The 64,505-nt window shown below is 43.7% G+C and overlaps 3 protein-coding genes across 9 annotated transcripts; all 3 read left to right on the forward strand.

The window, feature by feature from the left end:
• Positions 1–3,867: 3,867 nt before the first annotated feature.
• LOC308391755 (zinc finger protein 277-like) lies at positions 3,868–6,568 on the forward strand. 3 transcript variants are annotated; one of them, XM_080874486.1, is made up of 7 exons: positions 3,868–3,935; positions 4,456–4,651; positions 4,926–5,014; positions 5,128–5,210; positions 5,446–5,537; positions 5,762–5,858; positions 6,193–6,568. In XM_080874486.1, the coding sequence occupies exons 1-7, from the start codon at positions 3,908–3,910 to the stop codon at positions 6,205–6,207; spliced, it is 600 nt and encodes a 199-aa protein (XP_080730612.1). In that variant the 5' UTR covers positions 3,868–3,907; the 3' UTR covers positions 6,208–6,568. The 3 variants fall into 3 exon arrangements, 2 of the variants coding, with proteins under 2 accessions (XP_080730612.1, XP_080730611.1); XR_013970691.1 differs by lacking the exon at positions 6,193–6,568 and having other exon boundaries at positions 5,446–5,604; positions 5,762–5,842; XM_080874485.1 differs by having other exon boundaries at positions 5,762–6,568.
• A 15,371-nt stretch (positions 6,569–21,939) lies between these two features.
• On the forward strand, positions 21,940–28,922 carry LOC308391754 (mixed lineage kinase domain-like protein). Of its 4 annotated transcripts, XM_080874483.1 has the most exons (3): positions 21,940–21,961; positions 22,175–22,424; positions 26,591–28,922. In XM_080874483.1, exon 3 carries the CDS (start codon positions 26,597–26,599, stop codon positions 27,254–27,256), a length of 660 nt encoding a protein of 219 aa, XP_080730609.1. In that variant the 5' UTR covers positions 21,940–21,961; positions 22,175–22,424; positions 26,591–26,596; the 3' UTR covers positions 27,257–28,922. The 4 variants fall into 4 exon arrangements, with proteins under 4 accessions (XP_080730609.1, XP_080730610.1, XP_080730608.1 ...); XM_080874484.1 differs by lacking the exons at positions 21,940–21,961; positions 22,175–22,424 and adding an exon at positions 24,178–24,286; XM_080874482.1 differs by lacking the exons at positions 21,940–21,961; positions 22,175–22,424 and adding an exon at positions 25,875–26,014.
• A 3,296-nt stretch (positions 28,923–32,218) lies between these two features.
• Positions 32,219–48,313, forward strand: chka (choline kinase alpha). 2 transcript variants are annotated; one of them, XM_080875387.1, is made up of 12 exons: positions 32,220–32,709; positions 33,896–34,004; positions 35,448–35,501; positions 42,274–42,387; positions 43,590–43,723; positions 44,483–44,587; positions 44,795–44,853; positions 44,947–45,034; positions 46,728–46,836; positions 46,912–47,018; positions 47,126–47,207; positions 47,934–48,313. In XM_080875387.1, the coding sequence occupies exons 1-12, from the start codon at positions 32,474–32,476 to the stop codon at positions 47,991–47,993; spliced, it is 1,257 nt and encodes a 418-aa protein (XP_080731513.1). In that variant the 5' UTR covers positions 32,220–32,473; the 3' UTR covers positions 47,994–48,313. The 2 variants fall into 2 exon arrangements, with proteins under 2 accessions (XP_080731514.1, XP_080731513.1); XM_080875388.1 differs by lacking the exon at positions 35,448–35,501 and having other exon boundaries at positions 32,219–32,709.
• Positions 48,314–64,505: the final 16,192 nt, after the last annotated feature.

Genomic DNA, 64,505 nt, shown 5'->3' on the forward strand with positions numbered 1-64,505 from the left:
GACACCAGTGGGTCAGGGCGCTGACCTCCTCCCTGTAAGCTGTCTCATCACCGTTGGTGATAAGACCCACCACTGTAGTGTCGTCCGCAAACTTCACAATGATGTTGGAGTTGTTAGTGGCTGTGCAGTCGTAGGTGTAGAGTGAGTACAGGAGAGGGCTCAGTACACACCCCTGTGGAGCACCAGTGTTCAGTGTGATGGGGGATGAGGTGATGCTGCCCAGTCTGACCACTTGGCGTCTGTCAGACAGGAAGCTAAGGATCCAGCTGCAGAGGGAGCTGCTCAGTCCTAGATCCTGCAGTTTCCTGTCCAGCTTCGAGGGAACGATGGTATTGAATGCTGAGCTGTAATCTACAAACAGCATCCTCACATACGTGTCTCTCTTCTCCAGGTGTGACAGGGCAGTGTGTAGTGTCAGGGCTATGGCATCATCAGTGGACCTGTTGTGGCGGTATGCAAACTGTAGAGGGTCCAGTGAGTCGGGTAGTGCAGAGCAGATGAAGTCCCTGACCAGCTTCTCGAAGCATTTGCTTACGATGGGGGTCAGGGCTACAGGTCGCCAGTCGTTCAATGAGGAGATGGTGGAGGATTTGGGTACAGGGACGATGGTGGCCATTTTGAAGCAGGCTGGGACTACAGACAGAGAGAGGGAAAGGTTGAAGATGTGCGTGAACACTCCAGCCAGCTGAGCCGCGCATGACTTGAGGACGCGGCCGGGAATCCCGTCCGGACCAGTAGCTTTGCGTGCGTTCACCTTCCTGAAGCACTTCCGCACATCCTCCTCAGACACAGTGTGCGCACTGACGTCATCCGCGGTGCGCACACTGTCCGGTCTCATGGTGTTCGCTGTGTCGAATCTAGCGTAGAATACGTTTAGATCCTCACACAGAGAGGCCGTGGTCTGCGGTGTGCTGGTTTTCCCTCTAAAGTCTGTGATCGTGTTTAGTCCCTGCCACATACTCCGAGGGTTGTCAAACTGTTGCTCCACCCTGTCCCTGTACTCACGTTTGGCTGCTTTGATCGTCTTCCGGAGTTGGTAATGTGCGTGTTTGTAGTCCGATGTGTTCGCGGAGGCAAAGGCGGTGCTCCGTGCCGCGCGAACATCTCCGTTAATCCAGGGTTTTTGATTTGGGAAGGATTTAACTGTTCTGGATGGGACGACATCTTCCACGCATTTCCTGATAAATCCACAGACTGAGTCTGTGTATTCATCAATGTCTCTGGCGGCCACGTGAAACATTTCCCAGTCCGCGTGATCAAAACAGTCCCGCAGCGCAGACTCCGATTGGTCCGTCCAACAGTGCACCGCCCTCCGGGTTGGAGCTTCCTGTTTCAGCTTCTGCCTGTAGGCGGGCAGGAGCAGGATGGAGCAGTGATCTGATTGGCCGAATGGGGCGCGGGGGAGGGCTTTGTACGCATCCCGGAAAGAGGTGTAACAGTGGTCGAGTTGCCGGTTTCCACGTGTGTTGAAAAGGATGTGTTGATGGAGTTTTGGTGAGACTTTCTTCAGGTTTCCCTTATTAAAGTCTCCGGCTGTGATAAACGCTGCCTCTGGGTGTGCAGTTTCCTCGCTGCTGATCGCGCTGTACAGTTCCCTGAGTGCACGGTCAGTGTCGGCTTGTGGGGGAATGTAAACAGCCGTAATAATCACTGCTGTAAATTCCCTCGGTAGCCAGAATGGCCGGCACTTAATCATCAGGTACTCCAGGTCCGGTGAGCAGAAGGATTTGACCGGGTGCACGTTCGCATAATCACACCAGCTGTTGTTGATCATGAAACACACAGTAAGATCCTGTGACCTGTCCGCGCGGTGCACGGAGAACCCCGGTAGTTGTATTGCGGAGTCCGGTACTTTGTCCGATAGCCAGGTTTCTGTGAGGCAGATCACGCAGCAGTCCCGCATCTCTCGCTGGAATGAGATCCGTGCCCGAAGCTCGCACAGCTTGTTCTCCAGAGACTGCATATTAGCCAGTAATAAACTGGGTAACGGTGGTCTGTAAGTGCGCCGTCTCAGTCGAACCAGAACGCCAGATCTTCTCCCTCTGCGTCGGCGTTTGCGGCCTCCAGGGCCAGAGAACAAAGGCGTCTCAGGTGAGATGAATGGGGGGTCTGCAAACGGAGCGTCCGTGTTGCAAAACTTGAACTCCGGAAAGTTATAAGAAAGACCGTCTTTTATGTCCAGTAAGGTTTGTCGGTCGTACACAAGGAGACATGTGCTACTCGCGAAAAAATGAAGGAAAAGTAAAATTAAACACAGAAAAAAGCTGTTGCTTGGGGGAGCTCGCGACGAGGCTGCCATACTCGGCGCCATCTTGATCACATCTTGATATTGCGATGACAATAAATTTTTTATTTATTGTGCAGGCCTAGTACACAGCTGACAGCTCTATTTGACAACTGTTAGAATTCATATTATGGCAAGAACCAATCAGCGAAGGAAACAACAGTCTGTCATTTCTTTAAGAACTGAAGGTCAGTCAATCCAGGAAATTGCAAAAACTTCACAAAAACCATAAAGCGCTACAAAGAAACTGGCTCACACGAGGACCGTCCCAGGAAAGCAAGAGCCAGAGTCCCCTCTGCTGCTGAGGATACATTCATCCACCAGCCTCAGAAATCACAAGTTAACAGCTACTCAGATCAGAGCGCAGATAAATGCCACATAGAGCTCCAGTAACAGACACACTCTACATCAGCTGTTCAGAGGAGACTGTGTGAATCAGGCCTTTATGGTCAAATAGCAAGCAGAGGAGATTAGTTTGGGCCAAGAAACACAGGGAATGGACATTAGACCATCTGTGCTTTGGTGTGATGAGTCCAAATCTGAGATCTTTGGTTCCACAAAGGTGAACGATGGTCTCTACATGCATGGTTCCCACCATGAAGCATGGAGAAGGAGTGTCTGGTAGTGTGTGCGCCAGTGAACATGAACTTTTAAAACTCAAAATATTTTTTTATATACTGGTTCAAAGTATTTGTGAAATACTTTGTTCTTTATGCTGGACTAACAAACTGCAGTCACAAAGACTGACTGTGAGCACTTTTCGGTGATTACAGAGTCATAATAACGTGTCATATATGAGATTATCACCATGGCATGACATCACATCATGTATGTATTTGCAATATTTTAAAAAAAACAGCTGACAGTGTGTTTTCATATTTTCATTCTGTGCTTAAAGGGAGAAAGGTTTATTATTTCTGCAGTATTGCTGTCATTGCTTTTATCTATAGTTTTTTGTTGTTGTTGAGAATAACAGAGTGAGTCAGACTGCAGGATGAACACTGAGCTGTTTGTGCCCCCCAGTGGTCTTTGACCACAACGTGCTTCCAGTGAATTCCCGAATCCAAGCTGTGTGTCATCAGCAGCCACTCCACCTTAAAACTGACTTCACGTATAAAACTTGGGTCATTTATTTAAGAATTTGCACCATATCCAGCCTTCTTGTGCCCCCCTGTACAGAAACTCAAATGTTATTTTCAGACTTTTATTTTAGGGAGCCTTACACCTGTACACATGGTACACATTCACAAATAACGTTTCATTTAAAAATTTGTAATAGAGGGGAGGACACATATGCTAATGTAATGTTAATAAATGGGGATTTATGAACACTAAACTTTCATGTTCAGAGAACACTCAGGTATATCTTGAGGATCTGAGTGTTCATGTGATTTATATGCTTTGCTATATATATGCAACAACGTCCAACGTTACATGTTAGTCAACTTCATTCACATTAATTAACCTTCAGCTATCGAAACTTGAATTTTTATATTTCCTTGAACCACTTGAATGCACCTTTTCTAATTCGTGTTTTACCGGGGGTCCGCGAAGGCGCTTCGTTGGCATTTTACGGCCTCCGATTGGTTTGGTTTGTGTTATTTGCACCACGTGACACCAGACATGGCCGCCAGCGAGCCGAGTAAAGACGGTAAGTGTGACTTTTTAAACGTGTCCGCGGCTTTAATGCTGATATCTGGTGGTCTGCGTGCAAAGGTTTGGGTGTCGGTGACTCTCCGAGTCTGTGGGAATCCACAATCAGCAGAAAAAAGGCTAAAAAAAATCAGAAAAGCAGGCGGGAACCCGCCCGGCTAAGCTAGCAGGCTAGGAAATAGCTGGGCTGCTAACTGTGATTATACAGCAATCTCTATATTCAGTCAGTACTCAGTCTGACAGCTGTGAAGTTTATTCAGGATTTAACAGCGTGTAAAGTCTGAGTTCGATTAATGAGTTATTTAATTCATTAATTAATTTATTTTTTTACTTTTAGATCATAGTTTTGTCTCCACGGGTGATGAAAATAATTGTATACAGACAGATTTTTGTAGATCAGAGGGAAATGCTTCTTCATGCCAGGCTGTACATTCTCGCTTCCGCTTGGTTTTGACTCACCTGGTCTGGAGTAGAGTGTGTGTGGTATATAAGGTGTAGTCTCTCTTCTGCTTTCTCAGGTAAGGACAGCATTCTGGAGCCGCTGTGTTTCCCCGATCAGCCGGCTGACATCTCCAGCCCTCCCGGTGTTCAATGTCCCGGCTCCGAGCCGCTGGTCTGCCTGTTCTGCTCTGAGTCCGTCCCACCGCCGCGGAAAGACGTCCTCCTCAGACACCTGCTGATGGAGCACAAGCTTGTCATCGCCGACGTCCCAAAGTACGAGCCACACATGCTCCGGCTCACTCGTTTAACTCTCGGGAACACGTTTGGATGTTTTTAGCATTTGGAACTCGATCATTTCACCAAAGACTTCCTGTAATTATTTGGGGTGATGGGGGGAAACCCTTACCTTACAAGTATAAATATATACAACAAGTCCAGCATGTCCACGCCTGTTAGTGTGCTGCTTTTATGAACCGTGACGAAGTGTTTCTGTGCGCCGGTAAACCTGGCTGTGAGTCGGTTTTTACTGACGAGTTTCCTCCATCAGGTACTTGCTGTACTGGAAGGGCAGATTCCTCGAGCAGCCGCTCACAGATTTCTGCAGCGTCATCAAAACCAACTCCACGGGCCCAGTCGGTGAGTTCACTCAAACCCACAGAGGACCTGACCTTTCAAAGTGAACCACGTACACTTCCTCCAGCTCTGATTAATGACTCATTAAAAACTCTTCTTCCTCGCTGACCTGACAGAGAAGCAGGAGGACTACTTCCTGCTGTGTGACGTCCTTCCAGAAGACAGAGTCCTCCGAGAGAAGCTGCAGCAGAAACGACTGGTGAGGAGACGTGACACTCGGAGCATCCTGAGTGAATCTTGTGCTGCTGGAAGTTTCGTTTCTTTTAAACTTTATTTTGAGGCAAAGTCTGAAAATCAGGAAAAATCAGAAAAATTGCAGATTTGAGTGATTTGACACGCTTTGTGTCGTTGTAACCTCTGCACTTTAAATATCTGAGCACTCTGAGGTAGTTTTCTGAAGAATTCCTCTGAGCTCTTCTTCTGTGCTCCCACAGGAGGAGGTCCTGGAGCAGCAGCAGAAGGAGCGAGACGACAGCAGCTTCCATCGTCTCTGCATGTTCTGCAGCGAAGAGTTCACGGGAAACAGGTAACGCGCCGCGGGATTCCCATCAGTCCTGGAAACCTCACGTGTGTTAGATGAAAGCAGACAGAAGGTAGAGCTTCCTGAAATCATGTGACTAAAAGCTTCTTTGCTTCCTGTAGTCATCTCTTATGTCAGCCTGGATGCAAAAGTTTCAATCAAGTCCACTTCCTAGTCCTCCTCTGATCCTGTGTAAATGTCTGCTCGTGTCATCTCTGTATCGTCCGCAGTGATTGGTCGGACTGGCAGGCTCATCCGGTCTCTGCAGTGTGTCTGTTCTGTGATCACCAATCGGAGACGTTGGAGCAGATCTACGCGCATATGAAGGTACGGGAACGTAGAAGTTTCAGAGAAGGAAAATATCGTTTTCTGCTTTTCATCCCTGAAACGATTCTGCAAAGGCTTCTGGGAGAACGGAGACAGTGCACACTAACAGGAAACGATCTGCTTCCTGAGGTCTCTGCAAACATATGAATCCATCGTTCGCACAAAACATGGATTTTACTCAGAAAGTGCCCTCACACACAGACGGACCGAAGCTGAAGAGCTTTTAAAATGAAGCGCCTTTTATTTTGAAAAGTTTCCAAATAAATACATGATTGTCAAACCTTTAACGAGCAAATAAAAATGTTTCCTCGTTGTTGGGTCTGTGTTTCCACAGGCCCCGCTAGTTTAGAGACTTATTCATCATGAAGGAAACAAGACATAACAGAACATCTTCAACCGGTTTTTCACTCGCTAACGAGGGAAGTCTTTGGTCAAGAACCAGCTCTTGGAGCCCACGCCCCTGTCCTGTCTCAGGCCCGAAGTCCTTCAAAGAGCAGCTTCCCCCGTAGCTATTTATTGACATGGCAGTTACAATACACAATACAACACAAGCACCTCCCACTGTAAAACCCCCCAATGGTTCTAAGACGTGTGTGTGTGTGTGTGTGTGTGTGTGTGTGTGTGTGTGTGTGTGTGTGTGTGTGTGTGTGTGTGTGTGTGTGTGTGTGTGTGTGTGTGTGTGTGTGTGTGTGTGTGTGTGTGTCATAAAAGCAGGAAGCTCACAACAGATCTGTCAGGATGCATCTGCAATAAAAGCTCCCCCAGCACAGAGTGGCTGGAGAGGTCAGAGACAAAGGAACGTCTTGATCCTATAGGTTGAACTCAGACCGTACAAATTTAAGAAACACGATGACAACATTCAACAATTAGACTTAACACTCGTGAACAATAAATAAATCTAGGATTGGACGTCGACTGCAGTCCGATTTTGTCGTTGATTAAACGTTCTGGTTTAAAGTCAGAACCAGTTTCCCAAACGTGACTCTAAGTTTGTGCTCACGAGTGACGAGTTTACCTGGCGTCCTTTTTGGGACTAATTTGAGCCTGAGCACTAAACGTCGTCTCGCTCCGCAGGTATTACTTCCCCACGTACGAGAACGACGCTCTCCTGTGCACGCTCTCTGACAGCGAGGAAGGCGACGGTGACGAGGAGCATCGCGGCGAGGAGATCCCGGTCATCGCGGAGGACATCTCTAACCTGAGAGCGCTGAAACAGTCCAGTGTCCTCAAGCAGCTGCTGAAGGAGCGAGGAGGCAGCAGCTAGGACCACAGACGGACACGTGTCATACGTTTGACTCAAAGGCGTCTCTGACGTCGGCTGAGCTCAGCTCATGGTGACCACATGCCACATGGCTGGAACGCAGCGGCACGGGTTTGAGTCCGGCCCTTTCCCTCTCAACTATTTCCTGTACGTCTCTACTTAGTAAAGATAAGAAAGGCAAAAGAAGAGTCCTCTCCACAGCTGGACACGCGGACGCCATGATGTCCGCTGAAACGTAATTGCTCTGCCTCGTGCAATGAAGCTGAAACATGCGTTTTCTTGAATATGAATTTTAGTACTCGAGTAAAAATGATTTTCTTTTGTAACTTGTAACTGAGCTGGATTCAGTGGTGTGGTGGACGAGCTCATCGTCAAGATGAGACAAGAGACTCTTTATTGTCATTGCACAGTCACACTTAGAACAACAGCACTACACAATTGCAAACTGTCCCGCGTCGGCACTACGCACAACACAAACAACACAACACAGGAACTTAATAAATGAAAAGAATGAGTGTATGTTTTACTGCACATTGTTATTATTATTGTTGTTGTTGTCCCCTCAGAAAGCCCAGGGACGTCTCGTGCCTGAAACATCTGTCCTATTTGGTGTTTCTGTTGTTTTTCTGCATCGCTTTGCTGAGCGACACCTGCCGTATGGTGGAGCCGAACTGCAGCGCTCAGAGTTTTCACCGCGTCCTTCGCGTCCAGGCTCACGTTCACGAACATGCAGCACTGAGGAGAGAAACGAGAGGTCGCTGCAGGAACTCACTGCTGTCAAACTTCCTGTTTTATCCTCATTTCGTACTCTGGCAGGCTGTAGGACATTTTGGACAATCTATAATCTTCTAACACAAAAACATACAAGTGTTCACTGAAGTAAACACACAGAGCAGTAGCAGATTTTTTTAAGTGTTTTATTTATTTTCATTTGCTGCCAACTGCCTTGTTTTCATTTGTAGTTTTTGTAGTAGGAAGAACTACAAAATCTACAAATAAACAAAGAGCAGTTAGCAAATGTAGTGCTCTCCACTATGTGAAGCCCTCACATGAATTTTTAGATTTTTCAGTTTAAGCCAATTAAATGAAATCCAAAAATTCAGCCCCAACAATCAAATGATCCCCTATGAGCAAGCACTCTGGCAACGGTGGAGAGGAAAAACTCCCTTTTAACAGGAAGAAACCTCTGGCAGAACCAGGCTCAGGGAGGGGCGGTCTTCTGCCATGACTGGTTGGGGGGTGAGGGGCAAAATTAAATCAAACATAAAGGAGAGCACAGCATATTTATGACAGGTCGGTGGACTGTGGCTCGAGTTCAAAAGATGCTCGAATCCCGCCTGAGGTGGTATGGACACGTGATTCGAAGCAATGAGAACTCAGCAAAAACGACTATTAAGGATCGACCCAGATGGACGCCGGCCTCGAGGCAGACCGAAAAAACGGTGGATGGACAAAATCAGGGAAGACATTAAGACCATCAACGCGTCACCCGAGGACGCCTTGGACAGAACCAAACGGAGAAACCTTTGCTGAGGAGCGGACCCTGCACCAGCGGGAACAACGCCAGGATGAAGGTGGACTGTGGCTGGAAAAGATCATTACTGTTTTTAAAGGGTAACTGGTCCACATCCACAATGACAGCTCTACTGTCATTGTGGATGCGGACCACAATCCACAGTTGTCGATGGGACGTGTGCATGCAAGCATACGCAAGCGATCCACAGAGCGGGACATTCGCTTCAGCTGAAAATCTTAGAGGCGACCCAGAAAGCTGCAGGAAGCGCAATGACACATCCGGCAACAGTTAAACCTACTTTAAGTAGGTTTACACCCCACGAACCAGGCGATTCTCTTTCTGTTGTCTGTTGTTCATGTACCGCTGGGCGCTGAAGATTTTCCACAGTTTGTCTGACTTCTGCCATCTCTTGCCTCAATTGTGCGTATGCTTGCCCGAATTGTTCGTATGCTTGCCCGAATTGTGCGTTTGCTTGCCCGAGTTGGGCATTTTCTTCCCTGAGTTGTGCGTTTTCTTCCCTGAGTCGTGTATTTTCTCCACTGAGTCGTGCGTTTCTTTGACTGACTAGTGTGATATGTTGACTGAATTCTATGCACGTTTCAGTGAGTTGTTCGTTTTCTTCCATGAGCTGTGCATTTTCATGCTCGAGTTCCTCTCTCGTACGCTGCAGTGGGTCTAACGGATCTCCCTGTGACATTTTTGTAAAGGGTTAAAGCTCAAAAGTGTCCAAAAGTTAAATCTCTGAATGATTTAAATGCAAAGGGTAGCTGTGTCTCAAACAACTGGCTCTTTCTGCTGTAAACTGTTGAACGAGCTCCTATTTATAGACTCGGTGGGCGTGGCAGAGAATGTGACGTCGCTGTGACATAACAATGATCCTTTGATCTTCTCAAAGGATCATTGTGATGTCGCCGTGACGTCACGATGATCGTTCGAGAAGATCAAAGGAGCGCTGTGGATCATTCTGCGCATGCTCAGATCAATGAACGGGAGAACTATTTGTAAATACTTTGCTAGCTAACAAAGGTGCTTTTAGCAACAGCTGGTGGTGGTTCGTCGCTATCAACCCTTAAACTCGTGAACTGGCTCTCTAGCTTTTCGATTGCTACTGTTGTCTATCACATATGTATTATTTGGAACCCAGCTTACCTGTAAAAACAGACACACAGCAGGTAACAGGAACTACTCGGTGCGCCAGCTCGGCACCACTAGGCTGTGTCCCAATTCAGGGTCTGCACGCTTGAAGTACGCGCACTACGCACGGTGCGTACTATAAGTATGAGAAGTGCGGAAGTGAGAGGCTTGTGAAATAGGACGGTCTTGCCTTCGTCGCGCTGCTCAGGTTGCCTAGCAACCATGATACTAACCGCGAGAAACGTGTCATACAGCTTTGTGTGACAGAAACGAAGGAGAACATGTTTTGTTCATTTGAGACCAAAGGACCGTAAAACATGATTGTTGGGCTTCATTCCTGTGCTGAACAGTCATTTAAGATTAGCTAGTAAATAACAATTAGCTGATGTTGGTCATGAGACTAAAGTCATCTCACTGTGGTAATGTAAATATAATATGGCCAATATTAAAGTTATAGTCAGATTATTATGATATATTACAGCAGTGAGCTTGAACAGTTGTTTATATGTCCTATCACCTTAAATCTTCACTCAAAGACGAGTATCTGTGACAGTGTGTATACAGATGTGTTATATATAAGAGACAAATATTGTTCGTTTAATACGTTGGCATTATTACATTTGGCTCAATGCTTACATATGTGTATAAAGCAAATGTACGAGCTGTGATAACTGTGTCTGATAGAATGAAGAGTAGACTGATATATGAAATATTCCTTTATTGGGTGAGAAAATCAGACCATGTCATAACTGCTGTAAGTCACACAGAATAGACATCAGAGCCTTAAACAGGCTGACGTCTGCTAAATGGGTCAAACTGGGCAGAAAGTCTACAAACACATAACATCCTTATAGAATATGATGTAACACTATAGATCAACTTAGCTCAGAATATATAAAGCATATAAACAGTTACAGCAATATGATGCAACAAACACAGCAGCTACTGATCCAAAATCCTCAAAGCTTCATAGAACTGAAACCAACATTTATTTTAGCTCCATTCTGCTGCTGATACAGACTTTAGGTTTCTGAACATTAAACTTGTTGCTGCCTTTCATGGTGTGTAACTTGAAGGCCCTGAGTACTCTGAGTACTTTCTCCCACACTGGAAACACTGGGATGATCACATTATGTGAACATTACCTAATAAGACTGATTCAGCACAGACAGTTCTGTTAAACTTTCCTAGCAGTCCTTCACAAACAGGGAACAGTCTGTCTATTCTCTCCATCTGTCAGCTGCTGCTGGCTCTTCCTCCTCCTCTTCCTCACACACTGCCGAGTTTGTCCTGGTGGATCATCAGGGCTGCAAAGCCTCACAGATGATGTGCAGCAGTGGGTCCCTCAGTCTGTCCTCACTCTGGACACTTGCAGTCGTCACACATGGAAATCAAATGTGTGATAAGCTGCAGGATTCAAACACAAGTGTAACTTATAAACACACGTTCATACTTTTATTCCACAATCAGAGAGAAAGAAACAGAGAGAGAGTGCAGGACAGACAGACAGGTGACAGTCTCAGGTGTACACACTGCTACACAACAGCACAGAGAAGCAGGATTTAGTGTTTGTGTCATTACGAGTGTAAACAAGAAGAGTTCCAGATGGTGCAGTGGACACATGTGTGACTGCTGTGATTAAAGCATCTTTCTTTCAGCTTAACGAGTGAACCGTCAGCTCGTTCAAACACACGTTAAAGTCCGTTTGGCTCGACACCACCGAACAGAGGCAGCAATATAACACAGCTCACATTAACAGTGCAGTGGATCCTGCTTGTGCCGTGATATTCAGGACTGCAAACCGAGCAGCATCACTGACTTTCAGCTTGTTGTGTTTGTGGATATATGACTGACTTTAATTATCCACAAAATCATCACATTCTCTGCAAGATTAAGGTCGACTATATATATATTTATATATGGGGCGATCGTGGCTCGACCCTATATTATCACGCCCAAACCTCGCAATAATAGCGGTGTAACAACTTGTTCTTTGTGACAAGATAAACATGTCTCCTATACAAGATAAACACACCTTTACAATATTGACCACAGAAATGTACAATCAAGAACATTTTAACTGCTGGAACCATCTATTAAACTTCTTTATACACAAGCCATTTCTGTGACACTTACAGTATGTCTCTACCAGCTTTGCACATCTACAGACTGAAATCCTTGCGCATTCTTCTTTGCAAAACAGCTCCACAACTGCTCTGTGATGGCCTCAGAGGAGAATATTGGGAGCAACAACACCATGAAGTCCAAAGAACACCCCAGACAGGTCAAGGATAAAATTATTGAGAAATTTAAAGCAGGCTTAGGCTACAAAAAGATTTCCCAAGCCTTGAACATCCCACGGAGCACTGTTCAAGCCATCATTCAGAAATGGAAGGAGTATGGCACAACTGTAAACCTACCAAGACAAGGCCGTCCACCTAAACTCACAGGCCGAACAAGCAGAGCGCTGATCAGAAATGCAGCCAAGAGGCCCATGGTGACTCTGGACGAGCTGCAGAGATCTACAGCTCAGGTGGGGGAATCTGTCCATAGGACAACTATTAGTCGTGCACTGCACAAAGTTGGCCTTTATGGAAGAGTGGCAAGAAGAAAGCCATTGTTAACAGAAAACCATAAGAAGTCCCGTTTGCAGTTTGCCCCAAGCCATGTGGGGACACAGCAAACATGTGGAAGAAGCTGCTCTGGTCAGATGAGACCAAAATGCAAAACGCTGTGTGTGGAAAACTAACACTGCACATCACTCTGAACACACCATCCCCACTGTCAGATATGGTGGTGGCAGCATCATGCTCTGGGGGGGCTTCTCTTCAGCAGGGACAGGGAAGCTGGTCAGAGTTGATGGGAAGATGGATGGAGCCAAATACAGGGCAGTCTTGGAAGAAAACTTCTTGGAGTCTGCAAAAGACTTGAGACTGGGGCGGAGGTTCAGCTTCCAGCAGGACAACGACCCTGAACATAAAGCCAGGAAACAATGGGATGGTTTAAAACAAAACACATCCATGTGTTAGACTGGCCCAGTCAAAGTCCAGATCTAAATCCAATCCAGAATCTGTGGCAAGATCTGAAAACTGCTGTTCACAAACGCTGTCCATCTAATCTGACTGAGCTGGAGCTGTTTTACAAAGAAGAATGGGCAAAGATTTCAGTCTGTAGATGTGCAAAGCTGGTAGAGACAGACCCTAAAAGACTGGCAGCTGTAACTGCAGCAAAAGCTGGTTCTACAAAGTATCGACTCAGGGGCTGAATAATTACGCACACCCCACTTTGCAGTTATTTATTTGTAAAAAATGTTTGGAATCATGTATGATTTTCGTTCCACTTCTCACGTGTGCACCACTTTGTGTTGGTCTTTCACCTGGAATTCCAATAACATTGATTCATGTTTGTGGCTGTAATGTGACAAAATGTGGGAAAGTTCAAGGGGGCCAAATACTTTTGCAAGCCACTGTACATGCCAGCCGAGCAGCCTCAGGTAGTTCTCTAAAACATTTTAAATTATAAAGCTGGGTTTCACTACACCCTGAGAGGTCAGTGAAGGCATCAGCGAGCTCATTTACCATCTTACAGTCTTCCAGTTTGATCTTCAGACACTCTGTCACCTGTCCCGACTGCTCCTGAGCTGCTGCCTCTTCTGGACAGAGCCCACTGATCTACACACACACACACACACACACACACACACACACACACACACACACACACACACACACACACACACACACACACACACACACACAGGTGAAATCTCTGGTATCTGAGGCACACAGTTGATGTAAAGGTAGGTTGGCTGTAAAAGGGGAGGAGCTAAAACATATATTTGAACTGTGATTCATGCAAAGCTACTCTAGTGGAGCAGAAGTAGAAACCCTTGATGTAATTCCTGTCTTCATGCGAACGTGCTATAATTCAGTCCGCACACAAATGTCCCCATGTCTGCTGACCTTGCAGACTTTTGTAAAAACTTGTGCTGTCAGCGTTAATCTCGTTAAAATGATGCTAACGCCATAACCGCATTAACACGGCAAATCTGCCTTAGCGAGTTATCGCGGATCGCCCCGTGCGTGGGGCTACATGGCACTAACGCGTTAATGAGCTAACCGTGCTAACGCATTGCAGCCCACGCTAACATACATATATACATATATACACGTGTATGTATATATATATACAAGGAGTGCAGAATTATTAGGCAAATGAGTATTTTGTCCACATCATCCTCTTCATGCATGTTGTCTTACTCCAAGCTGTATAGGCTCGAAAGCCTACTACCAATTAAGCATATTAGGTGATGTGCATCTCTGTAATGAGAAGGGGTGTGGTCTAATGACATCAACACCCTATATCAGGTGTGCATAATTATTAGGCAACGTCCTTTCCTTTGGCAAAATGGGTCGAAAGAAGGACTTGACAGGCTCAGAAAAGTCAAAAATAGTGAGATATCTTGCAGAGGGATGCAGCAGTCTCAAAATTGCAAAGCTTCTGAAGCGTGATCATCGAACAATCAAGCGTTTCATTCAAAATAGTCAACAGGGTCGCAAGAAGCGTGTGGAAAAACCAAGGCACAAAATAACTGCCCATGAACTGAGAAAAGTCAAGCGTGCAGCTGCCAAGATGCCACTTGCCACCAGTTTGGCCATATTTCAGAGCTGCAACATCACTGGAGTGCCCAAAAGCACAAGGTGTGCAATACTCAGAGACATGGCCAAGGTAAGAAAGGCTGAAAGACGACCACCACTGAACAAGACACACAAGCTGAAACGTCAAGACTGGGCCAAGAAATATCTCAAGACTGGTTTTTCTAAGGTTTTATGGACTGATGAAATGAGAGTGAGTCTTGATGGGCCAGATGGATGGGCCCGTGGCTGGATTGGTAAAGGGCAGAGAGCTCCAGTCCGACTCAGACGCCAGCAAGGTGGAGGTGGAGTACTGGTTTGGGCTGGTATTCAATTCAATTCAATTCAATTCAATTCAATTTTATTTATATAGCGCCAAATCACAACAAAAGTCGCCTCAAGGCGCTTCATAGATACAGAGAAAAACCCAACAATCATATGACCCCCTATGAGCAGCACTTTGGCGACAGTGGGAAGGAAAAACTCCCTTTTAACAGGAAGAAACCTCCTGCAGAACCAGGCTCAGGGAGGGGCGGAGCCATCTGCTGCGACCGGTTGGGGTGAGAGAAAGAAGACAGGATAAAGACATGCTGTGGAAGAGAGACAGAGATTAATAACAGATATGATTCAATGCAGAGAGGTCTGTTAATACATAGTGAGTGAGAAAGGTGACTGGAAAGGAAAAACTCAATGCATCATGGGAATCCCCCGGCAGCCTACGTCTATTGCAGCATAACTAAGGGAGGATTCAGGGTCACCTGGTCCAGCCCTAACTATATGCTTTAGCAAAAAGGAAAGTTTGAAGCCTAATCTTGAAAGTAGAGATAGTGTCTGTCTCCTGAATCCAAACTGGAAGCTGGTTCCACAGAAGAGGGGCCTGAAAACTGAAGGCTCTGCCTCCCATTCTACTTTTAAATACTCTAGGAACAACAAGTAGGCCTGCAGAGCGAGAGCGGAGCGCTCTAATAGGGTGATATGGTACTACAAGGTCATTAAGATAAGATGGGGCCTGATTATTTAAGACCTTGTATGTGAGGAGCAGGATTTTGAATTCAATTCTGGATTTAACAGGAAGCCAATGAAGGGAAGCCAAAACAGGAGAAATATGCTCTCTCTTTCTAGTCCCTGTCAGGACTCTTGCTGCAGCATTTTGGATTAGTTGAAGGCTTTTCAGCGAGTTTTTTGGACTTCCTGATAATAATGAATTACAGTCGTCCAGCCTGGAAGTAATAAATGCATGAACTAGTTTTTCAGCGTCACTCTGAGACAGGATATTTCTAATTTTAGAGATGTTGCACAAATGGAAGAAAGCAGTCTTACATATTTGTTTAATATGTGCGTTGAAGGACATGTCCTGGTCAAAAATAATGGATTGGATTTATATAGCGCTTTTCAAGGCACCCAAAGCGCTTTACAATACCACTATTCATTCACTCTCACATTCATACACTGGTGGAAGCAAGCTACAGTTGTAGCCACAGCTGCCCTGGGGCAGACTGACAGAAGCAAGGCTGCCATATCGCGCCATCGGCCCCTCTGGCCAACACCAGTAGGTAAGTAGGGTAAAGTGTCTTGCCCAGGGACACAACGACCAGGACAGAGAGCCCAGGGATCGAACCGGCGACCTTCCGGTTACAGATGCGATTCCCAACCCCCTGAGCCACGGTCGCCCAATAAAAAAATGACTCCAAGGTTCCTCACAGTGTTACTGGAGGCCAAGGTAATGCCATCCAGGGTAAGAATCTGGTTAGATACCATATTTCTAAGATTTTCAGGGCCGAGTATCAGCAAAGATGAGCTTGTGGGGCCTTTTCGGGTTGAGGATGGAGTCAAGCTCAACTCCCAGTCCTACTGCCAGTTTCTGGAAGACACCTTCTTCAAGCAGTGGTACAGGAAGAAGTCTGCATCCTTCAAGAAAAACATGATTGTCATGCAGGACAATGCTCCATCACACGCGTCCAAGTACTCCACAGCGTGGCTGCAAGAAAGGGTATAAAAGAAGAAAAACTAATGACATGGCCTCCTTGTTCACCTGATCTGAACCCCATTGAGAACCTGTGGTCCATCATCAAATGTGAGATTTAAAGGAGGGAAAACAGTACACCTCTCTGAACAGTGTCTGGGAGGCTGTGGTTGCTGCTGCACGCAATGTTGATGGTGAACAGATCAAAACACTGACAGAATCCATGGATGGCAGGCTTTTGAGTGTCCTTGCAAAGAAAGGTGGCTATATTGGTCGCTGATTTGTTTTGTTTTTGAATGTCAGAAATGTTTATTTGTGAATGTGGAGATGTTATATTGGTTTCACTGGTAAAAAGAAATCATTGAAATGGGTATATATTTGTTTTATATATATATATATATATATATATATATATATATATATATATATATATATATATATATATATATATATATATATATACATATATATATTTGTTTTTGATAAGTTGCCTAATAATTATGCACAGTAATAGTCACCTGCACACACAGATATCCCCCTAAGATAGCTAAAACTAAAAACAAACTAAAAACTACTTCCAAAAACATTCAGCTTTGATATTAATGAGTTTTTTGGGTTCATTGAGAACATGGTTGTTGTTCAATAATAAAATTATTCCTCAAAAATACAACTTGCCTAATAATTCTGCACTCCCTGTATATACACACACACACACACACACACACACACACACATATATATATATATATATATATATATATATATATGCCCGTGATCAGGTACCCTGCTGGGGTAATAGGCTGGCCAAAGGAGGAGATAGAAGCCACTGACATAAAGACAAGAAAGCTCCTTACCATGCATGGAGGGTTTCACCCCAAGTCCAGCACCCTGAGGCTGTACGCTAAGCGGAAGGAAGGGGGCCGGGGACTGGTGAGTGTCAGCACCACAGTCCAGGATGAGACAACGAACATCCAAGAATACATTGGGAAGATGGCCCCAACTGACCGAGTGCTCAGTGAATACCTCAGGCAGCAGAAACCCAAGAAAGAGGAGGGAGACGAGGAACCATCATGGAAGGACAGGCCCCTGCACGGTATGTACCACCGGCAGATAGAGGAGGTGGCTGATATCCAGAAATCCTACCAGTGGCTGGACAAAGCTGGACTGAAAGACAGCACAGAGGCACTAATCATGGCAGCACAAGAACAAGCTCTGAGCACAAGATCCATAGAGGCTGGGGTCTATCACACCAGGCAAGACCCCAGGTGCAGGCTGTGTAAAGATGCCCCAGAGACAATCCAGCACATAACAGCAGGGTGCAAGATGCTAGCAGGCAAGGCATACATGGAACGCCATAACCAAGTGGCCGGCATAGTGTACAGGAACATCTGTGCTGAGTATAACCTGGAAGTCCCGAGGTCAAAATGGGAGATGCCCCCAAGGGTGGTGGAGAATGACCGAGCTAAGATCCTGTGGGACTTCCAGATACAGACGGACAAAATGGTGGTGGCTAACCAACCGGACATAGTGGTGGTAGACAAACAGAAGCAGACGGCCGTAGTGATCCATGTAGCGGTTCCGAATGACAGCAATATCAGGAAGAAGGAACACGAGAAGCTGGAGAAATACCAAGGGCTCAGAGAAGAGCTCGAGAGGATGTGGAGGGTGAAGGTAACGGTGGTCCCCGTGGTAATCGGAGCACTAGGTGCGGTGACTCCCAAGCTAGGCGAGTGGCTCCAGCAGATCCCGGGAACAACATCGGAGATCTCTGTCCAGAAGAGCGCAGTCCTGGGAACAGCTAAGATACTGCGCAGGACCCTCAAGCTCCCAGGCCTCTGGTAGAGGACCCGAGCTTGAAGGATAAACCGCCCGCAGGGGCGTGCTGGGTGTTTTATATATATATATATATATATATATATATATATATATATATATATATATATATATAAATAAAAGAATTGGGAGAATTGAACAATACATACATACATGCACACACAGACATACATATATATATATGTATGTCTGTGTGTGCATGTATGTATGTATTGTTCAATTCTCCCAATTCTTTTGATCTTTGGGCTGAAGGAAGGACAATACTCGGTGTATAAATGCTCAATCAACAATCCTTTATTCCATACAATTCAACACTTTAAGAGCACAAACCCTCCGGATGGGGAGACATGCATGCAGAGTGACACAGCAAATCTCAAACTGGTGGAGGGTTACTCAAGCTCTTATAGCCTCTAATGGGCAACACCTAGTCGTAAAGGCCTAAACATTCACATTCTTTCTCTCACACGGCACCCAAGTTATGACCTCGGCTCATTGTTTTTCCTGCTCCCAACAAGGTGGTGGGGTGAACCTCCTGTGGAATGTGCTCTGTCTCCTCTGCTATCAGAACAGCAAGGCCCTGACTCTCTGCACACAATATTCTCTTCTTAACTCAGCAGTATAGTGCATCATAAAACAATATCATCCATTCACAATAAATCAGCAGTCTAATGTTCTAATATATGGTATACATATACATATGTGTATGTATGTGTATATATATGTATGTTTGTCATTGTTAACGTCACACCTAAAAACATAGCTTTTACTTTACGGTACAACAGGTATCATTTACCGTAATACCTGTTATATGCACGCGTGATACACAATAATAACACATAATAACCAATCAGACAGATTCATCAGGTAACATGAGAACATTCACTGCCTGGAACAGCGTATGGATGCTAGGGCTCCGGTGCACCGTCAGCCTCAGAATCTCCAGCTACTGGCTGCTGTGCTGCTGTAGATGGAGGGCAACCAGCTATGTGATGGTGATTAACTTATTCACCACAAGGTGTCACTGCTGTGCTTCCCAACAACACTCACGCTACAAGGTAAGAGTCCCCTTTGTTGTGTCAGTTAGTGATGGAGACATATACAGGTATTTGCAGCAAACTATAATTGATTGTTCTTCTCTCCTAACTTCAGTGCAGCTTGTAGAATAAAAATATAAATGAAACTGTTAACATTAAAGCTAACAGCTGGCTGCTTTCACCTTTACTTTGTGCTACATTCCTGTTCATCAAAACATCATTGCAGACAAATAAGGTCTCCATGTACCTGACCTGAGTGCATCTCTTAGAAACAAAATATCACCTCTCATTCTATTGGCTGTACCTTCCAGTGTTGGGTAAGTTACTTTAAATTAGTAACTTAGTTACATTACTAGTTACTTCTATCAAAAGTAACTCAGTTACTTCAAGTTACTCGTTACTTTCAGAGTAACTAGTTACTAGGGAAAGTAACTTTGGTTTTACTCAGAATTCTCTTGTTAATGTGTTGCTTCCGTAACTGGATACCCAGCCAGACTGTCAGTCTTCTAGCTTGCTTACTTGCCACAGTGCACTGTGCCACCTACCAATAGAAAGGAAAAAAATAATGTGCACATTTCCACGAGAGAAATCCCACGCCTGATTCTATCCTATCCTGCTTTTTACATCCAACACAAAAACTGCAGTCGTGGTGCTTTCGATTGTACTCAGAACTCGGAAATTCTGCCTTCTGAATAGGAAGATGTAGGTAACACCAGACTGCAGATGAGCTGCTTACAGGGCTGGACTGGGACAAAAAATCGGCCCGGGCATTTTGACTAGAGACCGGCCGCCATTATAGGAAAAATCATAAAGCCTTTGAATGAAAATAAACCCTGTTGTGACAGTGATGTGCACTGTTCTGATGGTATATATGCATCAATCTATCAATCGTTTGTTGTAAGACTCAGATAATTATTTTTTTAAAAGCGAGACATTTTAAATGAGAATAAGAAAGAAAAGTATTTCTTTGTGCCCCCCCTCTCCCTGTTAATGCCCTACATGGCCCCCTGGCAGCACTTTGCTAGACCCGCCCCTGCACAGTTACCAGCTGTCAGCTACTTAGAAAAGGATCCTGGTGTTATTTGTCTCTCAGAAACAGTTCATAACTTCAACTCATTCATGTCACCTAAAAGGTAAACCTGTTTCTCCATCACCTGTTCAGCTCTGATGGTTCAGTAAGGACATCTCCTGGTTTCATCTTCATGTTTCCCTCTCACCACATATCCAAACCCACATCATGACCAGCAGCTTTACAGCTGTGGCTCCAGCAAACATCAGCTGATACTAGAAAGTAATATTAAATAAATTCTAACAACAGCTGATCAAGCTTGAACGTGCTGCTGTTGTTTATCCGCTGGTTTCCTCTTTCTGGCACAAAGTGGGCGATAAACAAACAACAGAGAAAAGCCGATCAGCTGATCATTGATCAGTTTCATGATTGAAGTAGAAACAGGAGAGGGAGGAGGGAGAATGAAAGAAGAAGAGGCAGCTGTGCAGCAAAGACACAGAATAACTGCAGCTTTGTCTTTTTCATTGTAGCTGAATTACGGGACAAACTGTTCCTTTTCACCTCAATAAGAAACGCGTAATATTTTCTCTGAATACCAGACGGGACGGTTGGCAACTCTAATAACTTATGAACAAAATAAAGTTCAACATCAGTAACATAGCACCACCCAGCTGTATAGAAACCCTGTCATGCTAGCTAGCACGCAGTACGAAAAAGTCAGCACAGCTAAAATAAACTCCACCTAAACTTGGTTCATATCTGACCCAGAGAGACTGCAGGTCATAACTTCTTACCTGAAGTTCAGGTCACACTCGGACCGGCGGCCGCCTCGGGTCTCTCCTCCTGTCTCCCCTTTCCCTCCTCCACCTGCTGGCCTCCACCACTTGCTAATGTTATTGAATCTGTGGAAGCTCCGCGATGCCTCCACACGAAGTAACGAATAACCAGCATATTTAAATCCCAGTAACGAGTAACGCGTCCCTGGTTTTGGCATAATAACTAGTTACCGTGCTACTTACCACAATAATAACGTAGTTACTGTAACGCGTTACTTAATAACGCGTTAGTCCCAACACTGGTACCTTCATGATGTAAACAATGACGTGCATGCAGCGCAGGTATCGCCTCCAACTGTGCAGCCTTACTGGGTTTGCTGTGAAATATTTAAAGAGATCAAATATTTGCCGCTCACATCAAACTGGACTCTATGAACTAGAATTAGTTCAAAAACAATTGGTTAACATTTCTGTTTTTACATTTACGATTACCAACACACACCACAGAAACGTCTTTTCACAGAGGGCCACTTCCTGTGTGGATGAAGCAAACCGACAGCAGGCAGTTGTGATTCGCTGGCTGTGACTCACCTGAAGCGTTACAGGCCTCTCTGCTTGGACTGTTGGGCTGAGGCTCACCTGGGTCAGGATTGGACCGTCTGTGCTCAGAACATCGGCTCACTCTGATTCAATTCATGTCAGAACAAAACCAAGAACAGCTGGGTGGTAACTAAGTACAAAATACTTAAGCATTCCAGGTATCCGTGCTTTACTTTGAAGTATTCTGCTGATAATAAACGGGGCTAACGCAGATCGTTGTGTCTGTTGCTGTACGTCAGCACAGAGATGTTTCAGATAAATCACCTAAAAAACTCACAAGAATGAAATTGACATTCATTTTCCTCAACACCTGAGCAGCAACACTTGTGACCTCCACTGACTGGTAAATACCCAAACTCTTTACTCCTCTGCTCCTGTACGATGGGAGATTTTACCCTGGAGTCATCTTTGTTAAAACCAGCAGCAGTTTAATATTTTTAACTATGCTTTGAAAGTGTTTTCTTCAAATGGGAATTTAGAGTTGAAACGTGTTGTATTCAGCAGCCAGAGGCTAAATCCTGCCCTTCACTAACTTTAATACATTTTGACCTGCCAGGTTGTAGCTGTGGTCCGGTGCACAGAAGAGTGCACCTCTGCTGCATTTGCAATAAAAAGCTGACCAACGCAGAATGAAACTTAAAGGGAAGTTGGTGCCGGAGACAAAGAGAAACCTGTGCATGGATCTTCTCTCTTGATTTGTTGCAGGGAGGCTGCAGGGAGTCACTGAGCTCAAAGGAGTGTGTAGCTACGGCACAACAAGCAGTTTCTTTGAGCCGAATATAAAAGTGACGGAGCTTTATGTGCAGGTAAGTTGTAAGACTACGCCCGTTGTCCAGCGTGCTGTTGCCTAAATAACAAAGAAAACAATGACCCTGTCATGTCTGCGTCAGTCTTGAAAGGACAAACAGCATAATTATGCAGTTGCCACTTTAAAATAATCCTTCTTGTCAGTGGAAATTCTTTGTCATTTCCCAACGCGGACACTTGCAGCATGCTCTCATTTATGAGAAACTGGTGGAGTTTCTACACCCAAAGATAACGATCTTTCCTCAAATGCATTCTTTTGTAAAAACAAACTCACAGTGAAGAATGTGAAGGTGGACACGTATCAGTGCCACTCTGTTAACCTGCTTAACCTGCAGTAACCGAACATTCAAGAGATTCCCCACCCCACCCCCGAATGCACAGACCGAGTGGATAGCTCACAAAATGTGTCTTTTTTCACAACAAATTCTCTCTTAATGTCCATGAAAGAACTAGAAAAGCTGATCGCGTCCTTGATTGTTAACGTGAGCTTGTCCATTGCTCAAATGAGCTGAGCTTTAAATCAGCAGAAATAAAAAGCTAAGTGTTTCTTTAATACAGCAGTTAAATGTGGAATCAGCTGCTGCCACTGGGTCCAGTTTTACACGTTTGTATGAAAGTATATTTAAAGCTCCAGAAAAGTTTCATTTACCCCTAAAGATGCAAAATGCTCTTCATGCTTCGTTAGAAACTGCATTACTTATAAATGTGGAAATTATATATTTATTATTATTTATTTTTAAAAAAGGAGAACACTGAGGTCGATTAGCTCAGAACTTTGTTTTATATCTTCTCTTTGAACAAGATAGAAATTTAGGGGTAACATGGCCTTACAAACCTATTACACACAGCCTATTCAGTTCATAGGCTGTGTCTATGAACTAAAATTAGTTGAAACAATTGGTTAACATTTCTGTTTTTACGTTTGACTACGCACGTTTAGCTTCATTTCTGCAGTTCCACAATAGTATGTGTGTTTTATCCCTGGTATGAAAAATGTTCAGCTGCTGACGGGACAGAGTTCTTTGGAGTCGTGATGCAAAAACAACCTTTATCTTCACGGCGATGTCACACAGACACACTGAACACTGATTCTGAGGAATGCTTGACTTAACAAACACTGGTTGTTGCACAATCACAAAGCAGAACATGAACATATTTCAGTCTTCTTCTTCCTCCTGCTCCCTTCAGGGGGCGCCACAGCAGATCATCAGCCGCCATCTCCTCCTATCCCAGCATCCTCCTCTGTCACACCAACCCTCTGCATGTCCTCCGTCACTGCGTCCTTTGAGGTCTTCCTCTTTTCCTCCTGCCTGGCAGCTCCATCTTCATCACTCTGTCCAGTATATCCACTGTCCTTCATTCCCTGCTTGGTCATCTCTTTTCACTTCCTGTGTCATTGTCTTTTATTTTCTTATCTCTAGTCTATGTCAGAGCGCCTGTTTCCAGGCCCCGTCTGCGGTCTCCAGTTCCTTGTGCCTTTGGATTTTCTCCCTTTTGGACTTTTCACTTTTGCCCATTGGGACTTTGTTTTGTTTTCTCATTGTTTGTTAAATCTCACCTGTTTTCCATGTCTGCATTTTCACATCTCAAAGTGATATTTGAGTCAATTTCAGGGCCTGTAAAGAAGTTTAATCAGTAATTCAGCTTCTACCAGGTTCTGACTGTGAGCCTCAATTACACATACAGTCGGGGAAGATGGCCCCGCCCCTCCCTGAGCCTGGTTCTGCTGGAGGTTTCTTCCTGTTAAAAGGGAGTTTTTCCTTCCCACTGTCGCCAAAGTGCTGCTCATAGGGGGTCACATGATTGTTGGATTTTTCTCTGTATGTAGTATTGGATTGTCTACCTTAGAAGAGGAAAGCAGGTATTTGTTAGACCTTTCTCAACTTCAACACATTCTGTATACATGTTCTTCTACATGAGGTGTATATGTACAGTGGCAAGTGTTCATATTTTCTGCTTGTGAAGTTGTGTCTCATTGTTGTTTTTTAAATTCTTCAAATGCAGTCATCACTTCAAACTATTCACAGTAAATGATTTTTTGTTTCTATGGGCGGAGTCTCCAACTTTGTGATTGCAGCCTTTTCTTAGAACATAAATCTGTGTGTAATCCACCAGTTTAACGTATCCTTCCAGTTACTTTGGAAGCTCTCACACTCAGACCTCTGAGCCGAATCTGAAACTTCCTTTTTGAGAGATTTCAGGTTCAGCTCATCAGAGCTTCCAGATGAAGTTCATCCCAGTTTAATTCTGATACCACTTACAGGGACGCTTCCCCTGCTCTTTGTGATAAATCCTTAAAGTATTTTTCTGGAAAGATCTCAGCTTTAAGGGCTTCTCATCCATCTCATTCATCATCAGTTTTAGACCCAGTTCCAGCCTCTGAATGCTTGACTGTCTTTCAACAGTTTGAGCCAGTGTCTTATTCTGCTTTAAAAGATATAATTGATCATCTCAAAATCTCTGGTTCCCCGCATGATATTCTTCCTTCTCGTTTCTTTAAGGAAGCTTTACATGTTATTGGTCCTTGTATCTTATCTCTGCTGAATGCATCATTGTCATCAGGTTGTGTACCGTCTGTCTTTAAGCATGCTGTTGTGCAACCTATTATGAAAAAGAAAAATCTTGACCCTAATGCTCTCACTAACTACAGGCCGATCTCCAAACTCCCTTTTATTTCCAAAATATTGGAAAAGGTAGTTCTAAAACAACTTCAGGCCTTTTTAGATGTAAATGGTATTAATGAAAAGTTTCAGTCTGGTTTTAAACCTCGCCACAGCACAGAGACAGCCTTACTTAGAGTTTTTAATGATCTTCTTTTAACTGCTGACTCTGGATATTCTGTGGTCTTAGTTTTACTTGACTTGACTGCTGCTTTGGTTAACCACAACATTCTTCTATCAAGATTGGAACATGTTGTTGGTCTCAAAGGTTTTATCTTGGTTTAAATCTTATCTCTCAGAGAGGTCGTTCTCTGTTGCTATGGGGCAACACTCCTCGGCTTCTGCCCCTATTTATTGTGGTGTGCCTCAAGGGTCCGTGCTCGGTCCTGCTCTCTTCTCTTTGTACATGTTGCCCTTGGGATTAATTTTTAGTAAATACAACATCTCCTTTCACTGTTATGCTGATGATATCCAGATTTATTCACCTTTGAAATCTGATGTGACTGCTTCTTTGCAACCTCTGTTCAACTGCTTGCATGAAGTTAAAATTTGGTTATCACATAATTTTCTTACATTGAACGAGACCGAAATCATAGTCTTTGGTAGTCACACTCCGCTAAACCAGTTAGCTGATGCCCTAGGCCCTCTCGCTAGCCATCTCTCGCCCACTGTAAGAAACCTGTGAGTGTTCCTGGAGGGCTCTTTTAAACTCGAGAAACAGGTCTCCACTGTGGTAAAAAACAGCTTTTACCAGTTGCGTCAGATATCCAAAGCAAAGCCGTTCCTTCCTTTAAAGGACCTTGAAAAGCTTGTCCACGCATTTATTACATCCAGATCGGACTACTGTAACTCCCTCTACTCGGGCCTCCAACACTCCTCTCTTTGCCGGCTTCAGTTAATTCAAAATGCAGCTGCGCGTCTTTTAACAGGTACGAGAATTCATGAACACATAACTCCAATGTTAGCCAAATTACATTGGCTCCCTGTTAAATATCGCAAAGATTTTAAAATTCTTTTGTTCACTTTTAATATTCTGAATAATTTAGCGCCCAGCTATCTGAACTACTCCACTCATACAATCCCAACAGAGCAGATCGTCCAATCACAGGCTCCTAGCACAACCTAGGTCTCGAATGAAGTCGAGAGGTGACCGGGCCTTTGCATCCGTGGCACCCAGACTCTGGAATAACCTCCCTGTTCATGTTCGTACTGCCGAGTCGATCCAGTCTTTTAAATCACGTCTTAAAACTTATCTTTTTACTTTGGCTTTTGATTCTAACTAGTTGGTCTAGCTTGTTGTGTTGTTACCTATTGTTTGTTGTCCTGTTTTATTGTTTGTTTTAATTGTCTCATGCTTATACTGACTGTGAAGCACTATGGTCAACACTGTTGTTTAATATGTGCTATATAAATAAATTTCGATTTGATTTTGATTTGAATTCAGTCTAGTTAAGTTTACTTCTCCATGGCACCGTTACAGTTCTGTTACCTTTCTTTCCTTACAGTTCACCATGGATAAGCTGGTCTCCGAACTTTTCGGCCTCTGCCCAACCATCATCGAGATGTATGACAATATGAAGGACAATGACGAACGCTGCAGGCGGATTGCTGACAGGGTCAGAGCTTTGGAGGGACTGGTTTTAACCGTCAAAGAAAGGGGATCAGGCAGAAACTCTGGCGCTGTGGAGAAAGCGCTGAAGGAACTCCACACCATCTTGAAACATGCTGAGAAACTGGTGTCAAAATTCTCAAAAAATAATCGGCTTAAGCAGTTCATGATGTCAGGCAGCATTGGAGCAAAGTTCAGCGAGGTGAACCAAAGACTCACTGAGAACTTCCAGATGCTTTCTGGAGCTCTGCAGGTTGAGCAGAGCGACATACTGCACAAGGTGTATGAAACTGTTTTAGGGCGCCCCTACACACCGCTGCCTAACCCCCCATGTCCTACGTTTTCCCCAGCAGCACCGCCTATCCCCTCTCCTCCCGTGTCTGCCGCCTACATCATGGCACCCATGCGGGCTTCGACGCCTGTTCTGGCCCAGCCTTTCTGCAAAACTACAACAGTTCGCGTTCTTGTCTCCAATAACATGCCCCCGATGCCCGTCATTAGGACCATCAGCCCTGTTTCTGTCGTCAGAACTGTTTCACCGATGGGTTTTCGGCTCTACTAGTTTGGCCAGTCGCTTTGCATGATTTGTGATCAATAATAATCCCTATTTAATCCTCATGGGCCTTCATTCCTCCTGGAAGGTCTTCTTGACTGGGAAGCTGTGAAGGTAACTTTCATTCTCGAGAAATTCTTTTGTAAAAGAAATACTACTTTTTTTCACGATTAAATAGATTTGAGAGGGATTCAAAAACAAACAATTTTAATAAAGTTTTGTGAAACAATGAAATTATTCCTTGCTGAAATGAGTGCACACATATTTATTCTCTTTCACATTGTTATGTAATTTGTGTCCTCTTGTCCTAGTGCTAAATGAATCTCTAATAAATCAAGGAGCCTATGTGTGTCTGTGTGGTTTTCATCTAATTTAACAATCGTTCATCTGATCTGCTTCAAACTGTGCAGTCTGAGGATGCAGCGTGGTGAGCTAGTTAATTATAATAATCTCAAATATTTTAAACTTTGTGATTTCAGAGGTTTAACAAAGTTTCCTATAATGTGTGGTCTGATCTTCATTGCAGGACACAGTAGAACGTGTTATTTTCTTGGGCTGAATTTGATGCCACTCCTTTCTGTGTCTCCTCCAGTGTCTCCTCCTGCTCTGCTAATTTTGCCTCCAGCTTGGACATTTTTTTCTCGTTTATCCAGCTTCATCTCCAGATCGATGTGTAGAGCCCCAGACAGCGATATGTAGTCATCAGTGAGGCTCTTGTTCAGATTTTCAAACTCTTCCACATCTTATTCATCTTGTGAGCCTCTGCGAATTTGATGTTCAGTATTTCAGCTTTCTGCAAAGTCTCTAGGAAATTCTCCAGAGCTTTTTTCACATCAGACAGCTGAACTTCCTTCCTCTGGTCGAGGAAAAACACCAGTTTCCACAGAGCTTCAAGTCTTTTCACGACGAGGGGAGCCTGCTGGACATTATCCTTCATCTTCTCAATCGTTCTGTGAACATCCTTCAATGTCGTCATTATTTGCTTGTTCAGCTGAAGAGACATGTGCCAGGGAACAAAATGTTTTTAATTAGACCTCAATGAGTTACATTCAAATTATAATGACTAGGATTGCTGAATCTCTGAACCTCACGCTGAGCGCACATGGACTCCTCAGCGACCACTTTCACAAAGAAAACAGTTTCCTGCTCTGCTTTTGCTTTAAATGAGTCCACACATTACCAACTAAACACCACGCTCATCTTGAAACGATCTGAAGTGATACCTGCTGCAGCATTCTCGAGGTCATAAATCAAACAGGTTTATGCAACGACAATACATGCAATGATCCTGGGCTCAAGCCTGGGGAGGGGTCTTCATGTGATTTTTTGGGGGTATTCCAAGCTCTGTTTTTACCTGCCATCAAAAAGGAGGTGCCTTATCTAACAGAATGGTACAATACACTAAAACATTACATAACACAAGGCGATTGCAGATTTCAGGAACTCGAGGTCTCTGAAACACAGTGAGGTGAGGAGCTCTCGGAGCTCTCGGCCCGCCTGGACTCCTCACCTCCCTCAACACCTGCTGACAGACTTCCAGCAGTCTCAAATGGAAAGCCTCCTGAGCTGGTGCTTTATGGTTTAGGCTACCAGCTGCACAACAATAAGGGCCTGTAACAGCTGGGGAGGCTGAAAACAAACACATTTTAAAAACAACCTTTTCTCACAGGCAGTCCACGGGCACACTCCCTCCCACCCTCTCGCCACTCTCTCTGACTGACGTGTAATAAATCTCTATGTGAAGAACTGAAAGTGGATTAACCCAAATCATTCCCATGTACAGCTGTCCTTCTTGGCCAGGGACATTCTTGTAAAACAGATAAAGAGTTTTTTTCCTGGTTAAATAAAGTTAGAATTTCTACATTTACAATACATGTTATTATCCTGTTGCAACATCAGGTCTGTGGGTTTTTGTGTTACAGTGTTGTATGTTTTGTCATTTTGGCAAATTAATTGCACTCAACGTTTGAATGATTCGAGGTAAGTGAATCAGCAACTGTACAAAAGCTGCACACAAAGAACTCACACAGTTAAGCTACACACCTAATGAAAATATTTGTCCATCATGTTCACCTCACAGGAACTTTATCCAGGCTACAGATGCAAACATTTGGGACTGACCAACCTATCGCAACGCTGATTTTTCAAGATATGCCAAAGATATCTCAGAATCTCACCAGGAATTGCACCAATCAGAGCGCGCGGTACAAATGTACAAGGCCCGGCACATGATACAGTTATTATGTACTTTTTACTCAGAGAATGGGATAGGTGTCAACCAAAACTTTACTGTGAATGAGTAGAAAGTAATGAATGAAATTTAAAGGTACCAAACCAGTAAATGATTCACAGTGAGCAAACATTGGTTTGAGGGTCAAACCTGTCCCTTTCCTGTGAGGAGAAAAGCACACAAAACCAAAAAACATAAGCATAGCAGCTCCCTTTGTTCTGGTCTCGTCTGAAGATGCATTTTCCATCTCCTGTTGTGGGGTGTAAGTCTTTGCCACCTTCTCTGTTTCCAGAATGTGGAGGAGAAACAGCTGCTGTGCAAATCTGCTTGAACCCCTTCACACCAGGGCTTTGTAATTCTTTAAAACAGGAGGAAAGTGCAGTGCATGTCAGAAATGGCAGAAAGCCCATCTGCTGGCTTTTGTGTCTAAGGTTCCACCTTTTGGCACTGATGGACTTATATTATGGATTTTGTGACGATGATTCATCGGCCGTTGCTCTGACTGAACTTTTGAAGGCTCTGATGGAGTGTGTCGCTAGCAATCACGTAGCGTATATACCGTTACCGCACACGCTTCAAATTATATCGCGATATGAATTTTAGGCCATATCGCTCAGCCCTAACCTCCACTTACATCCCTCATCAGTTTATCTCAATAGGTCCAATGACAGGGTGAGGCAAAGCTTCACAACAATGGTTTCACCTGAAACCTCTGCTGATTTCACAACTTGTTTTTCCACAACTTGACTTGTGTGAGGTGGCACATGATCAACTACCCTCTTCAGGGACAACACCCAGCTGGGTTTAAATACCTAGAACCGATGAAACTTAAAGAAGTCCCCCCCCCCATGCTCCCTAGATTTTAAAATACATTTTCATGAGTATCCCAAAAATGATTTTCAGTCAGTGGTACCAAAATAGTACGATTACGATTTAATGTCCCAAACGTTAGACATGCAAGATTAAAGCATCATATTTCACCATAGTTCTGCTAGCTGTGGAAGCCATTTGCGCGTATATGTTTGCGTTCCTGTGTGCATTCATATTGTCTTCATAATGAACTCGTCTTTGTGTAAAAGTGGGGCAGAGGCCTTGAAAACAAGCACAACTCCAGCCCAAATGCATGAGGAGAAACTGTGGCAGGTTTCCAGGACCAAAGGAGATTTTCTGGCTACGTGACTGAGCAACAAAACAATGTGGCAGATGTTCACGGTGCGTTCACTGACTCTTCAGAATGTTGGAAATCCAAACTGGTGCCAAGGGGGTTTTCAAATATTATAAGAGGGTGGAAATGCACTGTAAGACTTTATATGCAATTTGGTATCAATTTGTTAACCCAACAATTGTGTGATACAAGTCAAACAGCTTTATTAATCCTTCACAGTGTTTCAGGTATGTTTTAATGCCTGTTGTTTCACGCATCCATGTGCTCAGTGCTCAGAGTTGCTGGGGTCAGGGGAGTGTGGATTGCAAAGTGGTGCACAGCAAGTGTGGGCAGGTTAAAGCAGCTGTAATAGCACACTTACATGGGATAGCTACTGGGATGTGTAGGAGGCTGTCAGCCTGAGGCCGAGCACTAATATTCACTGATGGCCTACCTGGACCACGGTTATTATAGTTAAATAAACCTAAACTAAAGACAAATGTGAAAAAACCCAAACATTTCAGCTAAGTAATACATCAACAATTAAAACCAAGAGAAACCATTATTTCTAAAATGATAAACTGTAATAACTCTGACCTCTGTCTTTGTCTCCTTCTGGCCACTGTGAGTATCTTTGTGGTGACTCACGTTTGTGATCATCTTTAGGTCATTTTGTGTGTCTTTGTAGTGGAATTGCATTTCTTTGTGTGTTCTTTGTGTTTTGTGAATCTTCTGGTTGGTTTGAGTCCATTTATCTCTTTGAGGTAGTTTCCAACCTCTTTGTGGTTATTTTTGGATCTTTTTGTGGGGTAGCTGTAGCTACCCCTAGGTAGCTAGACAGGGCACATCATCTACTAAAAAAAGTCATACTATTAGAATAAAAGAGTAATAACAAATATGTTTTATGCTGTCATAAATAACAGCTAAAAATTCTAATGATTGCAGCTTTTACAGTGGAAGTGGAATACATTATATGGATATAAGAGAGGTATTTTAATTATTGCACTTTCCACCTAAAGTACATGTTGCACAGGGATCGGCAGAGTTTATGCTGGGCCTGATGGCCCATGGGAGAAGCTGCTTTTTTAATCTGCTGGTCCTCCTTTTTATGCTCTTGTACCTTCTTCTAGAAAACAGCAAGCTAAAGAGGCTCCACAGGGGGCCTGTACTCTTTAAACTTCAGTATAATACAGGAATGTCAAACACAACTACAGCCAGACCAATTCAGTTTCATTTACTGTCACCAGTGAAACTCTCCTTTTGTGTCAGTGTAACGAAGTTTAACCACACATTTAAAACCTGAGATGTCTTAGTAAAAGAACAAGAAGTTCAAAATTTCAAAAAAACTGCAAAAAAAAAAAGTTGCCAAAAAGGTTCTGGTAGCCTATCACCAGTTTGGCGTCTTTCTGGCCCCCGGGCCTTATGTTTGTTTTCCCGGACTTCAGGATTGCTCTCTCTGTCCGACACTCCCTGCACGCACCGTCAGGGTTTGTTTTGGTCCTGCGGGGCTGTGTCACAGCCATCCAACCAGAGACGAGAAGGGTCGCGGGCGTGTCATGTGACCCCTCCCTCCCCTCCTTGTACGCCACTCCGAGATGCTGCGCGCGCGTCTCTCAGTGCGATTCATTCCCTGCGCGCGGACGGACGCATCTAGCTTGTCTCCATCATTTGCGAAGCTCGTACGATTATTTTCATCGTCACTGTTATTATTATTGTTAAAAAAGAGTTAAAGAGCAGAAACCTGCCGCACTGCGGGCTCCACACCGAGAGAAACAACTGAAATATATCCTTCTGCGACACACGCACCGGAGGGGGCCCGCGTTCGCCTACTTCCTGTCTTACTGTCGACAAAATGAAAACCAAATTCATCAACGGGGTTTCTTCTTCCCCCTCCATGTCGCTGGGCCTGCTGGTGACCGAGAACGCCCTGCAGGTCCAGCCAGACACCCAGGAGGACTGTGACGAGCTGGTCCGCTCCGACCAGCCCGACCCAGACACCCGGAGGAGGGCTTATCTGTGGTGCAGGGAGTTCCTGCACGGAGCCTGGAAGAGCCTGGCCGAGGACCTGTTCCAGATCACCATCATCAGGTGCGGATGATCATCGGAACCGTTATTTCTGTTTATTTTCACCATCCGATGTGTTTTTCTGTAAACCGTCTGATGAGATCATCTCACAAGAGCCATGTGACCCAGAGTGGTCGAAACAGCAGAGCTCATTTCATGTTCCTGTGTCAGAATCTGCTGCTATAGTGCAGTCTGTATTCTTAGCCCGACGGCTGATGTAGTTGATAGCAAGTGGGAGCCTACCTCCCACTCAAAAGAAAAAAAAATCTAAAGGGTCTACACTCAGAAAAGAAAAAAACTGTCCCAAAGACTTTAACTCATTTCAGTCATTACTGTTAAACCTCTCTGGCATCAGTGTTGTGATTATTTTTTATTGCAGATAGTTTTTAATTAAAAGTGTACAAATGTTTAAACTTAAAAAAGTCTGCCTTTTTTTAAGCAGCACTTTTCTTTGGTAGAAGTTTTGTAAGCAAGCACTTTTAACAGTGATGAGAAATATAATGAAAACATTAAAGAGGAAACATTAATGGGCCCAGGACTGAGCCTTGTGGAGCACCGTGGTTAGAGAAGCAGTGTTAAAAGAGATCGTGCTCACTCTAAAAAAACTCCAGAAATGCTGACTTTAAATAATTTAATTACATGAAAAACTGTAGTTTTGTTACATGAAGTGTAAAATGTTAGATTTAATAGGATCTGGTCCACTTTACTTGATTGGTAAACGTTCACCCTACACAAAGCACATTTTCCTCAATGATAAACTTTTTAAATAAACGAACCTTTGAGTGTAGATTAGGATTGATTGATGTAGTGCTGCCAGAACAATGAAACCTCAGGTCATGACCTCTTAAAATGATGGCTGGTAGCTGTATCTGTGTTTAACACAAGAACTTGGATGACAGCTGATGACATTATTTCTTGTCATTTTTTAAATTCTCTTCTTGCGTTTACAGTCGCTGTGCTGATATCAGTATCAGCCCGATAACAGTATTGGCTCCTAAATGCTATTTTAAGCCACTCCCTTATTCAAGAGGAAAACTTCTGTGGAAAAGAGAGCAGTGTGTCCTCCTGGGATCTTTTTATTGTTAGGCACATGTGAAACCACTACAGAGCTGCTAGTTTTGGGGTTTTTCTTCTATACACTGGTGAATCCATCATTTAATCACACACACGCAAATATCAATATCATATTCGCTGTCTGTCTGTGTTCCAGGGGTGGTCTGAGCAACAAGCTCTTTCTGTGCAGCCTCCCCGACAGCCTGAACTGTGTTGGGGACGAGCCGAGGAACGTCCTGCTGCGCCTCTATGGGGCCATCCTGCAGGTGGGAGCCACATCACATGTCAGTGTTTTACTGTGCAAAAAGTAACCCAGAGTCGCCACGAGGACGTAAGGAAGTAGTTCCCCCTCGGTAGTTTTTAGTCTGCAGTTACTGCTTTTTACTCACACTCACAAATAAGAGCAGACATGTAAAAGTGTTAGAGATAAACAACAAAATAGACGAGTGAAAGTGCCGTTATGTGTGAATGTGTGTCACATGCTTATATTAGTGTATGCATGCAGTTATGCCTTCATGTATGTGTGTTTGTGTGCGTGTTAGCCATTGTTGTACATGGTGATGTACCCCCATGGCTGTACATGCATGTGTTCTTTGCCGTAGGCTTCCCAAAGGAGCGTGCCTTGGGCACTCTTGTTCCCAGGTGAACCCACCCAAAAACACGGTACAGTATGAGATCTATGAAGTCTCAGCCTAATACAAAGATGTAACACACACTCATGTAGCTCAGCCGCTAGGAAGGAGAACAAAGTCCTCCTGCCTGTCCTTTTCCTGCTCTAAATCCCTGTCTTGTGATTCTTAATCATTAAGAAGTCAGCTTCAGTTTCAAGCTAGCGGACAAACGGCAGACCTGATGATGGCTCAGATCAGATAGATCAGATTTCTGCTGCCCATCAGGTGCTTCTTTTGGAAAAAATAATCTCTTTGCATGACGTGGCCGCTGAGTCCAGAGTTCATGATGTCAGACTCATCAGCAGATCCACTCTTACGATAGCGCTTAGCTGCTGGCGCTCGCCACATCGGAGTGGTTTTGCTTGCAAACAGCGAGCGGTAAGAGTTCAAGGCCAGCGAGATGTTTGCACAGCATATTCTAATCTCCTGCTGGCGATCAGAACACAACAGAGTCACAACTGAGATTCAGCCACTAAATTTGGCATTTGCAGCTGAGAGTGCATTAGCAGGAGACCTGCATTAAGTATTAACTCTGCTCTGTGTACTTGCTAATGAGCACGTAAGCAGTTAGCTTTTATTGCCGGGGATGTACGAGAGCACCGCATCACAGAGTCCTTTAACCGAGGTAACTGCGGTCGTCTCCGCCGTGCCGCAGGAGGAATTAATGATGTCTAATCAAAAAGCTAATATGATTAGGGGACGAATGCCTTTGTCTGAGTGCACAGCTACTAATGATTAAACCGAGCGTAACTGCACTGGAGGCTGTTTCTGAGCAATAAAGTTATGTGATGCTGATGAGCAGAAACCTGCAGCTCTCAGTAAAAGTGCAGGTTTCATATCCATCTGCCTCTGCTCTGCTCCTGCCTTCAGTCTGAGGGCCGCTGCCTGAACAGTCTTCTGCACTGTCGCATCCAAAAGACTCGGTGTGTGTTTGAGCTCATACTGTACTGTCTGCACCGCGGGCACAGCTTTGATGTTGACGGGCGGCTTGGCGGCATGTATTCATGGATAGTTCTTCCCTTTTTCTCTTGTTGATAGATGTCCTGTAATAAAGGGGATTCTCGAGAGTCAAACAAAGAAAATCACTTCCAAGTAAGTAACAGACGACAGTTTCTCTACTCAGAGTGTACGTCCACAGCAACACTCGACTCACATGTGTATGCCCCCTCCCCCGTCTCACTGTTTCTCAGAAGATTTGTTCTCCTCCCCTAAATTCCTCTCTAACTCACGCTGAGCCTGAAGAGGATCCGCCAGGTTTCTCTGAGCACGTGCGTTGGCGGGGCTTTGGGGGAATTCACAGGAACGGCCGAATACCAGTTAATTTAATACCTGGCTCACCCGACACTGCATGACTGAAAATCTAAAGTGTTACTTTTTTCTTCCGTTCAATTTCTGATTTTGTCTTTTAACATCAAAGCACAGACACCCAGGAGATATAAACTGTAGCTGGTCATTAACGTCTTAGCATCCTCAACGTCCCCGACAACCAGAGGTTCACAGGTTAGGTCCACATTTTCACTCATTTGGTCAAAATGCATCTCGAGGCTTGATTTGAACGGTAACACCTTCCAGTTTCTGAAACTAGGCCCTTTCAGCATAAATCTCGCCCTCGCTGGTTACCCGGTGGCAGACGTGACATTATTCCCCGTGTTTACACGCTCTTCCGCATGACCTGCAGTTTAAACAGCCCTCGTGGATGTGTATTTGCTTCCAGAAGACTTTCACAGTCGCATATTTGCAGGGACTTTTTCTCTGCAGTCGGTGTGAACACGCCTTTATTAAATGTGTAATGTTACCACCGTTTGGAGTTTTGCAATGTACTTCTGTTGACTCTTTGATATCACATTAAACTGACATATTAATGATACAAATGTAATTAACATGATTTGTGCATTTTTAAAAATAATTGTTGTTTTATGACATTGCAGCTGAATTTGCTGCCTCTGTGCACCACAAAGGTCATTTAGTGTCATTTAGTTCCACTATTCTCCAGCAAAGGTAAATGTTCTGGTTCGTTTACAGCAGTTTTCAACTCGAGAACTCAAAGTGCACTCTTTGGTGAACGCATTTAAAGCAAATCAGAGTTCAGTAACTTTCCTAAGGATACTTTGGCCTTTCTGCTCTACCACCACAGCCACCACAGCCGCCCAGGTCGATCGTGTATATCTTCAAAACAGGAAAACAGAAAACTAGGTCAAAGGTTAAAAAGCAAAACAGACAACAAAAAAGTTTTATTTCAATTTTAATTTAGCGAGAAATTAAAAAACTAAAGTACTGATGTCATGTTAGTGGTACACATATGAAAAATGTCTGATTGACACTAACCTCATAGTTGGTGATACTGCACCTTAACACTGTGGTCACAACATGCAAAACACAAAAAGGAGATGATGCAGTATTTAAGTAGCTAGAGTTACATCTACGACTGCAGACGTACTTGTTAAGGTGATAAAGGTTCGTTCAAAAAAGTCTTTAGATGTTACAATGTTACAATAAACTGTTCTGAATGTCTTTGTTGGCTTATGTGGCGTCAGCTGGCCAGCAGTGATGCAGGCTATCGTTATTGACCCCAAATGAATCATAAATGTAATGTTCATACAGTCTGAGGGTTTATGGAGTACACTGCCTACAATCACTGCAGCCCCACACACAAAGGTCACAATGGCTTAAAGAGGTGCTGCTTTGATGATTGCTTTGAAGGATGTAGTTCTTGTGTTACCTTCTCTCGCAGTCCTCTAAACTTTTTGGATGCCAACCTGTGATGTAACACATACGCACACCTTGTCCTAAAACAAATTAAGTCGACATGAAGCGACGATGAGCGGGTGCCGATGTTTCCTCACAAGAAAAGGAAGACATGGAGATTCTGGGTTGGTCCAATTCTCAGGAGAAGGCATGAGCGGGGAGGGTTTCATGGTTCAGTTGAGGAGGTGAAGCTCAGGATTTCGTCCATATTTCAGGGTCAGTTGAGCTCTTGTTGGCAGAGTTGGGACTACATGTGAGTAGCTGTGCGTCTGAGGTAAACTGGTATTATTTCACTATTTCCATCTCATTCTATAGTCAACAGCGGATCTGATTCGTTGGATCTGTTTATTTGCATCCTGCTGCTGTACATTTTACAATACGTGTGTTGTAAACCTGCTAAAAGCATGTTCAGGGTAATTACGAGCTGAGTGCTGACAGGCTGCATGTTCTTAATGTGCAGACAGGAAGATAAAATGCTGAAATGCACAAGTGAAGGAAGTTTGCGCGTTACGCAAGCCTCATAAAAAGACTAATTTTAGTGATAGATAACCAGCACAGATGTGTTCAGGGTATCACTGCAGGCAGTGTACCGAACCTTAAACCCACTGACTCAGAAAGTTCTGTACCCACGCGGCATCATGTGACCCCCTTTGACCTTCACCTTACAAAGCTGAATCATGACTCTCTGTCATGGGACTGAGATTAGGTCATCAGCAAGTTAGCCATTGTTTCCACTCAAGTATCTTTCCATAAAGATGGCAGCTCCTCCCCCTCGACTCCACTTCTCTAATCTTCAGCTCGCCGTGAGGCTAACGCTGGACTGCGAGTGTCTTCAGATAACCTCGCCTAGCCTAACAATGCAGTGTTCAACGTAAATCCCATTTGGATTAGAAAGGATGATGCGGATTAATTCCTTGGATGTTTCAGTCGTCACAGCAGAGCTGCAGCTCTCATGTCGGACAGTTTACATCCAGGTGAAGACGACACAGTGACACAGTTAGGCTACAAACCCTGTGCTGGTTTCAAGATGTAGCTTGATATAAAAGCGTTGGCCATTTTTAGCGATGAAGGCTTGTGCCGCCCCTTTCCTCCTGTATTTCTCTGAGATCTTAAGTTGTCACAGGCGGTAACGGTAACCTCGGTCCTTATCTTATATTTTGGAGAAGACCAAAACAGATATTTTGGGTAAAAATGTGAATTTTTTAAATCTGTGTCAGGCAGAAAGATTATTTTTGTTACCAAGCCGTTGGCAGATTAGTTGAATATGTCAAGGTCAGGGTTAGCGTTGTGATCATCACTTAGTACTCGGAGGAGGAACACCTAAGTTATTCAAAGGGAGTTCAGTTTGATCTATTCTCTTAGATAATGTGCTTCCTTTTGATGTCCTTTTATCACCTTCATTAATCCATCGTCTTACACTCATAGCAGAGTGGATAAGTATTGAGGTTAGAGCAGCAGCTGTCTGAAGCTCACAGTGCACCTGCTCCAAGGCCAGCCCGCGAAATACCTCTGAGCAGAGACGCAGCGCCGGCACATGACTGGCATAACAACTTGGATTCAGTCATAATCAAATATTCACCAGGAATAGAGTGCACGTTAGACCGAATGTTCCTCGGATAGCAGCACAGACGATGCCGTGTCAGGCGACAGAAAACTGCAGGAGTTTTTCATCAGGAATGTTTCGATTCTTCTGCGTCCGAGCCGCCAGCCGGGGTTACGGCTAACGCTGGTTGATAATTAACAAACCTGTGGGAGAGAAAGCAAGTCAAACATGCATGTAAAACAGACACTGGCATTTGGAATAGGTCAGAGGAAGTGAAAGTGAGGTCGAGGGAGGACTGCAGGCTGCGAGACCGTCGATACCGACCACGCTCACCGTGTGGGCTGATGCAGCAGCCTCTAAAGAGCCCATCAAACAGAAATGGACTTCACTTAACTGACATTTGGGTCACTCGTATGCTTTCACTTTATTATTATTATTTTTTTTTTTTTCAGCACAGTGTGATCGCTTTGAGGCCTCGTTATCTGCCAGCATTTGTGTGATCATGATAATGTGGATAATTCATGTCGGAGATTTGAAAATGCCTGCGATCAGGAATAAACGTGAACGAGCTGCTCTGCGGTCGGGAGAGGGAGCTAACGTGTTCACTTCCATCGCTCTGTACGTCCATTGTGTTCATACTAGCAAGTGGAGCATGAAGAGCACCACGGGTACCTGTATGATGCACCCATACGGGTCAAAAAGTCAGGCATCCTCTAAACCGCCTCACATTTTGGTTTAATGGTGGGATGAGAGGAGTCAGCACTGCCAGCGCTAGCTAACAAGCTAACGGCAGATATTTTCAGGCACTGGCATCACGCACGGTCGCACTTATTGGTGCAATGCTGTCGTCTTCACTGCAGGAAGCACTGAGTGTTACTGTTTGTGTGACGTTGTGGTTTTAAACATTCAGAACATGCTGCGTCTTGCACAACAATCAACCGCAGTAAATCAGCAGCTTGCTGTTTGCAGTTTAGAAAACCACAGCCCCGTCAAAATTCATGCACTACATAATTACACAGCGTACTGCATAACAGTACGTAGACAGAAGTATCTGGATGTAGGCAGAAGGATATCTATGCTATTAATAATCGACTGAAATAACCGTGAAAAAAGGAAATAACAGTTTGCTTTAAATGTATTTATGCGAAGTTCAGACGTTCCCTTAACCAGGTCAATAAACTATTAAGCTGCTAATAATCCCAGAACTCATGCAGTGCTGACAGTTACTGTAAATAGGTTGCCACTGTTATTGGTGGTAACTGTGGATGTTAGCAACAAAGTGCTCAGAGAACAATCATTGATGTGGAAATGGTTCACAAACCAGTTTGAGTGCCTCGAGACACCATCACAGGATCAGAGGACGCTCCACCTGACTGACAACCAGTGACGCTCACATGCACAACCACAGGCTCTGCCAGCTTACCAAAAGCCAACGCCCACGTATGTTTTTGAACCGTGTGACGAAAGAGAACATTCAAATTTTACACCAGCCGGGCAACAATCCTAACCAGGGAGAGATTCGAAGTACTGCCCAATTCACTGGTGTTTTGTTAGTGCTGCATTGTTTGTTCTGCTTTTTTCTTCAGCAGATATGATAGAAAACAGGAAAAGAGCCACATAGCTGCCGTAAAAGGCAGATGGAATATTGTCGTCATCCCACCAGGCAGCTGTAAACGTGATAACTCGAGAGCAAGGCGACGTTTTACCAAACGTGCATCTGCTAAATTTCTGCTGACGTCAAATTTTCCAAAAACTCAGTTCAGTTTAGTTTAAATCAGACTTATTCGTATAGCGCTACTATAATCTACTTCCTATGATGCTTCTCATCCTCACCTTGTCCATGTAACACATGAGAACCGAGAGAATCTCATCCGTGTGTATAGCTTTACCAAGTTACGTGGTAAACAGAGACTGGTTACTGGATGTGTAGGCAGCATGCAGCTTTGTCACAGCAGAGATTCCCATATTCCCTAAAGAGATTTTACCTGGAGTCCAATGTTGTGCTTCCTTGTTGGCAGATCAGTCCTGTTCTGCTTTGAGACGGACGTGGTTCATAATAATTCATAATGTTTAGGAGGCCACAGAGTGGGCAGCATTGTTTTCTTTGAGTCGGCTTCCTGTCGGGCACTCATTATGAAACATTCCCATGGCTGTTATCCAAAGAAGCAGGCGCACGTTTGGATCCAAACCTCTGTCTCTGCTGCAGTTTATCTCAAGGTTATTCACTCGACAGTATGAGGATGGCAATATATCACTGATTTTTATTTCAAGGCTTGAACTGCAGCACAACGTGGAGGTTATTCAAATCAAATGGGCACTTTAGCAATTTACACTTTACATTTTCAAAGTTAAGACACTAAAGAAAATTGAAAAAGTTAATAGTTTTTCAGAAATCACTGAGCTGATGAACGCTGCATGTTCCAGACTTTTCAAACAGTTTGAAGCTGATATAGCAATACAAGAAAATTCAGTTCAGTCTTATTCATATAGTGCCAAATAACAACAAAAAAACCTCCGACAGAACCAGGTCAGGGAGGGGCGGGGCCACCGGCTGGGGGGTGAGGCGAGGACGATGGGACAAAGACGCGCTGTGGAGGAGAGACAGAGTGATAATAAGTAATGATTAAATTCAGAGATGTGTATAAACACATGGTGGATGAAAAAGGGGACTGAAGAAGAAATAGTCAATGTATAGAGTGCTTATGCAGCTGTAACCATATGCTTTCTAAAAAAGGAAAGTTTTAAGCCTAATCTTAGAAGTAAACACAAATCAATGATAGCTGTGGTCTTTGGTTCCTGACAGGATTTAATAGCATGGATGGTCTGTTCATGACTTTCCCTAAACTAAACTCCAGTAAAAGTAAGAAACCCGACTGTAGACTTAACTCCAAACCTGGTGCATATTTGGTGAGAAGCCTGGTTTCCAGCAGAATCGAGTCGGCACACAGTTTTGTCTTTGAGGACACGTGACTGTGCTGGCATGAGACCCCCCCCGTTGGTCTCCGGGCTGCACGTGTTGCCGTGGGAGCTTTGTGCGTCTCTAAGATTAAACGAGAAAACACAAGGCCGTCTGTCTCCTCTGCTCCAGCAGCTTCAACTGCAAAGCCAAGTCTTGCTGGAGATTTTCGTCTACCTCTTGTGTTTCTCCTCACCGCTTTGACAGGCAAACCCTACTAACCCTAACCACAACATTTCTCCTCATTCAGAATCATCCATCCTTGTCCTCCACCACCTGATTGCCTCCTAAGCCCCTTTCAGACGTGCACTTCACTCTGCTGAAGTTGTGCCATTTTCACACGTCAGACCTTTTCATGTAAAGCAGCTTTGGCAGGCTGCCTACCAGAAACCCTGAAAAGAAGACTTTTCCTTTTCAAAGGCAGTCTGCCTGTGTCTGAAAGTGGCTGAGGAGAGGATTCATCCACTCTAATCTTAACGTTTTCAGCCTGCGTGACCAGAAAGAGCTCTTTGTCTCATTTGCTATTCTGCGGCTGTGATGGGAGCTAACGGTGGAGGTGCTGTGAACTCTGACACCGTGTTGCCTGAAACGTTGACGGTGTTGCTGTTGTGTATCTTCAGGGCGCCGAGGCCATGGTGCTGGAGAGCGTGATGTTCGCCATCTTGGCTGAGCGAGAGCTCGGACCCAAACTCTACGGTATTTTCCCTCAGGGCCGCCTGGAGCAGTACATCCCCGTAAGTCCCCGTGCGGAGCTGCACTTACACATCACGTTTCCTTCTACAGAAATCAAGTTAGAAGCAAACATTATGATCCAGACGCAGGTGCTTTATCGATCTGATCAGCTGTTACGGGATGAATAGGCATTATCACGTTGTCAGCACGAAATCACCTTTTCATGGACACCAGCTGCAACAGCAGGAAGTGATGTCACTTATAAATAAACACAATTGGAAATGTATTTCTTTCCTTGTTTTTGTCCAAGGCTTCTCAAAGCTGCACTCCTGCTGTCTGTTGAACTTTATCCCAAAGTACTGATGTTCTCAGTATCCTGTTGGAAATAGTTTATTTTGACGTACATCCTGTCTTTTTACAAAACAATGTGCATTTTATTTTCATTTTTGCTAAAGTTTATAAAGATTAGTTTAATGAAGTTGGGAACAAACTCCAAATACATTTCACCTGGTTTCAAAGTTTTGTTTCATTTACAAAAATCTGTTTTAGAGAAAATATTTTCTCTTTGTGGTTTATTTGATTTTTTTTAGCAGTTTAGGAGCACTCAAAGAAGTCCAATACTGCTGCCAATACTCACAACTTTATTTTTCAAGATTAGGACTGAGAGGAAAGAAATGTTAGAGTGTGTGTGTTTGTATTCAAATCTTTGTGGGGACCAGTCCCCACAAGTCTGACGGCATTTTGAGACACAAAATGTGGTTTTAGTTACAGGATTACAATTAGGTTATATTTAGGGTAAGAGGCTGGGAAAAGCATTATGTCCACACATGATATGAATACCCAACTGTGTGTGTGTGTCAGGATAAAAACAAGTGGAAACACAACCCTCCAGCTCGTGTACAGTTTGAGGTCCGGCGCTTTTCAAAATTGCTCAACGCAGTTTGTGATAAGTCGCAAAACTTTTCAAACAGGAATATCAGGTGTGACAACAAAGCTGGATATTTTTAAAAAGTTGCTCAGTGACGAATTTAGAGGCTTAAATTACTTACAGAACAGAATTTGACCTTAAAAATTGTTTGACGTTTGGATGCAGAGACCAGATTGTTTTCAGATGTCTGAAAAACCCCCAACGCCTCTCACACACCGGGGCTCTGCAAGATAAGATTTTAGTTTGGATGTCAAAGAAACCCTGACCAAACCTGTGATTTATGCAGTTAGAGCCAGAGTCATGGTTTCATGCAGTTTTATGATGTCCTGCTGACAGAGCCGTAAACTGGACACCTGTGAGCTGAGCGACTCCAGCATCTCGGCCGAGGTTGCGCAGAAGATGGCCAGGTTTCACGGGATGAGGATGCCCTTCAACAAGCAACCAAAGTGGCTGTTTGGAACCATGGACAAGTGAGTCACCCGAGCCCGTACGTCACCGCGTCAGGCAGTGAGCACATGAAAAGTTTCCTCAGTTCAAGTTCTCCCAGATAGCGTGTCACAGCACTGATTACTTATCGGCTTCTGCAGGTGGCCGTCCGCCTATCGCCGTGCACTTCCCCTTGAAATACCTTCAACCTCATGCGTCAAGTGTTTACGAGGTTTACATTGCACAATGTTTGTTGGCGTGTGCTGATAAAGGCCGCTGTCTTTTTCCATCAGTATTCCTCATACATGCCTAAATGTCTGGCTGATCGCCTGCTGAGTCCGGCCGTTCGGCTCTTTGACTGATTTTCCCGCCATAAAAGATTGACGGGAAAACCTGGGAACTGTTGTCCTGGGAAACACATGGAAGCTGCCAGATGTGATGAGATTATCTGGCCATTCTTTTGGTTTCCTGTAAAGAGAAAATTACACCCATAGAGCAGATGTGGTTAGAATATATTTGAAGTTCACTGAACTGTGGGCCTTACATGCATCTACATATTTGTCTGCTCAAATTGAAATAGCAGCCAACGTGAGCAAATAGCAAAAACACAAAGACATTTTTAGACCAGCTTAAAAATTGGAGAAAAGGTTTTCATTATTTTTAAAAACTATTGTTTATCATTTTTAAAACTAAGCTATCATTGACTAAATGTAACTTCAACACAAGTGTGTTCCATTTCCAACATATCTACTATGACTTTTTCCTCTTTTCATTAATGTGTGTGGATGTAACACTTTGATCAGGTACCTGAGCCAAGTGATGAGGCTGAGCTTCACCAGAGAGGCGCACCTGCGTCGCTTCAACCGCCTGCTCAGCTATAACCTCCCACAGGAGATGGAAATGCTCAGGTATGTTGCTGCAGACATGCAGCTGTAAAACACTGCACACATGACACATGCGTGTTTCCTGACTGTTACGCAAGACTTGCTGGTTTACCACAGGAAACATGCGTGAAAATCTCGGCTACACAGGCGCAGAGGGCAAAGGAAGCACAGCTGAGAGTCTCTAAACATCCATGACTTTATAATGAAGTGACCGCCTTTGTGTTTGTGCAGGTCTCTGCTCGAGTCCACTCATTCTCCCGTGGTCTTCTGCCACAACGACTGTCAGGAAGGTAAAACCTGAAGACGCGAGGTCGCCCTTCATACCATCCATTTCTTTTCCTCTGTTGTAGCAGTGCTAACTTGTGTGTGTTTGCCCCTTTCAGGAAACATCCTGCTGCTGAAAGGCCGCCAGAGCTCAGACAAACAGAAGCTGATGCTCATTGACTTTGAATACAGCAGCTACAACTACAGGTACACGAGCAGGACACCTGCAGTAACATCTGACCTGGGAACCCTCACCAGCTGTTTCTGCATCAGTCCATTGCTGTCTTTATTAATGTCATTACTGTTATTATTGTAGGTTAGCATTAGAAACAAGAAGCAGATCGATAAACCGGATCAGCATCATTAAAAATAAAAATTCAAATGAAATAAAAATATTAGAAATAAAAACACCTCCATGTTTACAGTTTTTTAATGGTTTGGTGAAACTGATGTGCCGAGCACAGCCTGACTCGAGTGCTGAGCTGCTGCGTCACTGTCACTCATCTCCTACCAACCTGTGTCACATTCAGTGCGCTCTAACCAGATTATAACCTGTAATCTGGTTATAATGGTAAACAAAGATACTAGAATCAGAGCGTAAACAAGAAGAAAAACTGCCACAGTCGGCTTATGGCTGCGTTTTAGTGATATTCCTACACTCATGCTGTGCGATACGACCAAAATCTCATATCCCGATATAAGACATCTATCGTCCCGGTAACGATATAAATCACACAAATGTAACATTTTCTGTAAATTCTGTGAATCTCGGGCAGCTCGACTTGTGTGAAGTGTTTCCAGCTGGAGTCGAGACTTTTAGCCGACGCATGAAACGATACATTTTTAAACACAAGTTGTAACAGCCGCCGTTTTCTTTGTATTTATTACACGGCGTGCTGCGGGGAAAAGCGTTCTAACGTTTGTGTCTAAGGTTTATTTTTTAGCACCTGACGCCTCTTTTTTGCTTCTCAGCCGTAAACGCTGCATACTGTTTCACGGGATTTAGTTTATTTTGAAAAGTCTCAACAGGATCTTGAGCTTTATTGTGAAAGGTTAATATGCAAAACAAACAAGCGGACGGCGGAGCCACGCCATTGTTTTACCGTCGCTTGTCCGTCCGTAGTGTGGTCATATTAAATATAAGAGAAAGAGAGAACTTTAATAAATGAATACAGCCACTACAGCGACCATCAAAACAGTTTATTTTGCCACACTACGAAACAAATAGACGTTTTTATATCGTCACCCGATATATATCGTTATATCGAGCGTCCTAACTCACGCCCACCCTAATCTGTTGAAATATTAACTGCAGCTGTTATGTAACCAGAACTTGGCAGGCTGCTGAGGGCACACAGGATGAAGGCCAGAGAAAGGCGACGATGACCCGAAGTAGACGAGAATACAACGATGTGCTTGTGTTTCTGCACCTCTCTGTCTTTATGCGTCGCTCATTTCTGGGAAACACTGCATGTTACCCAGAACTCCCTGCTCCTCCCAGCTCCCTTCAGCCTGGCCCCTTTAAGTCCTGCCCATGTATAACATAGAACACGTGACCCTGTGAGGCACGTGTGCTATAACACATGCACAGGAAGAACAACAAAACAAAACATGCTGTGGGTTATTGCTTTTTCTCTCTGGAAGCGACAGCAAAGGGTCGAGCTCAGGTCACTGCCTCCCCCGCCGCACGGGGAGGTCCTGCTCCTGATAACAGTGTGGGAAACGGCACTCGGGAATACTTGAGGGACGAATGAGACTGAATCACACACGGGATTACTGCGACTTTTCAGTCACTGCTTGTGGGAGAATCTTATCTTTTTAATTATAACTAAACCAAAACAAGGAACAGCACTGGCTCATAAACGTGCTCTTGTTTCTTTGCCATTCTCTGACCCTGCAGGGGATTCGACATCGGTAACCACTTCTGTGAATGGATGTACGACTACAACTGCGATGAGTTTCCTTTCTTTAAAGTCAGCGCTCAGAACTACCCTTCAAAGGCCCAGCAGGTGTGTAAAATATGTTAGTGGGCTCATTCGATTTCTCTAACGGACTGCTGACTGCCATGAAATGTTTCCTCGTAGCTCCTCTTCATTGAGAGCTACCTGCGCGAGTCCGATCGAGGGTTCGACGGCTTGAGCGCAGAGGACCAAATGAAGCTGAAAGAAGAGCTGTACGTGGAGGTGAACAGGTGAGCTTAGGGTACAAAGATGCGTTACCTAACGCAGAGTAAGTCGAAGGATGCTGCAGTGAAAAGCTAAATGGAAGTAGAAAACACTTTGTGTCTTTGTGATGCAGGTTCTCGCTGGCATCTCACTTCTTTTGGGGCTTGTGGTCCATCATCCAGGCCCGGCTGTCCACCATCAAATTTGGATATCTGGTGAGTCTTTGCTTCCTTACCTTGAGTCCTTATTTACTTTACTCAATATCAAAGTTGTTCGGGGCACAGATCTGAACTTCAGCTTTGGTAAAATGTCAAGTGGGGAAGAGGAGGATTTAATTTGAACCAAACTGAGATACATCGAAACAGGTAATTCAGGGCATTCCTGGTCGTCTCCTCTGCTGTCACAAAAGATGCGCAGTGGTCATTAAAAGAGAGAAGCATGGAATTTATATGTTTGTTCAGGACGAACAGTGACAGAAGTTACCGTTACCTCTGGTTGGAGTTTGAGCTTCTGCCTGGCTGTGCTCAGCTTCTTTGACAGCCTCGGGTCAGATCGGGCTGCCATGCAGCGGGACGCTGTCGCACCAGCTGGCAGGGCTTTGGTATCCTGACAGGAAGCTGCGCTTGGTGAAAATCCGAAGCGTGCACAGATTCTGGGATATGTGCTGGTTAAAACGATCCAGACTTAAAGCTCATCAATGTGACTTTTAAATAACATTTTCAACACTTAATTCAGATATTAGTGCAAAGTCACGGATGTGAATTTCAAGCAAACTGATGTAACATCTAAAACAAGAAGAAGGAAGAATTCACTGTGCAAAGAACTGATGTTCTATTAGTGTGACTTAACCCGGAGCACACAGGGTTACATTTGGATTTATTGTTTTTACTTAAAACAAGCCCTTGTTTCCACATATTCATTTGTGCTTACCTGTGTTGCAGGAGTACGCACAGGCCAGGTTTGACGCCTACTTCCAGCAGAAGAAGACCTGGGCTGTGTAAAGGAGGCGAGACGATTCAGTATTCTGACAGCACGTTCAGCCAAAACGTCAAGGACCCACGGGCTGATAAAGTTTCTACGCTTTACTTACACTCCCTGCCTTGCTGGTATTTGCTGGCTACTGTTGGTGTTGTGTTGACCAAAGCCAAACCTTGATCACGTGGCTAGTAGGTGCTTCGAATATGCCCCACAATCATTGCAGCTCAAAGTTTACACGGCGTAACTGAAGGCCAAAACCCCCCAAAACAAAACAGAGGAAACACATGGACTCGCACTAACCTTCATCGCTGGTCAGAAGGTTGTTTCGGCCCAGTTTGAACCATATCACTAACATGAACGTTCTGAAAGCGTGGCTAGCTCAAAAGTGTTAGCATTGCATCAGTGTGTATGTACAGTATGTGTCTGCTGTGTGGGAAAGAATCACAACCTCAACTTTTCTGCCAGAGCTCCCAGTAGCCTGGTTCTGTCTGCTACTGGTGGGCTGATGGATTAACACGTTCCACTTTCTTCCCACTTGGTGTTTGTTTCATTTTCTTTTTTGTGTGTTTGACATTATCTTCAGGCCAGGGCAAACACGGTTATTTTGAATGTCTAAACATGTGAATATTTTTCTGGGGTAGCCTCAACGAGTCGACATGAAAGCTATCGAACGTCAGGTATCTTCCTTACAACAGGACACATTGTAGCTGACTTACTTATAGTCCTGTGATTTCACTTAACTGTTTAAGGGACAAAGGTGTGGTGGTTTCATGTTGTCATTATTATTATGGCTCACTGTGACAGCTGCACACGTTACGTCGTGTTGTCTGATTTAGCCTGGCTGCTAAACCGTCTGTTGGGAACCAGATGTTGTTGCCGCATTGAAGAAAGCTTCACACTGAACACACGACAATGGCTCCTTATTGTGGTGATGGATTCGTTGGTGACGTCTCTGGTGTTTTGGCCCAAGTGCCTGCTGCCATGCTGGCTCGTCATTGTAGCCGTAATCCAGAGTAATGATGCTGACGGTTGCTGCAAAGTCAAACTTGGCATGATTACTTCTTGTAACTGGACTGCTGTTGAAGGGGCATTTAGTTAAGACCAAGAGCGCTCTGTTTCCAAGAGCTGAGTCACTGATGTGAGTCACGTCCAAGCGCACATTATGGCCACTGTCTGCTTGAGTGAGGGTAGAAATGCAGCAGTGCAGCAGACAAACACTGTCCTGTGTATGTCAAGCTTCCCTCTGAGGTGCTACTTTTAGGTGGTGATATAGAGGTTTGATATAGAGACGTGGCACAAAGAGATCATGCAGACATCCTGAGACCAGCCAAGTTCTACCTCACCCTGATTAGTTGTAATTGCATCATTGCAGTATTTTGCTATTATATACCAATCAGTGGTGGGGCATCATTTTTCATGCCTTTAAATGACATTGTGAAAAATGATCTTCCTGTTATTTCTGTGCCTCTTCATACTTTAATTGGTACCATGGGCATAGCAGTGCCTGCTAGACTGACAATGACAACAAAGCTTTCCATTAAAAAAAATCAATATACACTATTAATGTAACACAAGGACTCCTGCTGACATAGCTTTCGACCTCGTTACCAACTCTTAGTATATCGACTTTATTAACCTTTTAACATCATCAGGTCGTTGGCCACCCGTCTAGGCTTAGGCGTCAGCGTTGGGTTTAATCAAAGCCCACCCCGCTGTAGACTTTGACCTTTTTGTAGAAAGACAATCCTTCTAACAGGTTTATAGCTTTCAATCCTAAAATGTATGAGACCTGATCTAAATCTAGTTTCTAAAAATGTAAAGGAGGTGTCATCGGCGGTGGTGGTGACTCCAGCCCTCGGTATGAATCCTCACTCTTGTTTTGGAGAAAAGCAATAGGAAAAAAATGGAAATAGTTTTTAATGCATGTCAGTTAAAACGATTATTCTCGCTTCCCTGAATCCCAACACTTTGGACAACAGTTTAAAGTTAAACACAAGCGAGGTTTCAGATCATCACTGAGGATTAGTTGTGCCCAAAGCAAAAGCTAACCCTAGACTGGTCGAAAGGGACTTGGTGGTTGGGGTCGATGGCTGTCCTTTATGACCTTGTTAACTAGACTATAAGCAGCATCAGTAAGTATGTGATTGTCCATGATTGTAAAATCTCTGTTCGGATGTGGGCGTTTACCAAAAGCCAGTCCAAAATGTGACCCAAGGATTCTTCTGTTAGATCCTACTTTGACCCCAGATTTGAAAAATGTGATCGTGCTGCTACAAATAAAGTCGTACAGCTACCACAAAGGCGCTGTGGAAGCAGCCAAACTGAAAATGGGACCCTGGCGAATGCTGCGTTTCCCAGTGGAGGGAACCTGTTGATGGGGAAGCTGAACTTTTCTCTACACTAAACATTTGACGGCAGAAGCACGCACAGGTGTTTGAATGTCTACTGTGGCACTTTTGAGGACAGTTTTAGGAGGTGACGAACTGTGACTTTATTTTACATGCAGGTGTACTTTTGTACAGTTATTATATTTTCTTTTTTTTAGGTGTAGTGAAATTTTGATACAATGAGACTTAAGGTCTGCGAGCAGTGGATTATACTCGATAAATATTCAAATTCAAAGCGTTACAGTACTTGTTTTTCTGTTTTCGCGATCATTTCTTGTACTCCGTCTTTACTTGAAGTTGTCTTTAATTTGTTGAAATTTGCCCTGACCTTTCATTGCTGTACATGCTGTCTCTCAGTATTGTGATGTTTTGTGTGTTCTTACATTCCATATTGAAAAAACCAACATCACAACTTACAAGTATTTAACATTCTGTACTCGTTACTTTAGGTTTTATGCACATTTTGGACCAAAGGAACTAAAATGAGTCTTTAATTGGTTCTTCTAATCCAACTGTAATTAAACCCTTGCAGGGGAACAAAAACCTTCACTCCTGTTTCTGCTTCTTTTTGGCACTGTTCACTAAACTATATAGAAAACATTACTTAACTATAACTAATGAAAACCTTTTACATTACTGTTGTTACTGTGAATGTACTTTGTGTTGATTCAATCCACCTTTTTTATACAACGATGTTGTTTTGTGTGAAGAGCAGCCCCACCTACGCTGTCACGTGGCTCGTAGCGATAACCTTTGCTATCTATGCAGCTATACTGAATGCTTACGTACAGATAACAGCATACTTAAAGGTTTCAGGTGAACTGCAGCGACACAGAAATGACTTTGGCTGTAAATTTACTGCTTTGCACAAATAAAAGTTAAATGAGAAAACAGCTGACTCTGGTGGTTGTTTGGATACGCAGTCTTGGTTAATATGATTGGCACTTGCCAGGACGCGCGGTGCCTCTGAAGCCGTTATGCTGGGTTAAAAATAGCAAAGATTGGTGTCGTGCATGTTAAGTGATCATTCATCAAATTGAATGGAAACCAACACAGTATCTCAGTTTCCTCATTACATCACAACAGATTAACTGTGTTCTAATTTTCCAGTCCAGTCATGTTGTGGCTCCAGAAGAGCAAGCATTTGGTGATAGTGGGAAGGAAGAGCCAGGTTTAAGGAGGGGGGAGGCGGGGCGATGGGAACAGATAAGAAAATGAACAGAGAAAAGAGGGGCAGAGAGATCATGGATGAAATACCAACCAAAGGAGAGAGCTGACAAAGGTTCATGCAGTAGTTGCACTATGGGAAGTCCCCGAGCCTGTAGAACGGAGGGCTCAGGGTCACCTGATCCAGCCCGAACTCTAAGCTTTATCAAAAAGGAAAGTTTGAATTATTAAAAGTAGAAAGTGGGTTTTCCCAGTTAGAAGATTGTCAATTGCATCCCAGGAAACATTATTTTTATCCTTTTATATAACTAAAGTGATGTAGCATGAGGTCTTTAAGATATGATGATCATTCACTACTTTATACGTGACTTTGCTTGATTTACTTTTACGTTCTTTTGTGTTCTTCCTGCTTGAATGTCGCAGAGTGTTTGGCACAGTAGGGGCGGGTCAGATTAATGTATAATGTTCATTGAGATAATGGAGGCTGAGACGAGGGAGACGGTGTAATGTCGCACTGAGAACAGTGATGAGTCATACTTGGCTCAGAGCAGCCCAGCTACAGCCGGACGCACTGCTCAAAATCAAGATCACCTTAGCCAGCGTCAACATGTTGCCAATAAGGGCAGCTCTGTTTGATGACACAGCTACAATGTATCAAATTCCATAACAACGAATTGAGAGTTTGCGGCTTAGAGCAGATCCTACAGTTGGAAGTTAGGACAATAAAACCTCTCCATAAATGTGAAACTCAACTGTGTGGTGCTTCTTTACCATTAGTAAGCAGCACTGCAGTTCTGACAGTTGATTAAATAAAGTGGGAGCCTGTTTACATGTGTTTGGTTCATATTATGGTGCACATCATTTATGGGGGTCAGCTCACTCTCTTTGGAGCGTTCATCACCAGAAGTTAGCTCTGTTCTTTGCCCTGATGCAAAATATACACAGCTGACTCACTCACAACAAATTTAGTTAAGATTAAAAATATGCATCAGAGCCACAAGCTCATAATAACGCAGAGAATTCAGAAGAATTAAACCAGTATCTTTTTTTGAAGTCACTTCAACCAAACAGTTTAAAGTTGGCTTCTGTCTTGGTAGGTCCTAAAGTCAGGAAAACATGGCACCAAAGCATGGAGACGTTTCTTCTTTATATCAGTATTACCAAATCAGCAGTCTGCAAATACTCCAAATGAAGTGAAATGTGATGCGATCTCGCATCAATGGGATTTTTGACATTTTTAACATTTTTCCCAAAGAAATGAAAACAGGAAAGGGACACTGCCACCAACATCTTAAAAATATGTCATCCTCTTGCTCCTCGTGTCGTCTCATCTCCTGAACTAAAGGCAGAGCTCAATACATGAAAACATGCATCATTTATTCCCCGGAGTTGACAACAGCAAGTGTCCTAAAAGTCCGCCTCTCTTTTCTCACGCTCAGCTTGATTACGTTCTCATGTACGCAAATGTATCCACTACCTTATGTCGTCTAACAGAAGCTAACACCAACAAAAACAGCAGCGATTACTGACAGAAAAGATCAGCCTAGCCGCAACAATCAGCCTCATTATCGCTGCCGTGAGCTTCTCTGACTCACTGACTCGCATCACACTCGTTTCACTAAGTTTGAAAGACTCCTGTAGAGTAAATAAAGGCGGGCACTCGCACTAAATTCTTGGCTACCGTTTTGCTCTCATCATTTAAATTTTGACCTTGAAAGACAGCACTTCATTTACCAAGTTTGAAAATCTTTTCAAAAAGAATTTTCACATTTATTGCATTATATCATACTTCAGTGCTCAAATAAACTATGTTTGAAGTCATTTATGACTTTTATAGTTTGGTAAACACATTTTCATGAGCTTTATGTCAATGGTCCAGTAATACCACTTAAAGTTAGGAAGTGAAACCCTTCTCTCTATGTGCAGAAATGTAGATCTTTAACCCTCCTGCCATCCTTTAAAAAACTCACACCCATCACCCTAGGGACCATTCTCAGCCACGCCATAAAAAGACCATATATCCATATTTTATTCCACTTTAAATTAGCCAACCTTGTAAAACTACTTCTCCCTGAAATATTCATGTAAAGTTTTAATTATATTTTCGTTGTTTTAACCCTTCAAATCCCAGTGTTATTACATGAGCGCCCTGTGTTATAAGCCCCAAAAACCAAAAAACGAAACTAAATATTTCCACAAAAAACCAGTTGAAGTAATATGTGATTGTCATTATAAGTAGGCCTTTAGATGGACCAAAGATTGGCACCAACATACATTTTGACCTGCCATTATTTTTTTTGCATTTTTTTTGCAATTTAAAAATTAAAACTTCAAGGCCCTGAGTCTTCATTGACATCCAAGAAAAGAAGAAAAAATAAAATCATATGATGATAATTTGGGGTTGAAAAATAGCGTTTATAATGGAAGTCAATGGGCAGAAAATGGTCCCCAGGGTGATGGGTGTGGGGATTTCTGCTGCTCAGCCATTTTAGGCTGATTTAAGGAATTCACACTGGAATATTAACATTGACAGGTAAAAACTATCCTGTGGCAAGTTTGGTTATATTCCACTGAACACAGTGGAAATGGCAGCCATTTAACACATAGCAGTGGCACAAAAAGGTCCCAAGAAGGCAGGAGGGTTAAGATTTTTTTAGATTGAACTATAAGAATGAGGACAAATGATGTTTTTTCTGCTGGTAAAGTGTTCGGAGAAATCACTGAAAATTGCTTCTTTGTTAAGTTGTCTATTATGGATGCAACACAGCTTTACCTCTTCAGTTAGGAGCCTTCTTGTGCTTGAATGATTCACAGGTCAGTGTTAAGTGGGTTAACGAACACAGCATTCCTGTGAAAATGGTCAGGTACAAGGACCGGATTGAAAATGAGTGAAAACGCAGCCGATGTCTAAATAAAACCTTTGAATCAACAGGTTGCTGCTGCTGTGCATTAACAGAATAAGAGTCTTTTCTGTTAGTAGAATTTATGGTGCCGTCTAACAACAGCAGCATGTTTATTCCTGCCTGTACCAGCGTTCAACGAGGAGGATGCTGGTTCCTCGACATACGCCATGTGGTCAAGAAGTCCTCCCTTATTTGTTGTCTTTGGTTCCTCTCCGTCCATTTTTTAATCTCCTCTCCTCTTATGATACTTCCTTCAGCTTCTGGAGGGATCAGGCAGCTCTGACATGCCACCATAGTCTAAAGCCTGAAAGTGAAGAATACCATGAAGAAGGGTTGTCACGTGTAGTACACGGCCAGTTCTTGCATGAAATTCCTGCAACTCCTGTAACGTGCTGCAGGATGCGGAGGCTGTAGCTCAGAAGGCAGAGCAGGTCATCTTCACACTGGAAGGTTGGTTGGCCAACCCAAGTTGCTCCAATGCATCCATCTGAGTGTGAATGTTAGATGAAAGCACTTGAGCATAGAAAAGAAGAGCCAAGTGCTATGGCACTTTCAGAGAAGAATCAAATCAAAACATAAAGTGAGAAAATAGAAGGCAGAGTGGAAGCAGTGCAGAGGTGCACCAGGAGACAACCGTCAAGGATAATCACATCTAAAAAACAAAAAATTGAGGAAGACAAAGTTAGAGAGGCGGCAGATTTACTGGATGAAGGATTCCTGGGGCTTTTCAGGGTTATTTATTATGTTAAGACCGATGAGGTGTGAGCTGGTGTTCAGCATCTACAGATAGCACGAGCAAAAGGAGGAAATACCACTGTCAGAGCAGCAGGTAACGTTGACCTACATCACTACAGGTTTTTTGGCCCTGCAGAGTTCTGGCTCTCTTTGCACTGGCTTTGGCTATGAGCTCTAATCATCTGTGTTTTATGTTTTAATGCTGTTTGTTCAGTTCAGTTTGACTCATACAGCCAAATCACAACAACAGCCGTCTCAAGGTGCTTTGTACTGTAAGGTAGACCCTCCAATAATACATACAGAGAAAAATCCAACAATCATGTGACCCCTTATGAGCAGCACTTTGGTGACAGTGGGAAGGAAAAACTCACTTTTAGTAGGACGAAACCTCCGGCAGAACCAGGCTCAGGGAGGGGCGGGGCCATCTGCTGTGATTGTATGTGTAATTGTGGCTCACAGTCAGAACCTGGTAGAAGCTGAATTACTGATTAAACTTCTTTACAGGCCCTGAAATTGACTCAAATATCACTTTGAGATGTGAAAATGCAGACGTGGAAAACAGGTGAGATTTAACAAACAATGAGAAAACAAAACAAAGTCCCAATGGGCAAAAGTGAAAAGTCCAAAAGGGAGAAAATCCAAAGGCACAAGGAACTGGAGACCGCAGACGGGGCCTGGAAACAGGCGCTCTGACATAGACTAGAGATAAGAAAATAAAAGACAATGACACAGGAAGTGAAAAGAGATGACCGAGCAGGGAATGAAGGACAGTGGATATACTGGACAGAGTGATGAAGATGGAGCTGCCAGGCAGGAGGAAAAGAGGAAGACCTCAAAGGACGCAGTGACGGAGGACATGCAGAGGGTTGGTGTGACAGAGGAGGATGCTGGGATAGGAGGAGATGGCGGCTGATGATCTGCTGTGGCGCCCCCTGAAGGGAGCAGGAGGAAGAAGAAGACTGAAATATGTTCATGTTCTGCTTTGTGATTGTGCAACAACCAGTGTTTGTTAAGTCAAGCATTCCTCAGAATCAGTGTTCAGTGTGTCTGTGTGACATCGCCGTGAAGATAAAGGTTGTTTTTGCATCACGACTCCAAAGAACTCTGTCCCGTCAGCAGCTGAACATTTTTCATACCAGGGATAAAACACACATACTATTGTGGAACTGCAGAAATGAAGCTAAACGTGCGTAGTCAAACGTAAAAACAGAAATGTTAACCAATTGTTTAACTAATTTTAGTTCATAGAGTCCAGTTTGCTGTGAGGGGCAGAGCAGGAACAGCCCCTCCAGTTTCTCTCTTTCTCTAAGAGTAAAGACAGAACAACAGGTCCTGCAGATGTTTCACCCAACACTTTTAAAAAGCTAATTCAGTCACATACCCCTCACATCTCTGCATGTTTACAACAGCAGACTCAGGTGTGATAAGGAAAATAAGTCAAGCGTCAATAATAAATGACATTTTTTCCAGCCAATCACATCTGAGCAGACCTGCTGTCTGTTTGTTTCATCCACACACGAAGTGGCCCTCAGTGAAAAGACGTTCCTGTGGTGTGTGTTGGTAATCTGAAGGTAACAACGAGCAATTATGTCAGTTGGAGGCGTCGTGCACGCTTGGATCTCAGTTCCTGTTTTTGGGCTCTCAATTGCTTTTTTGAAAAGACACTAAAATCTTCCTTTTGCTTCGGTCTGTCGGTTAATGATCCCTGCACTCGTGCCTCAGCTCGTCTCAGCCTTCGAGACACTCCTTGACTTTGTGATGCTTTCCATTAAGAGGAAAAATATTTGATCTCTTTAAATATTTCACAGCAAACCCAGTAAGGCTGCACAGTTGGAGGCGATAGCTGCGCTGCATGCACGTCATTGTTTACATCATGAAGGTACAGCCAATAGAATGAGAGGTGATATTTTGTTTCTAAGAGATGCACTCAGGTCAGGTACATGGAGACCTTATTTGTCTGCAATGATGTTTTGATGAACAGGAATGTAGCACAAAGTAAAGGTGAAAGCAGCCAGCTGTTAGCTTTAATGTTAACAGTTTCATTTATATTTTTATTCTACAAGCTGCACTGAAGTTAGGAGAGAAGAACAATCAATTATAGTTTGCTGCAAATACCTGTATATGTCTCCATCACTAACTGACACAACAAAGGGGACTCTTACCTTGTAGCGTGACACATTTTAAGATGGCATATAGCAGGGGTGGGGACCGCCAGGGCTCAAGTGTCCTGCAGGTTTTAGGTCTCACCCTGGGTCGCTGAATCAAATGACTAATTCATTAGCAGACTTCTGGAGAACTTCAAGGCATGTTGAGGAGGCCATTTAGCCATTTAAACCAGCTGTGTTGGATCAAGGACACATCTAAAACCTGCAGGACACCGGCCCTCGAGGCCTGGAGTTCCCCACCCTCGGCATGTATGTTGGCTATATCCCAATTCAGGGGCTGCATCCTTCAAGGACGCATTTTAAGGCCGATTACGTCCCAGCGACGTGACGAAGTGAATGCTGCTCGGTTTGCAGTCCTGAACATCACGGCACAAGCAGGATTCACTGCACTGTTAATGTGAGCTGTGTTATATTGCTGCCTCTGTTCGGTGGTGTCGAGCCAAACGCACTTTAACGTGTGTTTGAACGAGCTGACGGTTCACTCGTTAAGCTGAAAGAAAGATGCTTTAATCACAGCAGTCACACATGTGTCCACTGCACCATCTGGAACTCTTCTTGTTTACACTCGTAATAACACAAACACTAAATCCTGCTTCTCTGTGCTGTTGTGTAGCAGTGTGTACACCTGAGACTGTCACCTGTCTGTCTGTCCTGCACTCTCTCTCTGTTTCTTTCTCTCTGATTGTGGAATAAAAGTATGAACGTGTGTTTATAAGTTACACTTGTGTTTGAATCCTGCAGCTTATCACACATTTGAATTCCATGTGTGACGAAGAACCATGAAGAACTTCCACAAATCCACAAATACAAACTGGACCTGGGAACAAAATTACAGACCTAATCTGCTTGTGATATCCTAAGACCAAGGAACCACGGAGACCATGTTTAGCTCACAGTTGCTTCTTTATTAAGAGAACCGGGGCTTGCGCCCCCACAGACTGAAAGCTCCCCAACCACTGTTGCCCCCTGGTGGACAAATCCCTGCCACAACATAACATGCTGGTGGACATTTTTGTCCACGAACAAGCTGAAGGGATTTTTGAACAAACCCAGAGGGTCGACAAACATTTAATTGGAACCATGTTTATTTCTCAGCAGCATCAATAGTAACAAAAACTCAATTTAGATTTTGCTGGCAAAGTCGATTGTTCTTATCTATTTGAAGTACATCCTATAAACCTTTTATTCCAAAATATTGCGATACAGGATACATTTTTTTCAAACAAGAACTTTATTAAACAAACAATGAGTTTACAACACACTGTTACGAACTTGTATGTCCATGTGTTTGTTTGTGCAGGTGTTGTGTTTTTTCTATGTTAATTTAGCTGTGCCAGGGCCCTGTTCCGATTGGTGCGTGGATATACTGCCCCGGCGTGATTGGATCCAGCTGGAGGACCCGCCCATTAAAAGGAGGCAGGAGTGCTACAGCGGGAGAGGTCCTCGCGGTTCTCCTCATCACCCAGCAGTAGTCCTGTGGTAACTGCTGGCTGCAGTACGCTTGAAAGTTGTGGAAGTGGAGTGGGTAGGGGTGAGCTGCAGTTTCTTTTGACCACCCGTTTTCTCCTGTTTTGAGTTAGTTAAGGAGGTTAGACTCTGTCTTTATTTTTGACTTTGTTTTGGTAAGGTCAGGGGTGCGGGATTTGTGTAGGTTTGTTTTGTTTATTGTTTTGGCCTTGGCTCACCCTGAAGTGCTGACACTCCCGTTTTGGTTCTCTTTATTCACATTGTAAATAAATCACCTTGTATCTAACGGATTTGTTTCGTGTGACTGCTTGGGTCTTGGGGGGGAAGCGAGTGCCTCGCTTATGTTATGGCCTGGCCTAGACGGGTCGTAACACAGATGAAGTATACAAGAGAATAGAACATGAATACAAATAACCAGGGGTAAAAAAAAAAAAAAGATTCACAAAAAATTCCCATATATGTTGTGTTTTGAGAGACTTTTTGCTGGTGGAGTCTGATAATGATTTTATGTACAATTCCACATCCTTAAGAAAATAACATTGGAGGCGGGGTGAGTGAGGGGCGGGGATTTAGCCTGGACGCTCTGTTTAGAGCTAATAAAACATTGGGGACATGATAGTGATGGGATTTCCGGCTCTTTTTAGAGATCCGGCTCTTTCGGTTCGGCTCACTAAAAAGAGCCGGCTCTTTCGGCTCCGAACCGGCTCTTCGGGTTGTTTTGTTGCTTTAATTAATTTATTATTAACAATAATATAAAATTATGCACAAAAGGAATTACTAACGTAAAAAAAAAGTGGTTTTATTTATATATGTTTAAATATAAACATATGTGGTGGCCCCTAGAGACAAAACAGGTACAAACTCCAAAACACATTTCTAGCATGAACTGAACTTCCAAAGCAGAGCTACTAGATCACTTAAATTACACAATTGAAAGCATGTGTGTATTGTTTGTGTATTTATACACAGGCACTCATATATATTCAAATAATTTAAAAAAAAAGTTCATTTACCTGTTACTACCACACACCAAATCCAGTCGTTGGTACTTGCTGGCTTGTGTAGCCACAAGATAACAAAGGCTCAACACTGCGCCCAGCATCCTGGAGCACTTCTGTTGTCTTTTGTACGTGTTTTGAGTTTTTATGTGCTTCTGAGTTTTTATATGCTTCTGAGTTTTTACGTGCTTCGGAGTTTGTACGTGTTTTTACGTGTTTTTGGAGTTTTTACGTGTTTTGGAGTTTGTACGTGTTTTTACGTGTTTTGGAGTTTGTACATGCTTCAGAGTTCGTACGTGATTTGAAGTTTGTATGTGCTTTGTCTCTGGGGGCCACCGTAAATATACTTTTATTTATTCACTCCACATAAAATGTAATAAATAAATCATATAATACAAAAATCAACTATTCACATTTCAAGTTTTAACTATTTAAATTTTCAGCTTTTTCCTGTTACAAATTTAAAGTGAAAAGAACACAAAACACTGCAAACCACAACACAATTAAATATAAATTATAATATGAAAACAAACAGAAGATGCACATTCTCTGTCATATGGACCTGCATGAATAAACTTTCTGAATCCTTTATCATCTGCAACCGAAAATAGTTGTGGATGATTACTATACCTTTCTAATGTTGTTGTCCCTGCCTCTCTTTCTCTCTCTCTGGCTCTGTTCCTGTGCTACTGAGTGTAACTACCGCCCCTCCCCCCTCTGCCCAGCGTAAAGCACAAGGCTCGCGTGCAGAGTGAAGCGGAAAAAAGGTGCGAGAGAGAGGCTGAGAGAAAGAAAAGAAAAGAAAAACCCCACGTGACGGCTCGCGATAAGGTGACGGCTCGCGATAAGGAGCCGGCTCGCGTCGTTCACGTCAAAGAGTCGGCTCTAAGAGCCATTTCGTTCGCGAACGACCCATCACTAGGACATGAAGCCTTCATTAGTGGAGCAGAACATTTATATGAAGCTTTTATCTGTCAAATGCAATAAACTTCAGCTGCACCAAACATAAACCTAAATACTGAATCATGGACGCAAACACAAATGAGGCAGAAAAACATTTTTGTTCCACAAACAACAATAAAAGTACCTAAACACAACCACCAATCGAACTGACTGAATTCTCCACAGCTGACATCTACAACTTCTGCTTTTGGTAAGTCAGATACAGACAGTAGCAACAAAATCGACCCTGAATGTGTTGGCAATAACAACCAACACTAGATTCTACGCCCTATAACAGGATACAATTTCAGACGTTTTTGGATGGTGGATTTTGCAGTTGCACACATGCAGTAAAGTCTCCTGGGTTTACAGGAGGTCCAAAATGGAAAAAAAATCCAGTGAGCGGGAGTTCAAAGGGGGCAAAATATTATGCTGATGACAGATGGAATTGTTCAATGGCATTGCTGGAGAAACTGTTGGCTGCAGTTTTTGGAAAATTACAATAATAACAACAATAATGATGATAAGAAGAAAAACATAAAGAAGAAGTAACTTGTCCTGGCAACATATGACGAGTGCAGAGTAGCGATGTTGCAATAACTGTTGTCCCACAGTGCCACCTGGTGCTGATCACTGTGCACTTCCAGCTACAGGAACCCAAGAGCTATTATAAGGTTTAAGTACTTTAATGAAAAAAAGTTATATTTGATTGAACTTTGCATAAATTTGTGTCAGAGGAAAATAGCAGATGGAAAAAGTTATTTAGAGTGTCGGTGACCCAGTGTTTTGTGTATTGTTTTCTTGTAGTTTGGGATTTCAGATGTTTAGTATTGGTTTTGTTCTGTTTGTTTCCTGGTTTACTTTGACAGTCTGTGCCATGCGTTAGTGTTTCTAGTTTGGCGTCTCCATGTCCTGTCTGCCAACTGATGTCAGCTGCCCTGCTTTCCTCTTGTATTTACAGGGAGTGCAGAATTATTAGGCAAGTTGTATTTTTGAGGAATAATTTTATTATTGAACAATCATGTTCTCAATGAACCCAAAAAACTCATTAATATCAAAGCTGAATGTTTTTGGAAGTAGTTTTTAGTTTGTTTTTAGTTTTAGCTATTTTAGGGGGATATCTGTGTGTGCAGGTGACTATTACTGTGCAGAATTATTAGGCAACTTAACAAAAAACAAATATATACCCATTTCAATGATTTATTTTTACCAGTGAAACCAATATAACATCTCCACATTCACAAATATACATTTCTGACATTCAAAAACAAAACAAAACAAATCAGCGACCAATATAGCCACCTTTCTTTGCAAGGACACTCAAAAGCCTGCCATCCATGGATTCTGTCAGTGTTTTGATCTGTTCACCATCAACATTGCGTGCAGCAGCAACCACAGCCTCCCAGACACTGTTCAGAGAGGTGTACTGTTTTCCCTCCTTTAAATCTCACATTTGATGATGGACCACAGGTTCTCAATGGGGTTCAGATCAGGTGAACAAGGAGGCCATGTCATTAGTTTTTCTTCTTTTATACCCTTTCTTGCCAGCCACGCTGTGGAGTACTTGGACGCGTGTGATGGAGCATTGTCCTGCATGGAAATCATGTTTTTCTTGAAGGATGCAGACTTCTTCCTGTACCACTGCTTGAAGAAGGTGTCTTCCAGAAACTGGCAGTAGGACTGGGAGTTGAGCTTGACTCCATCCTCAACCCGAAAAGGCCCCACAAGCTCATCTTTGATGATACCAGCCCAAACCAGTACTCCACCTCCACCTTGCTGGCGTCTGAGTCGGACTGGAGCTCTCTGCCCTTTACCAATCCAGCCACGGGCCCATCCATCTGGCCCATCAAGACTCACTCTCATTTCATCAGTCCATAAAACCTTAGAAAAACCAGTCTTGAGATATTTCTTGGCCCAGTCTTGACGTTTCAGCTTGTGTGTCTTGTTCAGTGGTGGTCGTCTTTCAGCCTTTCTTACCTTGGCCATGTCTCTGAGTATTGCACACCTTGTGCTTTTGGGCACTCCAGTGATGTTGCAGCTCTGAAATATGGCCAAACTGGTGGCAAGTGGCATCTTGGCAGCTGCACGCTTGACTTTTCTCAGTTCATGGGCAGTTATTTTGCGCCTTGGTTTTTCCACACGCTTCTTGCGACCCTGTTGACTATTTTGAATGAAACGCTTGATTGTTCGATGATCACGCTTCAGAAGCTTTGCAATTTTGAGACTGCTGCATCCCTCTGCAAGATATCTCACTATTTTTGACTTTTCTGAGCCTGTCAAGTCCTTCTTTTGACCCATTTTGCCAAAGGAAAGGACGTTGCCTAATAATTATGCACACCTGATATAGGGTGTTGATGTCATTAGACCACACCCCTTCTCATTACAGAGATGCACATCACCTAATATGCTTAATTGGTAGTAGGCTTTCGAGCCTATACAGCCTGGAGTAAGACAACATGCATGAAGAGGATGATGTGGACAAAATACTCATTTGCCTAATAATTCTGCACTCCCTGTATGTGTGCATGACGGTGGGAATGCATGTTTGTGTCTGTGTGTGCCTGTTTGTCTGTGTTGATATGTCAGGTCGGGTCTTACACTCCATCTCTCTGGGAACATCTCAGCCCCCCCAGCTTTGGGGGCCTATCTCCCCCTACCACACTCCCTGCAAGTTGGGGATGCCCTCAGTCATTGGTGCGTTGGTGGTCCTTGGTGTCTGGGGCCGGGCGCTCAGGTATGTACATTCCCAGTGGCTGCTTGGCGCCTGTGGCTCGGTCGGGCCACTTCCAGGGGGTGTTGGGCCCTCACACCTTGGGCCTGACTATGCCTGGGGCTTGGTTCACTCTGGCGCAGCTGGCTGCCGGCGGACCCCACGGACTCGTCACTGCAGCCTCCTGTGGCTTCTGTATCAGGTGACCCCACGTCTGGGGCTCTCCTCAGATCTCTCCAGGAGGGTGGCACGGTGGCCCCTCTGATGGTCCTCCTTGGGCCTGGATCACCTCCATGCCTACTTCATGCCCTGGGGGGCAGGGCTATGGCTTCCCACAACCTCTAGCAGATCGTTACATGGAGAAACCTTTTGAATACACGCACACAGGTGTACGCACAGGTGCTCACAGACATACACTATATCTTTCTTGGCTGCTATCTCTTGCGTACTGCACAATAACATTCAATATTTAGTATTTACTGTTCCTTATATTTATCTAGGTTATTGCTGTGGTGTTGTGTTTATTGTGTTGCTCTCCTTTTGCTTGTTTTCTTCTTTTTTCTTTCAACAGATTTTGTAGTGTCTTCTCTCACTGTCCTTCTTTCTTTCTTTCTTTCTTTCTTTCTTTCTTTCTTTCTTTCTTTCTTTCTTTCTTTCTTTCTTTCTTATCCCCCAGTCATGTCTGCCCTGTCTGTAATAACTTAAAATAAAATAAAATATAATAAATTAATTAATAATACTAACACGGTGGTTAGCACTGTTGCCACACAGCAAGAAGGTCCTGAGTTCAATTCTATGGGCTCAAAATGTAGTCATAAATATTTTGTACTTGTAAATCAGGAATTGTATGCGTAAAAAAGATTTGTGTGTGGACTTAGCCAAAAAAACCCTGCAAGTTACAACTACGAATTTTGACCCTATTTTTCTTCCCTTCATCTGATTGGTGAATGTCATGTCAATCACAAATGTAACAATCCAATCAGAGAACAGAGGTCTGGCTGTCGGAGGGGCGCTTTTGAACTGCAGGTCTTTGAAGGGAATAAATGGCCTTTTACATGCCA

Source organism: Rhamphochromis sp. 'chilingali' (genome assembly GCF_963969265.1).
Source record: "Rhamphochromis sp. 'chilingali' genome assembly, chromosome: 2".
Classification (NCBI taxonomy): Eukaryota; Metazoa; Chordata; class Actinopteri; order Cichliformes; family Cichlidae; genus Rhamphochromis; species Rhamphochromis sp. 'chilingali'.

What these genes read in the sequence shown, in the direction of transcription:
- LOC308391755 (XM_080874485.1), top strand. Translation starts at nt 3,908, where the DNA reads ATGGCCGCCAGCGAGCCGAGTAAAGACG. An exon ending in CAGCGAGCCGAGTAAAGACG is followed by an intron (nt 3,936 to 4,455) that starts GTAAGTGTGACT and finishes CTGCTTTCTCAG; the next exon opens with GTAAGGACAGCATTCTGGAG. An exon ending in CAACTCCACGGGCCCAGTCG is followed by an intron (nt 5,015 to 5,127) that starts GTGAGTTCACTC and finishes CTGACCTGACAG; the next exon opens with AGAAGCAGGAGGACTACTTC.
- LOC308391754 (XM_080874481.1), top strand. Translation starts at nt 26,219, where the DNA reads ATGAAGTCGAGAGGTGACCGGGCCTTTGCATCCGTGGCACCCAGACTC. An exon ending in GGAATAACCTCCCTGTTCAT is followed by an intron (nt 26,288 to 26,590) that starts GTTCGTACTGCC and finishes CTTTCCTTACAG; the next exon opens with TTCACCATGGATAAGCTGGT.
- chka (XM_080875387.1), top strand. Translation starts at nt 32,474, where the DNA reads ATGAAAACCAAATTCATCAACGGGGTTTCTTCTTCCCCCTCCATGTCG. An exon ending in CCACAACGACTGTCAGGAAG is followed by an intron (nt 44,854 to 44,946) that starts GTAAAACCTGAA and finishes TGCCCCTTTCAG; the next exon opens with GAAACATCCTGCTGCTGAAA. An exon ending in CTGTACGTGGAGGTGAACAG is followed by an intron (nt 47,019 to 47,125) that starts GTGAGCTTAGGG and finishes TTTGTGATGCAG; the next exon opens with GTTCTCGCTGGCATCTCACT.